The sequence below is a fragment of the Sarcophilus harrisii genome, chromosome 5 (genome assembly GCF_902635505.1).
Source record: "Sarcophilus harrisii chromosome 5, mSarHar1.11, whole genome shotgun sequence".
NCBI lineage: Eukaryota > Metazoa > Chordata > Mammalia > Dasyuromorphia > Dasyuridae > Sarcophilus > Sarcophilus harrisii.
In genome coordinates this window covers 200343808-200415896 of record NC_045430.1, presented here as the reverse complement: position 1 = coordinate 200415896, position 72089 = coordinate 200343808, and the positions used below count along the sequence as shown (strand labels likewise).

The following is a 72089-nucleotide window of genomic DNA, read 5'->3' as shown; positions in this document are numbered from 1 at the left end:
CCTTTACTCTTCTTATTCAGGTAGTATTATTGTGTGCTTGTTTTTTCTGGTTATACTTTTTCCCCCTCTTTGCATTCTCATAAAGGTCCTTACACATTTCTTCATATTCCTCATTTGTTGTTGTTTGTTGTACCTGAACATGACTCTTCATAACCCTATGAACTTCTAAATATTTCTTTTTAGCATTTCTGTAGTAATATATTACAATTGCTACTGATGTTTAGGTTGTTTCCAATTGTTTGTAATTATAAAAAATCCTGTGAATAAATTTAAGTTGTTTAAAAATGTTTTAAATAACGTTTTCAGGAATATTTCTAAGAATATAATCACTGGGTAACTAAAAAAAAATAGTGTGTAAAGCTAGATGGCTTTCCAGAAACATTCTGTAAGTCTGCAATTTCACAAACAATGAATGAATTTACCAGTTTCTTCACAATCCCATCAATATAGTTTCATTACTTTTAATTTTTTTGTCAGTTTTTATGGATGTGAAACAATACACTTCACCTCTTTGTTTATAAGTGAGTTTGAGCATTTTTCAAGTGATTATTAACAATTATGTTCCTTCTGTTTATTCATAGACTTGACCATTTATCTAGGTAAACTATCTTTATAAATTTTTACCACGTACAATAAGATGATTTTGGGGAATGTGTATGTGGCTTGACAACAGGATTGACTGTATTTGATGATTATCTTTGCTTGATCTAAAAAGTAATACCACATTTGTTTCACAAATGATATTGGAGGTAGTATTGCAATTTCCACTAGGCTTATAAGTTGCTATTTATTTTCTCCTGTTAAATTGTCTGAGCCAGATATTTCTCTTGGAGGATAATTCCTACTAAAAAGCTTTTTAAAAAAATGATGAGTCAATACATGGATCCAAGGACCCTAGAACTTTTGGGAACTTCTAAGGTTTTGATATGAAAAGAGAAAGTGGTAATGGTAATTAAAGTTACTAAAAAGAGGTATATTACCAGTTGAGATATATGGTATCTTGCAGTCATAGAATCATATAATTTTATAATGAGATCTTGCAATTGAATGAATTTAATTCCATTGTTTAAAAAATGAGAAAACTGAGTATCAAAAAGACTAATTCCTTACTGGAATCCAGACTTCCGGTCTGGTTATTTTTGTATTATATCACATTGGCAACATAGGTAGCCAACAAATGTTTGATGATTTATCACTAAATAGTTTGGTATTAGTAGCTTAAAAAAAAACCTAGACAAAAAAGCCTACTGGACTAGATAGATGATTTGCAAAGAATCTTGCAGTTTTGAGATTTTTAGATTTTATTTTGAAAAGGCAACATATATTATTTTCTGCTATTAGAAACTAAGGAGTAAGGCATGCCCCAGTGCTCTATTGCAGGAGGTCCTTAACTTCTTTATGTTTTGGATTCTATATGCATGGTAGTTTGGTGAAACCTATGGATGGACCCATTCTCAGAATATTTTTAAATGCATAAAATAGAAAAAACGCAGAATTACAAAGGAAAAAATTATATTGAAATACAATTTATCTGTCTATTTGTCCCCATGTTTAGAGGCCCTAGGTTAAAAAAAATTGATGTGACTATACTGGGACTTGCAAGATACCACTAACAAATGTATGACTTTGGACAAGAAATTTAATTTCTCTAGTCTGTGGGAATTGAGGGAATCACATTGATTCAAACTTGCAGCTCAATTCTGAATTTAGCTCAGTTCCCTTTCTATTCAATTATTGGTCTGGTCTAATTTTTGTCTGGTGAGAAACTTTATTCAATTATGGGAATTGTGAGAAAACTTTTTTGCATTGTTTGAACATAGCCATGCATGTTTGGGAAACTGAACCATTTTTACCTGTTGCTTACTGATTTTTCACTAAGGACCTAATTTATGCTGATTAGAAGCAGAGTCAGATTTGAAGATTGATGCAAGGAGTTTTCTCACAATTATATACCTCAAGCAACCCATATGCTTTGACTGAAAAATGATTCCATATTGGTTAATCAGTTATTATTTCCATGTTCCTTTCTTGAATATGGACACTTGGGGGGAATGGGACACCTCTTTTTCTAATTTCAGGGAATTGTACTTGTTCATTCTCCCCTTTCAAACTTGGGAAGTTCCTAATCATTACATTACTCCATTCAGAAATCAGATTATCTAATTTGTAACTTGAGTTTAATAACCTGTTGCTTTTAAAAAAAACTACCTAAAAATCTATTTCTGTGATGACCTCAGACACCCCAGAATCAGCCGGAGTCAGGATAAGCAAAAGTCCTTAGTCTTTGTTCTTGGTCTTTAGATGCAGGATTGAACAGGAGGGAAGCAGAATCTCCACAACCACTTTCTCCCTCCTCTATGGTCAAAGGTCACTCTGGCTCATCTTACTCCCCCCTAGTCTCTCCTACAATCCTCTGTATACACCAATCATTGAGCCAGCACAGGATAGTGGGAAAGACCATTTTCCAAGCATATGCCCATATAGTATTGTCCAATCAGGAAATTAGGCCTAAGTGCTTGAAGCGACCTCCGTGCAATGACTCAAGAATTTCAGCCCTCCACATATCTCCTCCTGTATTCCAGGTCCAGTGAAAAGCTGAGGTCTGGTCCCGATTTATTATGTAATTGAAATGCATTGCTTAAGAAATCAATATACTCAGAAGTTCAAATTTTGCTTCCTCATTTATTGCAGATTTCACCCATCACAAGTTTCAGTTCTCTCATTGATCAAAAAAATGACTGGACTAGAATAGTAGTTTTCAAAGTGTGGTCCAGTGGTCCCTGAGACTCTGACGGGATCCATGAAGTCAAAATTATTTTCATAAAAATGTAAGGACATTTAAATTTCTGTTATGGTAAATACTGATACACATAATAATCTGACATAAATAAAATCTCTTGGAAGGAGGATCTTCAATATTTTTAAGAATGTAAAGGTGTTCCGAGACCAAAAAGTTTTGGTACTACTAGATGATCTTTAAGGTCCCTTTCATTTCTATGATATTGCATCTGATTAAAATATCTATTGAATGAATGAATGAATTACATTTCCCTTTTATATCTCTGGGGGACAATAATCCTTTGTTATACAGCTACCTTAAACAAATTTTCCAAGCTAAAAACCAGAACACATGATCTGACAAAGGATATTCTTTTAGAAAAAAAAGTATACTTCTCTTGAAATTGAGATTACAGTAGAAAATCCAATATATATATATATATATATATATATATATATATGATCACTGACTATAAGAACATGTGACCATTTTGTCAAACTGTTGAATCTCATGAGCTAAATACAAATATTACTTACATGTAATCCTAGATTCACATTCTTGGAAAATTGCTTTGCAGTGGAGTGCACTTTATGGGTAAAGTGCTTTATGGGAAAGCTGAATGGACTGATAGGTTTCAAGCACATACAGAAAAAGAAAAAATAAGTTGGAAATAGGAAAATGAAGATGCAATAAATTAAGAACTCTACAACAGTGTTGAAGTGCTAAAAGATTGGTACAGTAAGTTCAACAAAGCTCAGTTTTGTCTGGGGTAAAAAACCTCAATAAAAATGACTTAACATAATAAATGTTACATGACATGAGATAGGAAAATAGGCTGTATCACCAAAAGGTCCTTTTAAATCCAAATCTTCAAGCACCTTGGCGGCATCTGGGATATAGGGACCCAGAAGTTTTAGGGCCACTGATGAAGTGAAGCCATTTATCTTTTTTGAGGATTCTCTGGTTCCCACAGAAATAAACTGGAGAGGTATGAGGATTATCTAGAAATTCCCCAGATACTGGCCATAGTGGATTCTCTGGGTAGATAGAAAGTGGCCACATAATTGTATCAGCTTTAAAGGGAAGGTCATGCCCATGCTGCCTGGTTTTCATAACTCATTCTATCCTAGTAGCATTTACAGATGAAGCCAGAGCAAATGGTGAATACCACTTAGTATACTTTTCCTGCACATCTATGTCAAAGGATTTGAACTCTGCTTCATTCTTTAGGTGTTAAGGATCATGCCTAAGTGTGAAGGGGCAGATCAATTCTCCTAAAGGCCCCACAACTGTGACTTATAACACTTGAAGGAGTTGCAAAGTAACCTTTACTGAAGCAGATGTTGCTTGAGGATTGGGAATCAAATAAATTGGAGGCAAGAGGGAAGAGCAGAGAAGTCAGAGAACACAATTGCCTCTCAGTCTCCTTGTATCATCATTATCGTCTCACATGAAGAGATCCATTCTGCAGGTCTGAGTTAGATCTCCAGCAGCCACTAGCAGGTGGCTCCCGTATCACAATATTTGGGAAGCAATCTAACTTAGAATATGCAGAAAGACCTTCATCCTCTTTTCTAGGAAAACTAGGGAAACTGAGGGACATATGAACTTCTCTAAATTTTTGCTGAGAACTCCAAATTCTTTCTTTCTTGGTCACATGCTCCCTATCTTCTGCTTCCAAAAAGTCCAGAGATACCATTTTCTTTTCTTCACTTAGGAAAAATCAACTTCCATCTTTTTCCAACAGTAAGTCCCCTGGAGTTTTCTCTAAGCCTACATGGAAGACAGAATGCATTTCCTTTTCTTCCTTCTGCCTCAGGGAACACCTGGATTCGTGCTTTCCCTTTAGGGAACTTGGATGTGCCATTTCCAGGGGCTTCCTTGGACAAGGTGGTGGAGACATTGGTGACTCCAAGGGAGCAGAATCCAACAGGGAGCTAATTTGGGGGCCTGGACCTTGAGGGGTCCAAGTGCTGCCCACGGGACTCATGGAGGCGAGGTCTGTGGACCAGAGGCTGGCTGCTTTGGCTTGCCAGGACCATGAGCCTGAGTTGGGCTCTTTGAGGATCCAGTCTTTGTCTTTCCATAATGGATTCTCCAGCTCCCTTTTGGGGCTGGGAGGGCTGGCTTTGTTGTGGGCACTGTGGGGCTCCCCACCTGGATGTAGGCAGCTACAGGAACCTAGACCAGTCCAGAGTATCAGGAAACCCTTGGGGACCCTGCAGCCAAATTCATGAGTAGTTCTAAGCCATGCCACCATAGCCACAGAAAAATGTTTTGTTATTAATGAGAGATGACAAACTGCACTTGCAAGGGCTCAGGGTGTTTCTTTACTGATTTCTGCTGGAGCGGGAGGATCAAACAAAGGCATAGGTGCATTCTGAGGCCAGGGATCAGTAGGAAAAGAAGGGATGCTCTGCAGCCCAGGGACGCTTGGCACAGAGCTAACCTTGAACTGAGAAAATGAGTGGGGAAGGAAAATAAAATTTTTTTCTTGAAATGCAGCTTTACAAGGGTTATTCAAACAAAGAAATGCTTTAGGAAGGGAGGGACATCCTGAAACATACATACATTTAGGTTGAGCAGAGAATGTATATCAATAGTATTAAACACACAAACAAAAAATAAATAAGAGTGAAATCATAGTTAAGGATTTCAACTGCATTCTAAGTGGGAGAGATTCTGCCAGTGGAAACATGAGTTAGATTATTATCTTTCAAACAAGGAAATATGATGGAACGGTGTTGCTATTACTGTGTAATTCTGGTTCTAGTCACTACACTCGGCATCAGTTCAAGTCTTTCCAGGTTTTTTTTTTTTGAAGTCATCCTGTTTGACATTTCTTATAATACAATATTATTCCATTATATTCATATGGCATAACATGTTCAGCCATTCTCCAGTTGATGGACATCCCCTAGGTTTCCAATTCTTTGCCACCATAAAAAGAACTGCTAGAAATATTTTTGTACATGTGCAACCATTCTCCTTTTTTATGTACAAACCTAGAAGTGGTATTGCTGAATTAAATGGTATGCACAGTTTGATTTTCTTTTGATCATAAGAACTTGACAAATACTAATAGAAAGACTTGCAAGAAGAAAATTATAGATCTGAACAAAATCTTGGAAAAACTAATTTTTCTAGATCTATTGTGCTTACTAGATAGGAATATTAAAGAGTATTCTTATGCTTCACAATCATATGTTAACTCAACAAATACTAATAGAAAAACATGCAATAAGAAAGTTATAGATCTGAATACAATCTTAGAAAAATTAAATTTTCTAGATCTATAATGGTTACTAAATAGGAATATTAAATAGTATTCTTATTCTTTACAATCATATGTAACTAAGGGGAGAGGAGATTTATTAGGAAAAGAATGCAGGTTTGGAGGACGGGAGTTGTTGGATTAAAAACTTTTTTTTTTTTTTAAGGGGGGAGAGTGAAAGATTTTATACATTTTAAATCTTATTAGTATTTTGGTATGTGGTTATTTTCAATTTAGTTTGTTATTGATTTTAAAAATCAGTGTTGATGTTGAGTAGGAATAGTGGTGGTGGTACTAGAAGTATCACAGAAGAAGTATTAGTAATAGTAGTAGTAGTAGTAGCAGCAGCAGCAACAGCAGCCGCAATTGTTTTGTTGTTTAAGGTCTATTCTTTCTGCATTAGCAGTGCCCAAATTTACACAAACTTTTTCAAGTAACAAGATCAGTAGGAGCATGAAGGAGCTGGGTATCTTTGCTTTTATTCAAATCAGTTATAAAAATATTAAAAGACTAAGGGCTTTTCTAAATTCTTTGTTAAAATCTAGGTCAACTCTTTATACATTTCCCAGACAAACCAGTCTGGATACTTTGATGAGAAAAGGAAGCAAGGTTAACTAAGCATAACATGTTTTTTTATGAAATCATGCTGACTAACTCTTGAGAATTGTATTTCTGTTGTGGATATACAAAAAGAATACATGTATAATTTGATTGTACTGATATAACATAAAAAAGGGAAGTAGATATGGAAAAGGGATGATGGCAGAATAAGGTGGGAAGGAGGATAAAAGAGGGAAACCACATCCCACAAAGAGGCAAAGGAAACTTATCATATCTGAGGGAATTTAGAGAGGGGAGGAACATTGTGTAATCTTACTTATCAGAGTTGGCTCAAAGAAAAATAATTGACATTTGTTTTAGAGAAAATCTCTCACTCATTAAAACGGGAGAGGAAAAGGAAAAAAAAAGAGTAATAGGGAAGGAAGGGAAAAGACTCAAAGGGGAGGGAGGGATTATAAAGAGGTAAGCATCGTGTTACAAGAGGGGTACATAAGTTTAAAAGGGGAAAGAGGGTTGGGGGAGGCAAGAATAAGTAAAGCACAATCTGGGATTATTAGGATGGTAGGAAATACAGATTTAGTAATTCTAACCGTAAATGTAATGGGATGAATTCCCATAAAAGAGGAGGCAGATAGCAGACTGGATCAAAAGTCAGAACCTACAATATGTTGTTTACAAGAAACACATTTAAAGCAGGAGATACATATAGAGTAAAGGTAAAAGGCTGGAGCAAAATCTATTATGCTTCAGGTGAAGTCAAAAAGAGGTAGCCATCCTTATCTCAGATCAAGCAAAAGTAAAATTGATCTAATTAAAAGAGATAAGGAAGGAAACTACATCCTGCTAAAGGGTAGCATAAACAACGAAGCAATATCAATATTAAACATATATGCACCAAGTGGTATGGCATACAACTTCCTAAAGGAGAAGTTAAGAGAGTTGCAAGAAGAAATAGACAACAAAACTGTAATAGTAGGAGATCTCAACCTTGCACTCTCAGAATTAGACAAATCAAACCACAAAACAAATAAGAAAGAAATTAAAGAAGTAAATAGAATATTAGAAAAATTAGGTATTTTGGATCTTTGGAGAAAATTGAATGGAGATAGAAAGGAATATACTTTCTTCTCAGCAGTTCATGGAACCTATTCAAAAATTGACCATATATTAGGACATAAAGACCTCAAAATTAAATTCAAGAAAGCAGAAATCGTAAATGCTTTCTTTTCAGATCATGATGCAATAAAAACTACATTCAACAAAAAGTTAGGGGAAATAGACCAAAAAGTAATTGGAAACTAAACAATCTCATCTTAAAGAATGATTGGGTGAAGCAGCAAATTATAGATACAATTAATAATTTACTAAGATAATGACAATGATGAGACATCATACCAAAATTTGTGGGATGCAGCCAAAGCGGTAATAAGGGGAATTTTATATCCTTAGAGGCTTACTTGAATAAAACAGAGAAAGAAAAGATTAATGAATTGGGCTTACAACTAAAAAACTAAAAAGACCAAATTAAAAACCCCCAATCAAATACTAAATTGAAATTCTAAAATTAAAAGGAGAAATTAAAAATATTGAAAGTAAAAAACTATTGAACTAATTAATAAAACTAAGAGTTGGTTCTATGAAAAGCCAATAAAATAGATAAGCCTTTGGTAAATCTGATTAGAAAAAGGAGGGAGGAAAATGAAATTAGTAGTCTTAAAAATGAAAAGGAGAACTTTCCACCAATGAAGAGGAAATTAGAGAAATAATAAGGAGTTATTTTGCTCAACTTTATGCCAATAAATTTGATAACCTAAGTGAAATGGATGACTACCTCCAAAAATACAGACTTCCCAGACTAACAGAGGAGGAAGTAAATTGCTTGAATAGTCCCATTTCAGAAAAAGAAATAGAACAGGCAATTAAACAACTCCCTAAGAAAAAATCACCAGGACCAGATGGATTTACATGTGAATTTTACCAAACATTTAAAGAACAATTGCCCCAATGCTATATAAATTATTTGATAAAATAGGGAATGAAGGAGTCCGACCAAATTCCTTCTATGACACAGACATGGTACTGATACCTAAACCAGGTAGGCTGAAAACAGAGAAAGAAAATTATAGACCAATCTCCCTAATGAATATTGATGCTAAAATCTTAAATAAGATATTAGCAAAAAGACTACAGAAAATCATCTCCAAGATAATACACTATGATCAAGTAGGATTTATACCAGGAATGCAGGGCTGGTTCAATATTAGAAAACTATCAATATAATTGGCCATGTTAATAACCAAATTAACAAAAACCATATGATCATCTCAATAGATGCAGAAAAAGCATTTGATAAAATCCAACATCGATTCCTATTAAAAACACTTGAGAGTATAGGAATAAATAGACTTTTCCTTAAAATAATCAGCAGCATCTATTTAAAACCATCAGTAAGCATCATATGTAATGGAGACAAACTGCAACCATTCCCAATAAGATCTGGAGTGAAACAAGGTTGCCCACTATCACGTTACTATTTAATATTGTATTAGAAACGCTAGCTTTAGCAATAAGATCTGAGAAAGAGATTAATGGAATAAGAATAGGCAATGAGGAAGCCAATTATCACTCTTTCCGATGACATGATGGTATACTTAGAGAACCCCAGAGATTCTGCTAAAAATTATTAGAAATAATCCACAACTTTAGCAAAGTTTGGTTATAAAATAAACCCACATAAGTCATCAGCATTCTTATATATCACTAACAAAATCCAACAGTCAGAGTTACAAAGAGAAATTCCATTTAAAGTAACTACTGATAATATAAAATATTTAGGAATCTATCTGCCAAGGAAATCAGAAACTTTATGAGCAAAATTACAGACCACTTTTCACACAAATTAAGTCTGATCTAACCAATTGAAAAATATTAAATGCTCTTGGATAGGGCGAGCAAATATAATAAAGATGACAATATTACCTAAACTAATCTATTTATTTAGCCTATACCAATCAGACTCCCAAAAACTATTTTAATGACCTAGAAAAATAACAACAAAGTTCATATGGAAAACAAAAGGTCAAGAATTTCAAGGAATTAATGAAAAAAAATCAAATGAAGGTGGCTTAGCTGTACCAGATCTAAAATTATATTATAGAGCAGCAGTTACCAAAACTATTTGGTATTGGCTAAGGAATAGATTAGTTGATCAGTGGAATAGATTAGGTTCAAGGGATAAAACAGTCAAGAAATATAGCAACCTAGTCTTTGACAAACCCAAAGATCCCAACTTTTGGGATAAGAACTTACTGTTTGATAAAATTGCTGGGAAAATTGGAAACTAATATGGCAGAAACTAGGCATTGATCCATACTTAAACGTACACCAAGATAAGGTCAAAATGGGTTCATGACCTAGGCATAAAGAATGAAATTATTAATAAATTAGAGGAACACAGGATAGTTTACCTGTCAGACCTGTGGAAGGGGAAGGTCTTTATGACCAAAGCAGAACTAGAGATCATTACTGATCACAAAATAGAAAATTTCGATTATACCAAACTGAAAAGTTTTGTACAAACAAAACTAATGCAGACAAGATTAGAAGGGAAGCAATAAACTGGGAAAATATTTTACAGTCAAAGGTTCTGATAAAGGCCTCATTTCCAAAATATATAGAGAATTAACTCTAATTTATAAAAATCAAGCCATTCTCCAATTGAAAAATGGTCAAAGGATATGAACAGACAATTCTCAGATGAAGAAATTGAAACTATTTCTAGTCATATGAAAAGATGCTCCAAGTCATTATTAATCAGAGAAATGCAAATTAAGACAACTCTAAGATACACTACACACCTGTCAGATTGGCTAAGATGACAGGAAAAATAATGATGATTGTTGGAGGGATGCGGAAAACTGGGACATTGATGCATTGTTGGTGGAGTTGTGAACAATCCAACCATTTTGAGAGTAGTTTGGAACTATGCTCAAAAAGTTATCAAACTGTGCATACCCTTTGATCCAGCAGCGATACTACTGGGATTATATCCCAAAGAGATTATAAAGAAGGGAAAGGGACCTGTATGTGCACGAATGTTTGTGGCAGCCCTTTTGTAGTGGCTAAAACTGGAAACTGAATGGATGTCCATCAGTTGGAGAATGGCTGAATAAATTGTGGTATATGAATATTATGGAATATTACTGTTCTGTAAGAAATGACCAACAGGATAATTTCAGAAAGGCCTGGAGAGACTTACACAAACTGATGCTGAGTGAAATGAGCAGGACCAGGAGATCATTATATACTTCAACAACAATACTATATGATGACCAGTTCTGATGGACCAGGCCATCCTCAGCAACGAGATCAACCAAATCATTTCTAATGGAGCAGTAATGAACTGAACTAGCTATGCCTAGAGAAAGAATTCTGGGAGATGACTAAAACCATTACATTGAATTCTAATCCCTATATTTATGCACACCTGCATTTTTGATTTCCTTACAAGCTAATTGTACAATATTTCAAAGTCTGATTCTTTTGTACAGCAAAATAACGTTTTGGTCATGTATACTTATTGTGTATCTAATTTATATTTTAATATATTTAATATCTACTGGTCATCCTGCCATCTAGGAGGTGGGTGGGGGTAAGAGGTGAAAAATTGGAACAAGAGGTTTGGCAATTGTTAATGCTGTAAAGTTACCCATGTATATATCCTGTAAATAAAAGCCTATTAAATAAATAAAAAAAAAGAAATCATGCTGACTTTGTTTTCATCATTTCCTTTTCTACAAGCTCACTGATCATTCCTTTCATAATATGTCTTAAAAGCTTTCTGACAATGAAAGTCAAAATGACTACTTATAATGTGCAAACTGTACATTGCCTCTTTTTTTTTTCTTAAAAACGAGATATTTGCTAGTCATGTAGTACCTCTCTAGTTATCTGTGACTTTTTGTAGATCAATCAGTGATGGTGGCAACAGCTCCAGATCTCTACAATTCAGAAGGATGACTCATGATGAACATGTTCATTAGTGTTTGGCTCAGGAATGGAACACAAAACAAAAGAAGCAGGTGGGTACCCAAGACCCAGGCCCAAGCCTAAGTCTAGACTCAAGCTAGATTAAGTCAGCACATATGCTTTAATAACCATATTCCTGAAGATACCATACACACATCTGAAAAGAAACCCAGGAAAAAGTACAGCTTAGTACCTGAGTTCCAGAGAGTCATTGGAAGAAAGAGAAAGTGATAGGTCTCTCTCCTTTTTTAAATTAAGTCAGCTTCTTTTTCTGGGGCCACAAAGAAAAGTGAGAGGCAGGTAATTGACTTATTAGGGTTTTCTGATTCAGCCCAAAGCACTAAATCTTTTCATCCTAAAGTCATTTATTTCCCCAGAGAGGTCAAGACACAGATTCTACATTCCAGAGGATGTGGTCAGAGAAGGGAGGGGAAGTTTTTGCTATTCCATTTCCCATTACATTAATATATTTTAAAAACCCCTAAATTGGTTAGTAAATTCTTTGTGCATTTACTTTGCTATCTTTAGATAGCTCTCTATTTTCTTTCTCATTGGGATTATTATTCTTTCTATCTTCAGAATTATGCTTTTGATAGTTTCACATTCTTCCTGGGCTCACTTGTTGAATAAAATTTTAAACAACAAAATAGTTATTCTTATTCTTCCTTTATATTGTTTTAAAACTTACTTTCCCAAAACCCAAAGTACATGTCATCCTATATATTTGTATAGCTTTCCCATCGTCCATCACAAATTATGAGATAGAACCATCATTTCCCAATAATACCTACTTCATTTTCATTCTGACAGTAATTTTTAATTGTTCAGGGGTAAGTGAGCTAAGAATGATTTTTAAAAATTTAAAATGTTTAGCTTTATTTTAGTTATATAAAGTTTTATTTTAAAATTGTAAAAATTATAAAAACCATTCTTAGTTCCTAGGTTGTACAAAAAAACAGGTGAAGGCTAAGTTAGAACCTTAGGCTATAGTTTGCTGACCTTTCCTCTTGTTAATGAGAACACCTCTACCATGGTCAAAAAGATATGCAGAGTAAGTAGAGGTGGTAAGTATCTTTCTATTCTTGCTATTCTAATTCCTGAATGAGAAGACTTGACCTCCTTGGGAGCTTTCCTTTTCTCTCTATCATTTGCCTAGGCTATGCTATCTCCCTGTCCATTCAACAGCCTGGATATGATCAATGTGAGGACAAATACTAATTTATAAAGGATATATTAAGCCCAAACCCAAACCCAAAGTAAATTAAGTGAAGTACTAGATTCAAGCCCTCTGCTTTTTGCATTACCTCTGATGCTCCAGCATAAAGATATGGGAGATTCTTTTTTGTGAACTGTAGTTTTGAAATGTAGTCCTTCCTCCTTTATTTCTTTCTTTTCTACCTCTCAATTGTAAAAGATCCATTAATGTACCGAGAGATAATTTATTGGGAGGGCACAAATGTTATTTTATTAGGGAACTGTATATAAGTACTAGATCATTAAACGTTGTCAGTGTTTTTGAGGATAAAGTATAATATCATATATAGAATTTAGTCCCTAAAATGAGATCCTTGTCCAGGTTATCATAGTCCAATTTCTTAAAATTGGGAGATTATTAATGATAGTAGAATAGAAGATGCAGTACAGTCCAGTTTTTTTTTTCCTACTAATGCTTCAACAAAGCTTTGAGAAGAATACCAGACACAATTGGTCCCTTTTCTAATCTATGTCATAAATGCAGCCTGCAGATAAGTGAACAGGGTAGGAACTATGGAAATGGAGTGTATTAGAATTGTATTTAGTCTCATGGGTAGGCAGAGTGCTCTGACTCAGAGTAATATAGTCTATTCAACCTCTGAGTTCAGAGGAGAGCCTTAGCACTGTTGCTCTGACTCAGATCTTGAACTCAGCCTCTATGCTCAGAACAAGATGGTGATGTCACTCACTTTACAATAAGATTATGGATTCAATTCTTTGGTTTAGAATAGGAGGTAGCTGGCAGTTATAGTACTATTAGTCTGTAGGTTTTAGATAGATACTGTTTATTTTAAGGAAAGCTCCCTTTATCCCTATGCTCGCTAGTGTTTTTAGTAGGAATGGGTATTGTATTTTGTCAGAAACTTTTTCTACATCTATTGATATTATCATATGATTTCTGCTGGTTTTGTTATTGATATGGTCAATTGATATGATGATTATATGGTAATAGTTTTCCTGATATTGAATAAGCTCTGTATTCCTGCTATAAATCCTACTTGGTCACAGTAATATATAGTATTATCCTGCTGATAAATTGCTATAATCTCTTTGCTAATATTTTATTTAAAAATTTTGCATTAATATTAATTAGGGAGATTGGTCTGTAATTTTCTTTCTCTGTTTTTGTTCTTCCTGGTTTAGGTATCAGTGTCATATTTGTGTCATAGAAGGAATTTGGCAGTATTCTTTCTTTCCCTATTTTTCCAAATAGTTTATATTGTATTGGATTTAATTGTTCTTTCAATATTTGGTAAAATTCACTTGTGAATCCATCTGGCCTTGGAGATTTTTTCTTAGGGAGTTCATTAATGACTTATTCAATTTCTTTTTCTAAAATGGGACTATTTAAGCAATTTGTTTCCTCTTCTGCTAATTTGGGCAATTTATATTTTTGTAACTATTGGTCCATTTAGGTTAGATTGTCAGATTTGTTGCTGTATGCTTGATCAAAATAGCTCCTAATTATTGCTGTAATTACTTTTTCATTGATGGTAAGTTCACCTTTTTCATTTTTGATGCTGATGATCTGGTTTTTTCTTGTCTTTTTCTAATCAAATTAACCAAAGGTTTATCTATTTCATTGATTTTTTCATGAAACCAACTCTTGGTTTTATTTATTAGTTTAATAGTTTTCTTAATTTCTATTTTATCAATCTCTCTCTTGATTTCATAATTTCTAATTTGTGTTTTTAAAAATTTCTTCTTTTTTTTTTTTTAGCTTTTTTAGTTGTATGCCTAATTCATTGATCTCTTCTTTCTCTATTTTATTCATGTAGCTATTTAGAGATGTAAAATTTCCCCTAAGAATTGCTTTGGTTGCATCCCACAGGTTTTGGTATGTTATCTCATTATTGTCATTCTCTTAGATGAAATTATGAATTGTTTCTGTGATTTGTTGTTTGACCCACTCATTCTTTAGAATTAGAGTATTTAATTTTTAATTGGTTTTATTCTCTATTTCCCTGGCCCTTTATTGAATGTAATTTTTATTCCATTGTGATCTGAAAAGAAAGCGTTTTACTATTTCTATCTTGTTGCATTTGATTGTGAGGTTTTAATGCCCTAATACCTGGTCAGTTTTTGTGTAGATGCCTTGTACTGCCAAGAAAAAGGTGTATTTCTTTCTGTCCCTAATCAGTTTTCTCCAGAGATCTATCATATCTAGGTTTTCTAGAATTCTATTAGCCTCCCTATTATCTTTCTTATTTATTTTGTGGTTAGATTTGTCTGATTCTGAGAGGGCAAGATTGAGGTCCCCCACTAGAATAGCTTTGGTGTCTATTTCTTCCTATAACTGGCTTAAAATTTTCTCTAGAAATCTGCTTGCTATACCACTGAGTGCATACACATTTAGTATTACTGCTACCTCATTGTTTATGGTACCCTCTATCAAAATTACTTTCTTTCCTTATGTCTTTTAATGAGATCTATTTTTACTTTTGCTTTATCTGAGATCAGAAGCATAATAAATTGTGTTCCAGCCTTTTACCTTTATTTTGTATGTGTCTCTCTGTATCAAATGTATTTATTATAAACAACATATTCTAGGATTCTATTTTTCAATCCACTCTATTTGCTTCCATTTTATGGGAGAGTTCATCTCATTTACATTCATAGTTATGATTACCAACTCTGTATTTCCTTCCATCCTATTTTCTCCCCTATATATACTTTTGTTCACTGTTTCCACCCTGTCTTTAGTTGTGTTTTTTTTACTCACCCCACCTGCTACCTTATCTCTTATCACCCTTCCCCCTTCTCTTATTAGTGGTTTTTTAACACACCCTATCCACAGCCTTATCTCTTATCACCTTCTCCCTTCTCTTAGTAGTGGTTTTTTTAACCCACTCTACCCTCTACTTTATCTTCTATCACCTCTTCTCCCTTTCTTTTAGCTTTTCCCCTAGTGTTTTTGTCCTTCCTTCTGTCTTGTCCCTCCCTTTTCTTGCCTCTTTCTCCTCCTACTTCTTTATAGGGTTAGATAAATTTCTATATCTAATAGAATGATTAAGTTATTCCCACTTAGAGCCCAAACTGATGAGATCAAGCTTCAAACAATGCCCACCTCCCTCCCTTCTTTCCCTCAATTGCAACAGGTCTTTGAACCTCTTCATATGAATTGTCTCATTATACCTCTTTTTCCAGTATAGACTTTTATCTATTCTTTAATGTCTTTTTCTTAGATGCCATCAAAGCAGAGCACATTTACAACCACATCCTCAGTCCATGTGATATCCTCCTCTATCCCAGTGATAGAATTACAGATATCACTTCCCCATCTAGGGATGTAAATAGTTTAACCTTTAAATTATATATATTTCCCCCTGTTTGCCTTTCTATGCTTCTCTTGTGTTCTGTGTTTGTAGATTAAATTTTCTATTTAGTTCTGTTTTTTTTTTTTTCCAATAGAATAGGTTTTTCAGTTGAAAGTCTCTTACCTCATTGAAATTACATTGTCTCTCCTGAAAGATAATGCTTAGTCTTGTTTGGAAATTAATTCTTGGTTGTAACCCTAGGTCCTTTGCCTTCTGGAATATGGTATTCCAGGGCCTCCTTTATTGTAGAAGCTGCCAGATCATGGGTAATCTTTTTTTTTTTTTTTTTTTTTTTGGTCTGGCAGCTTGAAGTATTTATTTATTTTTAATTTTTTTATTTACAGAACATATACATGGGTAATTTTTCAACATTGACCCTTGCAATCACTTTTGTTTCAACTTTTCCCTTCCTTCCCTCCATCACCTCCCCTAGATGCAGGCAGTCTCATACATGTTAAACATGTTAAAGTATATCTTAAATACAATATATGTGTACATATTTATATAGTTCTCTTGTTGCATGAGAAAAATTGGATTTAGAAATGTGAGGGATGTAGAAGACTCTTACCAAAAATGACAACTCAGAGATCACTCAAAATAGAAAACAGAAAAGTTGTTTATTGAAACCTTCAGAGGATGAGCTGTCCCATCACAAGATAAGAAAGAGAAAGCTTGTGATGGGGGGGGGGGCTAAAGAATTAGTAAAGATATACAGCTTTTATAGGTTCTGTTATAAAGGATTATATCATAAGTTGGGGAGCATTGAGAAATAGGTTCCACCTCCCCTAATTGAATATTAAACATTGGTGTCAAAGGCAGATTAGAATGGAATGCTTTGTTTCCCTGGTTCTGAGAAAAATCATCAATCAGACCTTCAAACTTCTGATTACTGAGCTGACATCATTTAAACTAATAGTCTAAATATTGATAACATTGAACAAGGATAAATGTCATCATCTCTGGTTAAGTAAATATATCTAAAGTTTTAAGTAAACATTGGCTTGCACACACTGTACTTAAGTAAGTCACAGAGACATAGAAATAATAAAAAATAAAATACAGAAAAAGAATTTAAACATTCCTGTAAGTTCTTCACCTTATTCTCCATTCCACATAGAAAGGTAAAAATAACCTGGGAAGAAAAACAAAAATACAAACAGTCCACATTCATTTCTCAGTGTTCTTTCTTTGGGTGTAGCTGGTTCTGTTCATCACTGATCGATAGGAACTGAATTGGATCTTCTCATTGCCAAAGATAGCCACTTCCATCAGAACTGATCCTCATATAGTATTGTTGTTGAAGTGTATAATGATCTCCTGGTTCTGCTCATTTCACTTAGCATCAGTTCATGTAAGTCTCTCTAAGCCTCTCTGTATTCATTCTGCTGGTCATTTCTTACAAAACAATAATATTCCATAACATTCATATACCACAATTTACCCAGCCATTCTCCAATTGATGGACATCCATTCAATTTCCAGTTTCTAGACACTACGAAAAGGGCCGCCACAAATATTTTTGCACATACAGGTCCTTTTTCCTTCTTTAAGATCTCTTTGGGATATAAGTCCAGTAGTGACACTGCTGGAACAAAGGGTATGCACAGTTTGATAACTTTTTGAGCATAGCTCCAAATTTTTCTCCAGAATGGTTGGATCTATTCACAACTCCACAAACAATGCATCAGTGTCCCGGTTTTTCCACATCCCCTCCAACAATCATCATTGTCTTTTCCTGTCATCTTAGCCAATCTGACAGGTGTGTAGTATTATTTCAGAGTTGTCTTAATTTGCATTTCTCTGATCAATAGTGATTTGGAATGCCCTAATTTGAAATATTTTTTACTTGAAATTGTAGTTTTAGAGTTTTGCAACAATGTTCCTTAGGGTTTTCCTTGTGGGTGATTGATAAATTCTTTCAATGAGTATTTCCTCCTCTGTTTCTAGAATATTGGGGACAGTTTTCCTTAATGATCTTTTGAAAGAATACTTCTTTTATTTGCTTTTTAAAGTCTTTTATGAGTACTTCCAAGAAGCCTCTTTGGGTTTGAGACCAAATCATTTCATTTTTTGAGATTTCTTCTGTGGATTTTTTGTCCTCATCTGAGTTGTAGTCTTCCCTGTTACCATAGTAGCTTTCTATGGTAAAGGTTCTTTTCTGTTTCTTGCTCATATTTTTTACTTTTCTTTTCATATTTCCTGTTGTTTTACTTTTATGATTGAGCTCTGCTCCTGAGATAAAAGGGGAGCTGTCCCAAGCTTTCTGTGCAGCTATAAGCCTTGGCTTTGAGCACAGAGACTCCTTGTGTTTGCAGGGGGTGGCTTTGTCTGCTTTTTTCAGGAAACAACCTGGTTTCCCAGTGTTTGCCTTTTGAGCTGGGACTGGAAACTGCCTCACTGATTTGCTCCTCCACTGAGTCAGAACTGAGAGTCTTAGTTGCTGATTTGCTGTGATTAAGACTCTCTCACCAGCTTTTCCAGAATCTATCTGGAACCTTTTCTACCCTAGTGAGACTGACTTTTCTTTTTAAAAAATTCTTTTTATTTGTTTTGTTTTTTGCTTTATTTTTATTTTTTTAATTTAATTTTTTTATTAAAGCTTTTTATTTACAAAGCATAAGCATGGGTAATTTTTCTGATATTGACCCTTGCATAACCTTTTGTTCCAAATATTCCCCTCCTTCCCCTTACCCCCTCCTCTAGTTGGCAGGTAGTCCAATACATGTTAAATATGTTGAAATACATGTCAGATCCAATATATGTATACATATTTATGCAGTTATCTCGTTGCACAAGAAAAATCATATCAAGAGACAATAAATAGAAAAACTGAGAAAGAAAACAAGATGCAAGCAAATAACAATAGAGAGTAAGAATGCTATGCTGTATTTTCATGGTTCTCTTTCTGGATGTAGATGATTCTCTTCATCACTGCACAAGTGGAACTGGTTTGAATCATATCATTGTTGAAGAGAGCCATGTCCGTAGACTGAATTTTCCTGTAGTTTTCCCAGGCTATCGTGAGCTTGAGAGTGGTTTCATTCCATCAGACTCTGTTCAGAGGCTTGCTTTCATGGGGTTTTCAAGGGAAACTGGGAGAGCTTCAGCACCTTCCTGACTTTACTCCCTCATCTTGATTCCGCCCTGGAAGTCCCTGCAACTCTCTACTAGAGCTCCATCCACAACTAAGTTTGCATCTCTGTTTCTAGATTTAAACCAAGGTCTGGGGCTAGAAAGTCCTGGAGTACATCAGATTGGGACATAAAGACTGCTGAAAGTTAGTAGCTCCTTGACCTACTCATGTAATATTTTAAGAAAAGTTATTCAAATTCAAGCTAACATTAACCCCATGAAAACATGCATAAAATGACTAATAGTTAGAGAAATGGAAATTAAATAATTTTGAGATTCTATATCATACTGGAATAGCAAAGTTGACAAAAATACAAAACAACCATTTTCAGAGGAGCTGAAGAAAAAACAAACATATGAATGAATGATTTGTGGAACTGTGAATTGGTCAAGCTATCCCAAAGAGCAATTTGCAACTATGCCTTCAAATGATTAAAATGATCATTTGATAGAGTAATACCACTAGTAGGCTTATACCCCATAGATAACAACAACAACAACAAATATTTATATTTTGCTTCCTATGTGTTAGGTAGTGAGCTAGGTGTTTTATAATTATTATCTCATTTGATTCTCACAACAACCCTTGGTAGTAACTCTGAATGACAAGCCCAGATTCACAATCTGAGGTCTTTCCAATTTTAGGTTCAGTGCTATATCCCCTGCACCACTTAGTTGCCTAAAGAAATTTTAAAAAGAGGAAAAGGATGGAAATATACAAAAATATTTTTAGTAGTTCTTTTGTAGTGGCAAAAATTTGAAACTAAGGGGATGCCTATAATTTGGGGGTGACTAAACAAATGAAGGAATATGAATGTTAATGGAATACTAATATGCCTCATGAAATGAACAAAAGGATATTTTGCATGAAATCTGAGATTTATAGGAATTTAATTTGAATTTGTTTTTGTTTTGATCTGTATGAATTGATACAGACTAAGATGAGCAGAACCAGAAAAGGAATCTATGCAATAATAATAACACTATCAAAACTTACAACTTTGAAATACTTAAGGACTCTGACTGAAGCAATAATCAATTCTGAATCTAGAGGACTGATGGGGAAGTATTCTAACAACCTTCTAATAGAGAGGTAATGGATTAAGGGCATACAATGAAACATATATATTTTATACATGGCTAATATGAGAATTTGTTTTGCTTACTTTATATATCCATGGCTAGATCATCATTCCTGATCATCTCTACCTCTTAGCTTCTTTCAAGTAACAAGTAAGATCCTACCTTCTACAGGAAGCCTTTTCCCATCTCTCTTAATTCTAATAATAACTTTCCTCTATTAATTATTTCTTATTTATCCTATCTAGCTTGTCTGTACATAGCTATTTGCTTGTTGTCTCTTCCATTAGATTACAGTTTCTTTGAAATAATTAATTAATCAAGTGCTTATTAACTGACTGGCCAACTGACTGTTTTAAAGGTTTTGCTTTTTTTTTTTTTTTAATAGTGGGAGAGAGAAGAAGAGAAATAGAAGTTTTTTATTTGAAAAAAATAAATTTGATTAAATTTTTTTTAAAAGAATGACATGCTCAGAATTTTGAGATCATAGTTTTCAGACTCCAAATAAAAGAAATCATATGAAACTGTATACAAAAGTTCCTCCAGAAGTATGCAGGAACTGGTCCTAATACATAATCCCAATTCAGGAAGTAAGGCTGAACAAGTTAATGAAAAAAAAAGTTTCACTATAAAGCTATCATAAACAATTTATAGTCATATTAAAAATGCTCTAAATAATCATTAATTAGCAAAATGAAAATTAAAGTAACCTTGTATCATTTTGTATCTATCAGATTAGCTAGTGTGATTGAATGGGAAAGCAACAAATGTTGGAGGGGATCTGGAAAAACTGGGACATGAATTCAATTGGTGGAAACTTAAACTGATCCAATCATTTTGGAGAGCAATTTGGAATTATACCCAGTTATTAAACTGATTGTACATTCTGACCCAGCAATACCACTGCAAGATCTATTCCAAAGATGATTAGAGAAAAGGGAAAAGAATCTATATATTCTAAAATATTTATAGCAGCTCTTTTTGTGGTCCCAAAAAACTGGAATTTGTGGGGATCCCCATCAATTGGGGAAGAGCTAAACAAGTTATGGTATGTGATTGTGATGGAATTGTGCTATAAGAAATGATGAGCTCATTGGTTTTTAGAAAAATATGGATAGGTTTGTATGAAATAATGAAGAGTAAAATAAGCAGAAACAAGACAGCATATATAGTAATAGTGATATTGTTTTAAGAACAATAGTCATTTTGACTATAATTGACATATTGACTATATTTTGCCTATATATATTATTGACAATACAAAATATTGACTATTTTGACTATATATGAGTATTATAAATATTCAGATAAACTACAAAGGACATATGAAGGAAATCATCATCTACAAAGAAAGAACTGATGTGTAGAATGATTTTACATATATACATATATGTACATGTACATTATACATATATGTTATACAAGGGCATACACATAATATATACACATATGTAACGTGTTTTATATATACACATACATATACATCTTTGCATCTAATGAGTCTTTTCTAGGACAGGAGGGAGAGAAGAAAAAAGGGAAAAAAGAAATTTACACAAAAGTTTTATTACATATTTAAAAAATAGCACATTGTACATAATAGATTTTCAGCATCATGTGCAGTTGTCTTTTAAAAAAATTGTATCATGTTATGGAAATTCTTGTTTTATTCCATAAGTTAAAAAATAAAATAAATACAAATTTTAAAAAATTTCAGCAAGTAAAAAAAGTTATTGTGAAACCAGGAATGCCTGAGACACAAATCTAGAAGGTGGTAAATCCAAATGACCTATAAAGTCTTATTTTAAAATATCTAGAGAGCTGAGTAAGAATTTATAAGAATACAAATTATTCACCAATTGATAGTCAAAGAATATGAACAGGCAGTTTCAGATAAAGAAATTAAAGTCATTTAGTCATATAAAAATTTTCTATGTCACTATTAGAGAATGCATATCAAGACAACTTTGAGGTACCACTTCACCCCTACCAGATTGGCTAAGATAATAGGAAAAGGAAATAATAAGTGTTAGACAGGATGTAGAAAAATTGGGATATTAATAAATGATTGGCAAAGTTGTAAATGGATCCAATCATTCTGGAGGGCTCCTCGGAAGTATGCAAAAACTATACTCAAACAGTGTGTATCCTTTGATCCAGCAATACCGCTACTGAGTCCACATCCCAAAGAGATCATAAAAAATTGGAAAAGGAAGATTCACATGTGCAAAAATGTTGTAGCAGTTAGGGCATGTAGTGTATCATTTGGCCACCAGATGGACCTATACTTAAGTCATTAGTTTACTGGGAATTTACAGGTTTGGAGCTTTTCTATTTCCAGTATCATAAAAGGAATGGAACAGTGGACCAGAAGTCTGGTTTCAGGTTGAAAATAGCCAGTTGCCAATAGGGAGCACATAAAATCTTTCTCTATCTTCCAATCTTTTACATAGTTCCATGTCTCAAACTTACGTTTGAGTGGTACTATTTTGGATTTCCTATAAATTCAGTTTCTTTTATGTTAAGCCTTAAGGCTCTTCAGATTATCACAGAGATACAAATTATTGCAGACCTCACTATTTTCTTATGTTCTACACATATATACAAGTTGAAAATTGTTTCCTTGCTCAATAAAATCTTCATAGTATTTAAAGATTGTTGTTTTCATGTAGGTAACATGTAGTAGAATTTGGGTTCCCTGGTTCCAAATGCAGTACCTTCCCCACTTCTAAAGTTCACTCTGGTTCAAGTTTGTGTAAAGGCCATTGGGTATGAGATAGTGGTTGAAGGGTTTTAGATGCTAAAGAAAAAGGCAATTGAAAGGAGGCAATGTATTTGTGATACTGCAAGTTAGAAACTGTGACATTGCCAAATTGGAGCCAAAGACAATAGGCTGGGAACAGTCCTTGATAGCTTCCTTCTTAGGATGGTTCAGATGATGATTTGTTCCCACCTGGAGTGTTTTCTCAGTTTTTGTTTTAGATAGAAAGTAATAACAGGTTATAGAGCACAGGCCTAGAGACTTGAAATAGTTGACCTGATCATTTGGCCTCTTACCTATTGAAATAACTATGAGAAGGGGAAAAAGAGAGGAAAAGTGGAATTTCCCCAAGCAACAATAGGGAGGACTCTCAATTCAGTTTCTGAAAAAAAAATTTTTTTTTTGTCTGAAGCAATTGGGGTTAAGCTGGCACACAACTAAGAAGTGTTAAGTGGTCGGAGGTCGGATTTGAATTCAGGTGCTCCTGGCTTCAGGGCTGGTATTCCTCTCCCAAGTATCTCTACATTGTGCCTCCTAGCTGCCCCCAATTTCTGAAATACTTAAAAAAATTTTAACCACTCCATGTATATCTATGGGCCCATGTACTCAAAAACTTTACAGTATTGGAAATAAAGGAGAAGCTAGCACTCACAGGAAATCAGTAAGTAACTCTACCATATACTAAGTGTCCAGAAGACAGTGCAGACTATATGAGCTGTAAGAGGCTGGAGCAAAAAGAAAAGACTGACCAAGAGTAACTAGCGAAGAATTCATGGGAGAATAGAGATTTGAGTCCTGAAAAAAAGGGTAGGATTTTAACCTAGAGAAAGGCATTCTAGGAGTAGGGCACCATCAGAACAAAGATGTGATGTTGGGAATGAATAGGGAAATTCCCAGGGTTAAGTAAAAAGACCCATCTTCTTAAGGTAGAAGATGCATATTAAGAAATAGTGGGAAGTAGGACTAGATGGGATATGTGGAAGTTTTGAAAACCAAACTGGAAAGGGTTAGACATTTCATTCTTATCTTCAGAAGACAAAATGTTGTCTTGGACTCAAGGACAGTATGGACACGAATTTTTCTCTGCTTTCTCTTCTAAAGCCATTGATACTTTTAAATTGTTAATTGTTTACAACCTCTAGGGGGCAGGGCAGCATTACTAATACTACAAATGCTTTCCTAAGCTTACAATTTGCAAGAAAGCTGGGGGGTTAGATTTATTGAGAGCTGGATGGGAAGATATCATAGATTTTGTGAGACAAGGGACTTTGGAGGTCATATAATCCAACATTTTTATTTTACAGATAAGGAAAATGAAGTTTATAAAGGTAAAATGACTTGCCGAAGATAAACTATTCTCTGTTTAAGGTGTTCCAAGAGAAACTGGGGTTTCTTTCCTTCACCTCTAAGGGATTTAAGTCTTTGTCAAATGAGCTGTTGGCCCATGGGCCTGCTACTGGGTCTGGCTGCCTCATGTCTCTCCCCACTTCAATCTAATCTCCACTCAGTCACCAAAGAAATTTTCCTAATTTACAATTATGATGTCATCTCTTCCCCTACTCAACAAACTCTAATGAATTCCTATCATCTCCAGGATCAACTATAAAATCTTTCAGTATTAAAAGCCCTTCATAATCTGCTCCTTTTCCTATCTTTCTAGTTTTCTTGCACCTTATATCCCTCTCCCAAGTACTCAGTAACCCAATGTCCTGTAAAACTTGGGAAGGGGTCTGAGTGTTGCTAATCTGGAATCATCTGGTCTTCTATTCAGAAGTTCAGTATCTCATAGTGGGGACTGTTCCCTCTTTCCCCTCTACATTCCCTTCCCATTCCTCCATATCTCTCATTTCTAGTAGTCCAAACACTGTCGTTTAGAGTCTAAAGACTGTTCCTTTTCACTTTCTCACTAATCCCTGCCACCAGTCTCTCCTTGTTTTTTCTTCTTTATTCCCCCTTTGCCTAGCATATTAAGCAACAGAGAAGTAACAGCAGGAGGGAGTATTCTTTCCTTAAATGAAGGTCTTGGCTCCTCCCCTTAGTCTACATCATTCTTAACACAGAGTAGTTTTTCTTTCATTTTGTCTCAAACAGACAGAGTATTTAGTACCAATCCCTGAAAGAGGAGAAAGAAGGATTTAGGAAAGAAGTAGAGAACATCTGGTTTTTCTCCTAATTTCTTCTTCACCAAAAGCTTCTTCCTTCCGACAGAACATACAGATAGATACTGCATTAGAAGGAAACTGTGTGCCTCACTGTAAGTAGAATGTGTCTGCCCTTGCTAGGAAAGTAAGGAGACAGGGTGGGATCAGGAGTGTTTAGAACCAAATGGATTCAACTAAGCTATTGTCTGTCAAATATGCACATGCATATGTTTGTTTAAAACATGAATGAATTTAAAAATGACAACTCTTTCAGAATAACTGCAGATCGGGGCAGTCATAGGCAGATTGGACAGATGGCTGCCTATCTTATCAGAGACTTTGAGAAGGATCAAACATCTTTCCCAATGCATCCATCAGATATTTAGAATCCCTCAAATGGGTCAGAGCCTTTCATTTTACAGAGAAAGCTAGATGTCAAATCTTTCCCAAAGAGAGAACCTAGGATTTTAGTTTACACTGAAGTGTGGATGGCTATTTGAGACTTTCTAAGAGCATGTTCTGATTCTTTAGAAGGCTAAAGGTTAGATACTTCTTTTTGAAAGAAGAACATGTGTATATGTGTGCATGTGCATGTATTCATATGTATGCACCTGTGTATATAGAATATATGATTTTGAGATTAAGACAAGGGGAGGATCCCATAAACTACAACTATTTCAATATACACGTCTTTCAGTTTTGTTTATAAGTATTTCTGGAGATCTTGGAGGCCTGGGGTATGGTAAACATGCATATAGGAAAGCCCCCCAACTGCTGTTTCCTTTGGCCTTCATTCTGACCAGCTCACCAGATCACTTGTGACTAGAGAGCTGCAGACTTGCTTCTTCCGACAGACAAGTTTGACTCTGTGCTCAGTATATAATTCCAAGGCTATGCAAGACTGTGCAGTGCCAGCTTCCAGCACTGGAAAAGCCTAGAAGCCTCTTCAAGGAGGAGAGTGTTGGTGGATGGACAGGGAGGAAGGAAAGGAGCTTTTCTTTCTCTTTAAAGTCTTATAGAACCCTCTACAGCACACCACAAAGACAGAGTGGGATTCCCTGGTGGGTTATAAGCCCCAAAGACTAAAAGACAGAGTAATAGGGAATTGCAACATTTGAAGAAAAGTAACAAGTAAAATTTAAAAGTTGTTTTGCTCAGGAATACATTGTAATTTCTCTTCCTATCACTGTCAGGTTTCCTTCTAATTCTCTGCAAGTTATTTAGCCATTTGTAGTTGGCTTTTCAACATGAAAATGGAGGAAATCAAAATTACTTTCACTAAACATCTCACAAAAGAATAATGATAGAGAAGCTGTCACCCATTTCTTGACCATCTTGTACTGAAACTAGGTCTTCTCCAGAGGGATATAGGGCATTTTGCTTAGGTCCTTTGGGTAATAGATAGTTTTTGAACTTTTCTTGGTTAATGGAGAGAAGAGGATTGGAGGGAGGAAAAATAGCCTGAGTGACTGCCAACTGCAAGGAGGAACCTGGTCACTTATGCATTTGCAGAGTCTGCTCATAAAAGCTGTTTCCCATAACCTTGACTACATTCACTGCCATCTGTAACTGGGATGAGACTGGGATGAGAAGAAGAGCAACTTACCTGATTGTGTATTCCCACACCTAAAAAAACTGTCCCCAACAACAAACATCTTCTACGTCACTGAAATCTTTCCTGCTGTTGTATTTATAATTATAATTTGATTATAATTAACTGTGTATAATTAATAACTACAACTAATTTGTCTTTAGTTAAGGAAATCACGTTGCTCCTTAGCATATTGACTGGGTTGGACAAGAAAGTTTCAAAGGTCCCTTCCAGTTGTAAAGTTTATGATTCTAAAATCTGGCTTTTATTTCCTGGGAATTTAAATGCAACCAAAAGAAACATGCTATCCTCATGGAGTGAAGTTAAGCCTCATGACATCAAATCTCAGTTTGTCTCTTTGCAACTGCTTTTAAAACTTTATTCTGGTATCAAAAGAGAACCAACCACAGCCCTCTTAAAACACTTGAATACAACTTTGATATCTGTTGAAGAAAAATAGTAATACTAAAAGTGGATTATACAATTTTAGCTCAAAAATGGCAGAAACTGTTTTAGTCAATATATCCTTAAACCATGTGCAAATTGAGAGAGATAGAGAGAAAGATATCTATCTATCTATATATAGAGAGAGACAGAGAGGAGAGGAGAGAGTTAAATAAACAATAGACTCATTATGCCATTTGACATGATTCTGCCCTAACAAGAGAAAGAAATTTGGATTAATATTCCAGAAGTGTTGAACATTCAAGTTGCCATCCTCTTGCTTCTAGGACCATTCTCCTTCTTCTAAGGGTTATAACAGTAACAAAATTCCCTCAGTGCCATTGCTGTCTTAATCCCTTTTCCACAGAGAAGGTTGTGTCCTAGTGTATCCATCAGTGTAAGTGGTCAGGTAAAGAGGAGTCTGTTATTAAATGGGTAAATAACCAAATTACTTCAGAAGGAAGGAAAGGGGAAATCCATCCCACTCTGTGCACTTTCTGAGGCCTCCTACAAATACATAGTAGTTCTGTTATCTTCCTAACCTCCCTGAACAGCCATTCTGCCATGCTCAAAGACCTTCTATAACTTTGTATAATTCCAAACAAATTTCCAAACTCACTTGCCTTGCTCCCACTGGGACATCTATCTCTCCACCTTCTTTTACTCATAATTGCCTTAGACCCTGGCACTACACCCTGACACTGAATCCCTATGATAAATGATAAGGTATATGAACTCATTTCTCCAAACTAATCCCACTCAGTGATTCCCTTCTGATTTCATTCTGGACCCCCAGTTGCTATTGTTAAAATCCTGTTCTCTGTCCCTTATTCCCATCTTCCTCAACTCCTTCTTCTCCATCTCCTATTCTAAAATTACTTATTCCTTACTCTGTGCACTCTGGAATGCCTGCTCCATAGGTAAAAAATTAGACTTCATCTTAAATATTTTCCTTTCCTGCTCCTTCCATTTTGAACTTACTGAGATCTAGCTTTTTCCTGGTGACAGAGCTTCCCTGGCCACACTTTCTATCTCTTGATGTACTTTCACTCATAATGCCAAAACATTCAAATGCTCTTTGCTACCTCTTCCCCCTTCCAGGTTTTCTCTCCACCACCATGACCAATTTCTCTTCCTTTGACGTTCATTCAATCCATATTTGTCACCCTAGCAAGATTTTGGTGCTTATTGTCTACCAATTTTTAGAACACTCTCCTTTCTTCAATGAGTTTAATGATTGCCTCATCCTCTCTTCTTACCCTCATACTAGAGGCTTTCAGCCTATATGTGGATTTTCCCAATTCTTCAATTTGTTCATTTCCTCTGATTACCCCGCCATTCCAAATCACCTTCTCAATCTTATCCATTATCTTCCCAGAAATATACCTTTTCTATGTTTATGAACAGAAATGTCTCACATGATCCAAACCAATTGTCATTTCATCTCTCCTTCTTGTTTTGTTTTGTTTTTCTTTTCTGAATAGTATTTCTTTCCAATTATATGTAAGGACAATTTTTATTCATTCTTTTGTAAGACAATTGGGGTTAAATGACTTTCTCAGGGTCACACTGCTAGTAAATGTTAAGTGTCTGAGACTGGATTTGAACTCACATCTTCCTGATTTCAGGGCCAGCATTGTATCTACTGTGCCATCTAGCTTCTCCTTTGGCATTCTTTTTTTTTTTTTTTAACAAGATTTTGAGTTCCAAATTCCCCCTCCTTTCCCTTATTCCTAAAATGGTTATATATATACAATTATATAAAACACACTTCCATATTTGTCACTGTTGTAAAAGAAGAAATAGACTAAAAGGAAGAAACCATTACAAAAAATAAAGTAATTGAAAAATGTATGCTTTGATTTGATTTTTCATCACTAGTTCTTTGTAATTGTCATGGATCATCATGCTGCTGAGAAGAGCTAAATCATTCATAGTTGCTCATCCCAGGGTTGCAGTTACTGTGTGGGATATTCTCCTGGTTTTGTTCATTTCACTTTGCATTAGTTCATACAAGCCTTTCCACGCCAAACCTTGTTCTTCCTCTTCACTAAGGCCTTCGATTCTTCCATCTATCAGTTCTTCCCCAGAATGTGAGCCATTCTCTTCCCAAATTTGACTCTTTAGTAAACCAGTCCAACTTGAAAGTATCCTCTTTTCTTGAGTCTTTTTTGCCTTTTCTTGATTGAAGTTGCCTCAATCAAGCTTCAGCCTTAGATTATTCCTAAAATCTGCTCCCTCTACTCCTATCCACATGCAACTGAAAGAAGATGGAGACAGTCAGAAAACTGTGCTGAGTTCTCTACGAATTAATCTTACATAATCTCAGATAAGGCAATTGTTTTATATCTTTATTTAATTCACTATTCCATTCACCATAGCAACTTTTCCAAACTTTTGAGGGTTCCCTTTCAACATTCTCTGCTGAGAATCTTGACTCATATTTCACTGAAAAATACGGAGCTATTAGCCATGAATACACTTTACTTCTCATCCCATATTACTTAGATACCTTCTTCTACCCCTTCATTCCTATTTCATATGAAAGGGAACGCTTCTTGCCAAGGCAAAGCTCTCTACATAATCAAGTGATTCCATTCTGATCTGTTTTCCCCCAAAGATCTTCCTTTATAACTTCCACTCTATCACCAGTCTTCAATTTTCCCCTGTCTACTGGCTGGTTCCTTACTATCTACAAAATTTTGATGCCTTCCCATCCTCCAAAAATCCTCACTCGATTCACCCATTCCCAGTAGCTATCAACTATTATCTATTCTCCCCTTTCTATCTAAATTCTTTGAGAAACATATATACAATTAATGCTTTCACTTGCTTTTCTCTCATTCTCTTAACTTCACTCTGTTTTTAAAACTTCAATCTGGCTTCTAAACTTTTTATTCAATTGTAACTGCTATCTCCAAAATTATCAGTGATCTCTTAACTGTCAGATTTAAAGGTCTGTTCTCAATTCTCATCCTTCTTAACTTTTCTGCAGTGTTTCACATTGTCAGACTCTCTTCTTCTTGATATTCTCTTTCTTTCCAAGTTTTTGTGACACTTCTTTCTTCTGGTTTTCCCTTCTCTCACTTGTCTGTTCTTTTTTACCCTCCTATGCAGGATCTTTATCTAGTCCTACCTATTAACTATAAATATTTTCCATGGCTCTATTCTTGGGCCCTCTTCTCTTTATATAGTTTTCTTAGTGACTTTTTCATTGTCTGTGACTTCAATAAATATTTATATGTAGATAATTCTCATCTATTTGTTTAGCCCTAACTTGTATTTCGATTTTTATTCTTTTATCTGCAACTGCAAATTGAACATCTTGAACTGGATGTCCCACTGACATCTTAAATTTAACATGTGTATAACTGAATTATCTTTCCTCCTAAACCCTCCCCTCTTCCTAACTTTCCAGTTACTATCAAGAATATCCTCCCACTTTTTCAGGCTTACAATCTTGGTATCATCTTAAACTCTTCATTTTCCTCAAATTTCTTATACAATCTGTTGCCAAGTCCCATCAATTAATCTTCAAAATATCTCTCATATGTGTCCCTTTTCACCTTTGATACTGCCACCTCCTGGTGACATCCTAGGGAATTGCAATGATATTTTGGTTGGTCTCTTTGACTCAAGTCTCTCCTTCATTCCATTTCCCCCTCCTCTTCGCTATCGGCCTAAAACACAGATCTTATTATGTTGCTCCCCTTTTCAGTAAACTCTGGTGGGTCCCTATTACTTTTAGGTACTTTCAAGTCCCTATTACTTTCAGGTACTTTTAGGTGTTCAAAGCTATATAATCTGGCATCTTCTTGTCTTTCTAGTCTTCTTATACTTTATTGTCCTCCATGGACTTTATTATTTATTGACACTGGTCTTCTTGGTATACCTATCACATGACACTCCCTGTAGAGGGGTGGAACTCTGGAAAGGTAAACTTGAAACAAGGATACTTACAGCAGGGTGTTTATTAAGTGTGAATGATGAGATAATGATTGTCTAGTTAACATACTTAGTGTAAATGCAACAATGTAATCACTCTAGTTAGCATATACTTAGTGTGATATGGTGATGTAATGGTTCTACAGTTGGCACATGCTCAGTGTGTTATAGTGATGTAATTGTACTAAAATATTTAAGGGCTGAGAGGATTGGAGATCGGAGTATGTGCTTGAGCTTGATCTTAGACTCCAGGCTCCAGACTCCATCTTTGACCATCCTGATGGCTCTCTTTCCTCCTTCATCTCCTCCACTAAGATCAAGGCTGGTCCCAAGATCCTCCAGAGAGCTAGTCCAGATACCACATTTTGGCGCCTGAACAGGGACCTCCAGAAGGACACTACACTCCCCTTCCTGAATAAACATTTTCTCTGGCTGACCTCTATCCCTGAATCATTTCTCTCTTCATCTCAGCTTCTAGTTTCTGTGGCTTTCCTGAAACCTGAGCTAAAATTTCACCCTCTGTAAGAAGCTTTTCCTAGTCTTCCATAATTGTAGTGCCTCCCCTCTGTCAATATTTCCATTCAATCATGCATACATCTTGTTTGTATGTAATTGTTAGCACGATTCCCCCATTCTTGAGAGTAGAGACATTTTATTTTTTGGCCTCTCTCTGAATCTTGAAACTTTAGAACAAAGACTGACAGGTGCTCAATATATGCTTGTCAATTTGATAAAAGAGCTGTTATTATCCACAATCCATTTCCTTAAGAAATGCTTTTTTGTCCTCTGCCTATCATCCAACTTCCTGGAGGGTTTTTACTGGAAATATGGAAAGAATTTTAGAGAGTAATGTTATTTCCTAGCTTTTCTACAGAAACTCAAAAAAAGTCATTAAAATATATTTCTCCAAATTCCTTCTTAGTCCAGGAGTTAACACCTCCATTTCCTTAAACTTCATGTACTCAACATTCTCTCCTCCTCTGGATACTCAAGTTCATCAATATCCTTCTTAAATGGTGGCACCTAGAATTGAATGCAATATTAAAATGTTTTGAATATATATGTATATAAATATATAGACACATATGTATATATTAGAAACAATCAATTAATTTATGATAAACTAGAATTGTGCCAAATCTTTAATATTAAAACATATTAAAAATGTCCCATTTGTGATTAAAATTTTTATGATTTTGGGGGATAAAGGCCTGGGATCCTTTGATCACATAAATCTAGAAATTTCTTTATCAGTTTTATTTATTTATTTTTTGCTGAGGCAATTGGGATTAATGACTTGCCCAGAGTTACACAGCTAGGAAGTGTTAAGTGTCTGAGGCCAGATTTGAACTCAGGTCCTCCTGACTTCAGGGCTGGTACTCTATCCACTGCATCACTTAGCTGCCCCTCATTTTTATTTCTTTCTTAATAGAATAGTTTAATGAATTTTTCAAAATGGTGAATTTTCTCTAGATGCTTCAGCAAGTTACAGACATGGATCCTCAAGAAAGACTTCCTGATGAACAACTAGGTAAGAAAAAGATTATTGGGGAAAAATTCTTTCCCCCCACATCACAAACTACCTCTGTAATAGTTTTCCAGTGTCTATATTTTTTGGGGAAAATTTCCCTTTTAAGTAATAACAGATGACAATAGATATATGTGTCACTACAATACAGTGGAATGATTGGTAATTTTAAAGTTATGGGATCTAAGTTTGAATATGTTTTGTTAACAGACTATTTGAGTACTCATTTAATTTCTCAGGATCTCTGTTTCCTTGATTATAAAATTAGATGTTGGACTTTCCCAGACCATCACCCATGCTTTGGCTATTTTTTTCCTATTCCCAACTGTGATCCTTTAGTTAATTCCCTACCTTATACTTCCCGTTTAATCTTTTTCTCCTGCTTGCCATAACTCAGCTCTAGATTACTCTCACAATCTGTTTCCTTTGCTTCTACTTTTATCTACTGAATGGAGTGTTTAGAAGCTATGGAATTGTACTGAATGGATCCACTAAAAAAATCATGTTTTGTCTTTACTAGTGGCTCCCCCTTTTAAGGATTTAATCTTTTATTTTCCTCCAGTTGATTTCCTATCTCACTCACTCCCCAAATAAATTGTTCCCCACACTATTCAACTCATTCTCTCACCTGAAGACTTTACTTCAAACTTTTCTGAGAAAATGGAAGTCATGGGAGCTCTCTCTTTTCCACTTCTTCACATCTTACTAACCTTTTGACATTATCTCCCACTATTTTAATTCTTTACTCTGGTTACTGATGATGAGATGGCTCTTTCCCTCACCAAAGCTAATCCCCTTTACATGTACCCTTAATCCCACCCCTTCTATTTCCTCTAACAGATTACATTGGCTATCATCTGCTTTTATCACTGTAAGATTCAATCTCTACCTATTTATGGGTTCCTTCCTTCATACCTATAAACATATGTAAGTCTCTCATGTGCTTAAAAACAATTTGTTAGACCTTCCCTGTCCTTTAAGCTAACATCATGTATCTCTTCTCTTTTTCTCAGACAAGTTCTTTGAAAGATTGGCTACTGTCTTTACTGCCTTTCCTCTAACTTTCTTTTAAAATATTGCATCTGATATCTGATCTCATTGCTCAAAGGAAATTTCCCTTTGAGACATGGTAATTGCAAGAAAAAGATATGGTGACATTTGTAAATCATTTTATAATACTTGTTATACTATATAAATGCTAACTTATCATCATCATCATCATCAATAATTCCATTCACAAAGTTATCAAAATATGTTTTGTTTGTGTTTGGTATATGCCTTCACACATGCATGTTATCTGGGACTGTTTCAATTTTGCCTTTATTAGCTTCATTACTTAGCATAGTGTATAAAAATAGTAGGTACTTAATTAATGGTTATCAATTACTTATTGTGATTAAATGACTGGAAATCCCTTGCAGCTCTAGATGTATGATCCTAGTATCTTATATTGCACAGGGTAGAGTTGAGTTCCTACTAATTGAGAAACATTTGCTTTACTGGGAAGATTAAGACTGTCCAGCTGGAGCTCTCTTATCTCTATCCTCAGGACTCACTATCATCTGCTACTTTTTTCTTCCCCTCTTCTGGTCTCAGGTGATATGGCATATTTATTCTAAACTCATTTTCTCTACCTGATCTCTTCATAGCATTTTCGCCCACTTCTAAGACTTTGCTTCAACAGTTAGCCTTTCTCTTTCATCTTTCCTCAGTTTCTCCTCTTCTACCTGCTCCTTTACTTCTGCCTACAAACATATTCAGTCCTTCCACCTTAATTTTTTTCATTCACACACACTTATACATCTATTAGCATTCTTAAGGTATGTGAAATGTATTCCTTACAACAACCTCATGAGAAAGATGCTGGTTGTATTTGTCTCCATTTTACTCATGAAGATACTGAGACTTTAGATACCTTGATCATGGTTACATGAGTATTAAATTTTTGAATTAAGTTCAACCTTAACCTATTATGACTCCAGGTCCAACACTCCATTCACATTACTATGCTGTCTCTTTTTATATCCCCTGTCTAGAGTGTGACTATGTTAGTATTTGACTGAAGTGAGTGGACAAAGTTCCTTATTGCTCTCCAAAAATCTGGGTCTCAGGGGTAACTCCCAAATATTACCTTTTTAAAAAACTAGTTTTTCTCCTAAGCCTGGAATTTACTGTGGTACAAGCCCCAATACAGCTTTGGTATGACATATCTATAGACTATATCTAGTTTTCCACAAATATGAGTAACAAGGGGCTTAGTTCTTTTATAAACATTCAAGTTAACAATATATATCAAAGAAAGGAAAGTCTTTATTTTGATACATACACATATGCACAAAATTCAGAAGACAAAAAAGTTTCACAGTAGAGAGGAAGATAGATAAAAACCGAATCTTTCACACAATCATTAAGCTACTCTTAGAAGAGAAATGATCTTATAATTGCTAATGAAGCAAATTTTGACATGAGTGAAACTTCTGTCTTTCACAGGATTCTATACAATCTCGCCCACCCTTTGTTTTACACATTGCCTTAGATTAATGGTTCCCAACATTTTTGTTCAAGGACTATCCCTCTCCTTCCCCCTTTTTAGAATATGTACATAGATGGTGGCACAGTAGATTGAATTTTGGGCAGGGAGTCAAATCCAGCCTGAGATACTTACTATCTGTAAGATCCTGGGCAAGCCATTTAACCTTTCTTTGCTTCAGTTTCCTCAACTGCAAAATAGAGTTCCTACTTTGTATGACTGCTGTAAGGATCAAATGATATAACATTTACAAAGTCCTTAGAACAGAGCTATGTAGCATAAGTTCTATAAAGTTCATTTGCTTTTCTTTTCCTACCCTCTCAAAAACAACAAAAAATTTGTTGTGAATAATCAGGTTATTTAATATTATTATTCATTATTCATAATATTCATTACCATTTTTTATTGCTCAAGACATTTACTGCTCAGCTTCAATTCCTTGGACCATCATTGTGAATCCTCAACAGATTAGAGAACCATGAAATGGAAAGCACTAAATCAGGGAAAACATTCTTTATAACTTCTGGATAGGCAATCCACTTTCAAGCAACCAGTATTGTACAAATAACTCACCATCACAAGGCAGGGGAGCAAAAAAATATGACTTATGCTCAAGCATACTGCAACTTTAGTCCATGAATTCACTCTTTATCTGGCATGGGTGAGAATATATAATTCTCTTCCACTTCTTCTAGGTATTGCAGCACTAGGTTGGCTCCTGTCACTTTTTAGGCTATGAAAATCTTTTCTCAGGAATTCTTCTCTTTGGTTGGCAAAAAAGCTGTGGGTAAACACATGCAGTGATTCCCTAATTGTACTCTATGCTATTTTCCTATGGCAGCTGTTAATGTTTATTGCGGGAGGGGAACTGGAGAAATCAATGGACCAATAAGCACTTATTAATTTCTTCTTCTCTTATTGCTGCTGTGATATACAAGAAGTATGGTTTGTTAGGGCCAGCACTGTAGGAGTAGCCCCTTGGACAAAAAAGTGCCAGCCAATTAAATCATCTTGATATCAACACCTAACATTGAAAGTTATGTCTTCTATTTTGTTAATAATGTATTGTTAATACCAAAGATCATGTTCACAACTCTGTAAAGAGAAAGATTGAAAATCAAAAGTTCAAAATTAAAGTTTGCTTCTTCATAGATTCATTCAACTGATCAATGACCACTTGATCAGTTTATTTCTACCCTTTTTGGTAGAAATCTTTTCCATCTTACCATCCCAAGTAAGTTTCAGATTTCTTTGTCTGAAATATGAGATTCTTTAAAATCTGGTACCATCCTAGATTTCCAGCTTTATTTCTTCTTACTATTTTCTGTATACTCTATACTTTATCCAAATTAGACTATCCTCTTTCTTTTTTCTTTTTCTTTTTTATTTATTTAATAGCCTTTTATTTACAGGTTATATGTATGGGTAACTTTACAGCATTAACAATTGCCAAACCTCTTGTTCCAATTTTTCACCTTTTACCCCCCTACCCCCTCCCCCAGATGGCAGGATGACCAGTAGATGTTAAATATATTAAAATATAAATTAGATACACAATAAGTATACATGACCAAACCGTTATTTTGCTGTACAAAAAGAATCAGACTCTGAAATATTGTACAATTAGCTTGTGAAGGAAATAAAAAATGCAGGTGGGCATAAATATAGGGATTGGGAATTCAATGTAATGGTTTTTAGTCATCTCCCAGTGTTCTTTCTCTGGGCATAGCTGGTTCAGTTCATTACTGCTCCATTGGAAATGATTTGGTTGATCTCATTGCTGAGGATGGCCAGGTCCATCAGAATTGGTCATCATATAGTATTGTTGTTGAAGTATATAATGATCTCCTGGTCCTGCTCATTTCACTCAGCATCAGTTCGTGTAAGTCTCTCCAGGCCTTTCTGAAATCATCCTGTTGGTCATTTCTTACAGAACAATAATATTCCATAATATTCATATACCACAATTTATTCAGCCATTCTCCAGTTTATGGGCATCCACTCAGTTTCCAGTTTCTAGCCACTACAAAGAGGGTTGCCACAAACATTCGGGCACATACAGGTCCCTTTCCCTTCTTTATGATCTCTTTGGGATATAAGCCCAGTAGTAACACTGTTGCATCAAAGGGTATGCACAGTTTGATAACTTTTTGAGCATAGTTCCAAACTACTCTCCAGAATGGTTGGATTCGTTCATAACACCACCAACAATGCATCAATGTCCCAGTTTTCCCGCATCCCCTCCAACAATCATCATTATTTTTTCCTGTCATCTTAGCCAATCTGAAAGGTGTGTAGTGGTATCTTAGAGTTGTCTTAATTTGCATTTCTCTGATTAATAATGACTTGGAGCATCTTTTTATATGACTAGAAATAGTTTCAATTTCTTCATCTGAGAATTGTCTGTTCATATCCTTTGACCATTTTTCAATTGGAGAATGGCTTGATTTTTTATAAATTAGAGTTAATTCTCTATATATTTTGGAAATGAGGCCTTTATCAGAACCTTTGACTGTAAAAATATTTTCCCAGTTTATTGCTTCCCTTCTAATCTTGTCTGCATTAGTTTTGTTTGTACAAAAACTTTTCAGTTTGGTATAGACTATCCTCTTTCTATTGAATATATAATGTTTTTTTCAGTTCCATTTCTTTATTTACAAGGTTACTAAGTCTATAATATTATAGGTTACTATTTTTTTATTTATTACTAAGTCTATAATATTATATTGGTCATTGGAATGGTAGATTAATGGTAGATGGTAGATTAAAATGGTAGATTAAAAATTAATTGGAAACTAAGTTACCTAATCCTAATAAATAAGTGGTCCAAAGAACAAATAGTAGAAACAATTTTTAATTTTATTAAAAGGAATGACAACAATAAGACAACATATCAAAATTCATGGGATGCAGCCCAACTGGTACTTAGGGGAAATTTATATCTGTAATTGCTTACATCAATAAAATAGAGAAAGAAAAGATCAATGACATTGGACATTCAATTAAATACCAAATTGGAAAATCCTGACAATTAAAGGAAAGATTAATAAAACTCCAAGTAAGAAAACCATTGGATTAATATCTAAAACTAGAAGCTGGTTTTATGAAAAACAAAATCCCAACAAGAAAACAGATAAAAAATTACTTAGCTTAATTTAAAAAAGGAAAGAAGAAAATCAAATTACCATTTTTGGAAATGAAAAGGGAGAATTTAATACCTATGAAGAGAAAATTAGAACAATTTTAGGAGCTATTTTGCCCAATTAAGTGAATAAATCTGTAAATCTAAATGACATGAATGGATATCTAAAAAAATAAATTATTCAAATCAACAGAAGAAGAAATAGAGTATTTAAATATTCCAATCTTAGAAAAAGAAATTGAACAAACCATCAACAAATTTCTGAAGAAAAAATCCTCAGTGTCAGATGGACTTCAAACATTTAAAGAACAATTAATTCCAGTACTATATAAACCATATAGGAGAATAGGTGAAATTCTTTTTATGATACAAATATGGTGCTAATACATAAAACAGAGAGAGTCAAATCAGAGAAAGAAAATTACAGACCAATTTCCCTAATGAATATTGAGGAATTTTTAAAAATTGAATTGTAATGGTAAACAATAAGGATGATGGTTTCACTTTCTTTTCTACCTATTACCCAATCAGTAATTCAGCAAGCATTTATTAAGAACCTACCATGTGCCAGGAACTGTGCTAAGTGTTGAGGATTCTAAGAGATGTCAAAGACAGTGCTTTCCCTAAAGGAGATGACAGAGAAATGAGGGAGACAATAAATAAGTACAGACAAGCTATATACAGGATAGATAGAAATCATTTAAAAAAGGAAGTCACTAGAATTAGGAGTGATTGGAAAAGATTTCTTATAGAAGATGAGATTTTAGTTGGGACTTGAAGGAAACTGGGAAGGTAGAGAGGAGAAGCAGGAGCATTCCAGCATTGGGGAGAGCCAGAGAAAATGGCCAGAGTCAAGTGATGATAGTGTCTTATTCAAGAAATATCAAGTAGACCAGTGTCACTAGGATCACAGATTCATGGAAATGTGGGGAGTGATTATAAAGGGCTTTCAATTGCAACCAAAGGATCTGGACATGTAGTGGACCACTTGATTAATGACTGTTGAATGGTATTGAGCTGGAAGTAAATAATATAAACTCTCTAGTTATTCTGATAACCTTGTTGATGATCAGAGAGAATGGCTATCAATAGGTTACTTTTGTGCCAACAGAACCAACTAACAAGAGCCAGAAGCTGCAGATGGAACCAGAACTGGCCTCTGGATCCTCAGAATTAAGGATTCTCCTTCTGGGAAAACATGGTTCAGGGAAGAGTGCGACAGGAAATAGCCTTCTGGGGAAGCAAGTATTTGTGTTCAAATATAGTGAAGAACCTGTGACCATAACTTGTAAGAAAGAAAGTGGAATTGTGGGGAAAAGGAAAGTTGTGGTCATTGATACCCCTGACTTATTCTCCTCAAGGATCTCTGTTAAAGATAGAGAACGAGAGATTAGCCATTGCATGACCCTTTGTTTCCCTGGCCCCCATATCCTGCTCTTGGTGACTCCTCTTGGCTATCACACAGTGGAAGATAAGGAGATAGTGAAGGGTATTCAGGAGATATTTGGAGCTGAAGCCACAAGGCACATGTTACTTCTCTTCACAAGGAAAGAAGAACTGGGAGAAGAGTCACTTCCAGAGTATATTAAAGAAACTGATAATGAATACCTCAAGGAACTGATTCATAACTGTGGGAATCGGTACTGTGCTTTCAACAACAAAATCAGTGGAGAAGAACAGGATATTCAGATTAGGAATCTCCTTGAACAGATGGATTGGTTAATGCAGAAGAATGATGGATCTTATGCCCGCTTCAATGCAAATATAGGAAAGAAAGAAAATACTATAAATTCCAAAGCAGATATGTTGCCAAAACCATCAAGTGCCCAAGAATCCCAGGTAAGAGCTTGAATTTAAGAATTACAATAATCAACATAATCTCTTGACTTTTTATGGTGCTTTTAGTTCCAAAAAGTAGTGAGTAGATTGTGTAATTACTTTAGCATGGAGTTCAAGCACACGTGCCCCAATTAGAGGCCATAATACATTTTAATATCCAAGGCAAGAACTACAACAACAAAAATGAAACACTCTAGCTTTCAGGAATCTTATGGTTTACTGGATAGAAAGAACAGGTACACAGATAACTATTAAATAAATACATACAATTAAGTAAAAAGTATTAAGGGAAGACACTAATAACTTGTAGGATCAAGAAAGTCTTGTGCAGGAAATAAAAGTCTAGACCAGACAGAGGATGGTAACATCTAAAGCAAAGTGGCCAGGATATATCAGGAGGCCTCAGTTTTCTCCTAATGTAAGATGAGAGAATTAAGATGGATGATTTCTAGGTAGTATCAGCAGCAATAGCAGCAGATGAGTCTAACAACTTATTGTCTTTCTGGGCAGGCCTCAATGGGTTTTCTTGAGTATCCCAAGGTTTTGGCAGGGCAGGTGCCTATTATTTAATCTCTGATTCATAATATCAAGGACTACTTTCTGCTCTTTAGGAGGCTGAACTCTTGATCTTTAAAGAATATATTTTTATTTTTATTTCAGTTCTTTGAGGGATGATGAATTAGATGATTCACAAAGATTGTTCCCCACCCTTTCTCTCTTAATTTTTTTAGGGATTGGTGAATATAGTCAAGACCTATCAAAAGGAAGCTAATGTGTCTGGTAAGACCATGTCTCAATTTTTATTTTACCTTTTTACAGTCTGATATCTTATGTCCATGTCTATGTAGGTTAAAACAAAATGAATTTGATTAGTAAAAGATAAGATGGGTATTTCAATCAGAAGAAACAGCATGAGAGCATAAGTAAAAGCATGGAAAAAAGGAGCATAGCATGGGCAAAGACTGAACATAGTTGGTAGGAGATTTATTTATAGAATGTCCTTTTTGCTTGAGGCACATGCCATTAAGTTAAACCAAATCAAATCAAGTCAAGTCAATAGGTGTGCTCTGGGCTCTCCATATAAGTCCTATAGGGAACAAATAGATGCTTTAATTTCTTTGTCCATGACAAATTAAAAAATAGGTAATGAAGAAATGACCCCCTTTGTTCTGACTCTTAATGAAAGGAAAGTCAGATTAGTTCCCTAGATGTCCTGACTCTATTATACTGACACCTATTCTCCATCAAGAGAAGTTTGAACCATCTGAACTCCTGGACAATACTGAAATTTAATGCACTAGATCTGGATTGAATATGTTTTTTAATCTGAAACCACATTGCATCTGTCTGATTCACCTGTATCTGATTCACGCCATTGCTCAAGTATGGAGATGATAGGGGATCCACCTCAAGGTGGCCTGATGCCTAATGCTTAATATGTATCTCCAAAAAATGCCTAATTCAAAGTTTCCCTGTGCCAACAAAGAGGAAAAACATTAGGCATCTTTACTTGCAACATACCCTAGTTTTTAACTTTTGGAAATCTTAGCTAAATTCTAAAAAGCTTCAGCTTTATCTTAGGTAAATTCTAAAAAGCTTACTTTCTAAATAAAATGGTTGTACTAGAACCAATATAGAAGAAATTTGAAATTTTCTCGGCACTTTTGAGAAAGTTTTTGACTCAGAGGTTCTGAGATTTACCCACTTTCAAGTGCTCTGTTTTGACTGTGGTAAAATCAGGTGCCTTAGTCAGGTTTCAAATTTCTGCCTATCCTGCTGAACTCTGTTGCCTTTTACAGAAAAAGGCTATTAATTGACATGTCTGTTTTTCCCAACAGGGTCTGGACACATGACAGAGCCCAAGCAATACAATGAGATACAAGAATTGAGAATTCTTCTTGTAGGAAAACATGGCTCAGGGAAAAGTGCTGCAGGAAACAGCATCCTGGGCAAGTGTATGTTTGAGTCCAGACTCAGTGAACAACCCATGACCCAAGCGTGCAAGGCAGAGCAGCGGATCTGGAAACAACGAAAAGTTGTGCTCATTGACACTCCAGATATTTTTTCCCAAACAGATCCCCAGAAAGAGCTCCACCATCTCTCCTCTCTATGCTCCCCAGGTGTGCATGCTCTCCTCCTGGTGATCTCACTGGGCTCTTACACAGAGGAAGATGAAAGAGTGGTGGGGAACATCAAGAAAGTCTTTGGAGAAGAGGCTCTTAGGAGACATGTAATCCTTCTGTTTACCCGGAAAGAAGACTTGGCAGGCAAGGACTTGATGGAATTCATATCAAACACAAATAAGTCTCTTCAGAATCTCATTAGGAACTATGGGTTTCAGTACCATGCTTTCAATTACCGAGTCACAGGACAGGAGGAACGACTCCAAGTGAATGAGCTTCTGGAGAAGATTGACAAAATGGTGTATGACAATGGAGGCCGGTTTTGTATCTTTATGAAACCTGCTGTTAGATCTGGTAAGAAAATAAAATGTAGATACTCTAGAAAAGGTAGGGAAGAAGGAAAAGGGAGAATTGGAAAGAATGTCTATATTGGAAGGAAGTCCCCAAATGAAATCTTTTTCCTTGTTACTTTTTACTACTCTCTTTTCTGCCATCACCTTTTTAGAGTTTGTCTCCTATAGGTTGACATTTCATTTTGTCCTGTCTTCCATCATTTTCTAGTTTTATGTGAGTCAAGCTCATTTTTCCAACTAGACTGCAAACTCCTATCATGATAGAAAACTGCATATAAGAAAAACTGAGGCACAAATTAAGAGTTGGAAGGGAACATAGATCTCCATCCATTACACTAAGCCCCTAATTTTACAAGTGAGCAAAACAAGATCCAGAGAGAGAAAGTAATTTGTCATAAGTCACACAAATAGTAAATGAAAAATCAAATTTTTACTCTGGTCCTAAGATACCATATCCAGGATTCTTTGCCTTTTACCATACTATCTCTAACAATATATTTTTGATAAATTCTAACTGGTGGATTAATTGTGATCTCTCTAAGGTTGTTTTGTAAGTTATTTAAATCTTTTGACTCCAGGACAGGGTGAGAAGGAAGAAGTGGAAGGGCTTTAGAGCAACCTTTAATAGTCATTGACTAGACATAATCAGGATAGAAAGTAGTAAGAACAATAACAATAGCAGTCATAATGATAATTTTCAAATTAGAAAAAATTATAATCATTGGTTGCCTTTAGGGTAGCTTCATATTTGTCTTCTAAAGATTCTGCAAAAGACCTCAGTCTTAAGAAGAAATTTAGTAGATGAGAAATTGAGCAAACATGAGAAAAAATACAGGAGAATGCATGCACACAAAATCCTTTACCTCTAACTTCCCAAACTCAAATAACTCAAATTTTCTCGATTATTTATGGCTGATAATTTACATTTTTCATGACGAACTGAAGTACATTATGAATCATGAAAGAATTTAATTTTATTCAGTCCATTTCTATATAAAATACTTCTCAGTATATTTTAATTTTTGAGAACTGAGAATTCTTTGATGAAACACATACACTAATAATAATTGTATGTTAAAGAAAAAAATGAATACTGTATTCTATGTTTTAGGTACATGTCTACAAGAGAAATTTTCAATTAATTTAATACTCATATAAAACCAAGAATTTCTCGCTTGAGAAAAAAAATTCCAAACTGCCATAGTTCCTTCCCCTTCCCCAATCCCCATGTCCTTGGACATCACTCTATGTCAAAAAAACTGAAGCTAACAATGATAAAAATTTTGAATTTGAAAAATGTCACAAAATGAGAAAACAATGTTTTGGACTCAATATTTTGCCTTATTTAGTGGATCAAAAGTGATTTAATCTTTTTGAAATTGCATTGGAGAATCCTCTTCAATTCCTATTCCCAGATTCTTAGCCTTTGACCTTTTTAGATATATTATTAAAGGGAAATGCCTAGAAAGCATTTTGACTCTGAAAAATATTATATAAACCACTATACTAACTTATCCTAGATATCACAGTCCTATCTATTCTCTCACAATAGTATAATTAACAGATTATAACCCCAACCCCGCATGATGGTATCAGACACTATCAAATTGGTGTCAACTACATTGATTCAGAATCTGCTATAAAGCTGTTTAGTCTGTTGTGTAAGATGTCAGTCATCTTTATGGAATTTACTAACCATGTAATGCTGTCTTTCCTGGCTACACTGGGTCAGTCAGACAGTCAGTAAGAATTTATTAAATGATGACTATGGCCAGGGACTGTGCTATACACAGGAGGTACAGAAAGAGACAGAAGATTGTCTTGGTCTTCAAGGAGTTCATAATCTAATGATAGCTCATGTTGCATGAGGGATAAAAGAGATCAGAGATTTTCATGATAGAGGAGTAATGCAGATGTTAAAAGGGTGGGAAGAGCCATTTTGACTTCCCATGATCCATCTGTTAATAAGAACAATGACAGGTTGGCTTTTGTTTTCCAATATAATTTGGCTCAATAGAGAAAAGGGATATTTACATCCTTCAGAATTCTGACTCTCTCATTTTCATGTTGGTGCTTTCCAGATCCAATGATGCCAAAAGAGCTGAGACTCCTCCTGGTAGGGAAGACAGGAAGTGGGAAGAGTGCCACTGGAAATAGCATCCTTGGCAAGAAAGTCTTTGAGTCAAAGCTCAGTTCTGGGCCAGTGACTAAGAGCTGCCAAAGAGAGAGCAGAGAATGGGATGGAAGGACACTTGTTGTCATCGACACCCCAGATATCTTTTCCTCCAGACCCCAAACAAATAAAGATCTGGAGATCTGTCGCAGTATGGTGCTCTCATCGCCAGGGCCTCATGCCCTGCTTCTGGTGATCCAGGTGGGCCGGTACACCAGTGAGGACAAGGAGACCCTCAGGCGCATCCAGGAAATATTTGGAGCTGGAATCCTCTCTCACACCATCCTTGCCTTCACCAGGAAAGAAGATTTAGGTCTGGAAACCCTGACAAAATATTTAAATGAAACAGACAACAAAAACTTATTCTGCCTGGGTAGGATTTGTAAAGGATTTCACTGTGGTTTCAACAATAAAGTTGAAGGGGAGGAACAGGAAGCCCAACTAAAGGAACTGATGGGGATGGTAGAAGGAGTTCTTAGGAAAAATGACTGGTGCTGCTACTCAAATGTGATGTATACCTACATCCAGGAAAATATTAAGCAGGTAAAAGAGGAGCTGGGAGAAGAGCCAACAGGCCAGGGACAGAATTCTAAGGGAACTTTCTGTAAGGAGAATATGGCATCAGAGGAGTCAAATCAGACACACTCTGCCCTAGAAAATCTGAAGAACATTCGAAGGAAATATGAGCAGCATCAAAAATCAGTACTGGACAAAGAGTCTCAGACCTCTTGGGTGGACATCAACTCAGTGTGGGAACATTTCTCTAACAGGAGCCCCAGAATGCCTTTTTATAATCCAAAAACCATTTCCAGTTGGCTGAATCCAAGCATTGTGATAGAGAGGAAAGAACCGAGAGCCAGGAATCTGTGTAGAAAAGAGGTCAGGGAGGAGTCACTAGCCAGAGGATCACTTGATGGCAAGTAGTCTGGATTAAATAACACCATCCCATGATATGTGTCGCTAGTTATACTTTTCAATGAATTTTTCTATTCCTAATCTTATCTTCTTCTTCCTACAACTCTGTTGGTGAAGTTGGATGAAAGGATTCATAGGTAGAAAGGGATGTTAAAAAAATTTAATCCAATCCCTTCATTTTTCAGAGTAGAATCTAAAAGACCCAACTGCCCATTGTACCTCTGCCAAAGACTAATTCTATGGCCTGAACAAATAAGTCAATCTGGTGTGACTATCTTCTTTGACAAGTGAGAAAACAAATCTGGTCCCTTCCTGCTGTAGTCTCCCATGGTGTCAAGCCATTGGAAATATTCTGCAGGAGGCTCTGACTCCTTTCCCTCCTCCCCCACTCATTGCTCTATTCTAGGTTGGAAAAATTACAATTACTGTAGATTCCTCCCTTCTAAAACTGAGATTCCATGAATTTCATTTAATAGATGGTAAAACTGAAGTTTAATGAAAAACAAAGAGTCAATTAGAAGAGAAATCTAACTTATCCTTCAGGAAAGTAGGAGGGGATGGGCATATGAGACCAGGGACAGGGTAATAGAAAAGAGGACATATTGGGAGAGAGGGTAGTCAGAAGCAAAACCCTTTTGAGGAGGGATAAGGTCAAAGGAGAGAGAGAATATAATGATCCAAGATAGCTCTGAAGGATTTATGCTGGAAAATGCTGTCTAGGCCCAGAGAAAGAACTGATTGTGTCTGACTACTGTAGAGTGAAGCACACTTTTTTTTTTTCTTAAACTTTACTTTTCTTGATTTTGGGGGGGGGAACTCTACGTTTTCTTTCATAACATCATTTTTATAGAAATGTTTGCGAAACTTCACATGTGCCTTCTCAATGTGTGGGAGGGAAGGACGAAGAGAATCTGAAACTCAACGTTTTAAAAACAAATATTAAAAATTGTTTTACATATAACTAGGGGAAAATTAACTATTAAATAAATAATGAAAAAAACCTTTACCATAGAGATTATTTTTTTTATCTTTCTCCACCTTTCTTCCTCTCATGTTTATCTGAAACAGTCACAGAAACAATAGGGTTTAAACACATAGTAGAAACTGGGTGGAATCATCCCTCTTAGTATTATGAATATGGACACAGAATGGACAGGACAAAGACAATGAATACAGACAGTAGTTAAATTATGACTATTTCATAGACTGAGGTCCTGGTGAATTACAGGAAGTTCACTGGTATCAGAATCAGGAGATTGTTTCTTTTCTTTTTCTTTCTTTCTCTTTTTTTCTAAGGCAATTGTGGTTAAGTGACTTGCCTGGGATCACACAACTAGTATGTGTTAAGTGTCTGAGTCCAGATTTGAACTCGGGTTCTCCTGACTTCAGGGCTGGTGCTTAGCCACTGCACTATCTAACTGCCCCAGGAGATTATTTCTAATCTTCTGGGACCTTGAGGAAATCAAGCTATATGCCTGAACCTCAGTTTCCTCATTTATAAAGTTGGATTAAATAATATCTAAGACTCTTTTCAGCTCTAAGATTCTTTATTCCATCAAATGATGCCTAAAGTTCAATTACAATTGATTCATTTTTGGGTAATAAATATCTTTTTTAAAAATGAAAATGCCCAGTATGGCTAATCCATTAACATGTAATATCAGATAAGAGATGTGTGTTCAAATCCTAGAGAAGGCAATTATAAATCATGTGATACAAAATGAATAGCTTAACTTCCCCAGAGTCTGCACATCTGTAAAATAGAAGAGTTTATTAAAGGTAATAGGAAGTCACTAAAGATATTTGAGTATGGATATAATGGCATGAAATTAGTAGGACTATCAATTAGGCAGTTGTATGCAAGATTGAATGGAAGTTTTGTCTCTTTTGAAGGTAATTCAGGGATAATACAGAGAGTAGAAGGGTCTTTAGCTCTGGAGAAGTTCTAGATCCAAAGCCAGTTCTGTCCTTGGTCTCATTCTTGTTTCATGAAATTGCACCCTTGGCCTTTAGCTTCTGAATCACTAACACCCAGGTATCCTTTAGAGTGCACTAGAACTGTAATTATCTTCTAGAAAGTGGATAGTCATTTAAACAATAGCTGTAATGGAAACGTGTTCTGATTTTTTGATTTCAATCAGGTTTTGGTCTTTCTGTATCAAGGTGCTGTAACCTCTGCTTCCAGAACTTTTCTTTATTAGAATGGAATAATTTTGACTTCTTTTCTGTTTCTCATTAGGCTTTCCATAAGCTCCCACTTTTAACAATGATGACCACTTTTTTTTAACATCTTATGGCTCATGTACAAGAAGTTGTTTTAGACTTAATTTGAATTATATTTTTTAAGTTATTCCATTCTTTGCAGATCTGGACTAATTCTCAACCCATCTAACTCTTTGAAATAACTGTTTTGGCCACAGACACTTAACTATATCTGTGCCAGATCCTGAATTCTTTTTCTTCTTCTCTCTTGTGACTTCCATTTTCTCCAAGAAGTTTTTGATACCACCCTTAAATTGTGTGTATTCCTTGCATTATTTCTAATTTATCTTCTCTATAGATTTATCATACATAGTTGCTATTATGTTGTTTCCCTCATTAGACTGTGTCCTTTTTAACAGAAAGAATTGCCATATACCTTTCTTTGTACCTTCATTTCTTGGTACAGTTCTTGGTATATAATAGGTATTTAATAAATGTTTCTCCAAAATACATCTGGCAATAGATTCTCTATCTCTCTCTCTTAAGGGTAGCCTAAGTTTAGAAGAGTTCATTAGTGGAGGTGGCAAGCTGTTGGATTTTTTCAAAGAAACGTCTGAAGACAATTTTCTATGGCATGAAAAGGTCATAAACTTCTTGGTGATGGGCCTTCCCTTGCTGATGTAATTCATTGTGAAAGTAATGAATAATATCCATAGGAGGATCCCAGATGTAAGGTCTGACTTTTTAACTAAGACAGAATTCTTTCCAAAAATTGTACCTTGGAGATTCTGTTGTAATTTCCCTGGAAGGCCACATTTTTGAGGTTCCACTGTACTAATATAGTTAAATAATGTAGTAAATAAAATGTAGTAAATACTAATGTAGTTAGACTAACCTAAATAGACCTTTAAATTAATTAGACTTTAGAATAACTTAGAAGATATGATAACTGGCGCATAATAATTCTGTCACTGAAAGGAGATGAAAAAGTGAGCAAATTACTTTCCCTAATGGGGAAGTTTCCATATTTTGAAAATGGGGAGACTGACCTAGGGAATTCTTAAGCTGAAGAATAGTTGCCTATAATACTGGAGGACAGAGAGATTTAGCACATCAGTCATCCCTTATGGAATCATTGGGAGCTCCTGCCATAGATGAGTTCTCTTCACAGAGAATTAAATGAGATCAATATAGAAGAAATTTCAGAAAATACCTCAGAGGACGGCAGATTTGGGGAGTCTTTATAGGCCTCTGCATTTATGTTAAGGCAATGTGATATCACAAAAAGGATTGTAGACTTAGAACCAAAAATGAAACACAACATACACCTCTTGCCACTCCCATTCCCTTCATGGGGGGTGGAGGGTGGGGGTGGGTGGAGGAGGACCAGCAGGAAGATTTATTAAAGTCTAGCTGAGCTTTCCTTAGGATCTGAAATTTTGGGTGATCAGGTTCCAGGAGTATGGATTGTTGCTATCTGTAGCATCCAGCACAGTGTCCTGTTCTTTGGGATCCTCAGATACTGATCTTAGAACAATATTTTTCTTTCCATTTTCATTCTTCAAAGGTAAAGGAATTTGCAATTCCTGTGGGCTGTTTTGTCTCTTTATTTTTGAGGAATGTATAAATGGGAATGAGATCCATCAAATAAAAAGCCAGCCGATTTGGTAAGACCATCTCTAAATTTCTAAATCCAATGGATTGCATTTTTTTAAAAATTTAATTTACTTTTATTTTATATTCCCTGTTACTTCCTCTCCCAATTTAAAACAATTTAAAGAAAAAGAAAAGTCTCATAGCAAATATGCATAATTCAATAAAAAAAACCTGTCGCATTGGCCCTGCCCAACAATGTGTTTCTCATTCTGCATTTTAAATGAATCTGGTAAGAAGTAAGTGCATGTTTTATTTTTGCTCCTTTGTTTGCTCCTTTTGCTCCTACATTTCTTTCTGTAACATCACATTGCTTTACTATTGGAGGCAGAGGCCTCCAATTTCCCTATGACCCAGCAATTTAAAATAGGTCTTGCAGTTGTAATTATCTATTGGTATAGGAACTTCCAAAGAAAAAGAAAATGATATTTTCCTTTCAAGGCAAGACTGGAAGTGCCATGGGAATTGTGTCATAACATTTTCTTATTGTGAGTTAGTATGAAGAATTCTCTCTAGTTGCCTTCTGGGTAAATCATAATGATTTCAGGAAGACTTTACAAAATTAAACACTCTCGAGGAGGAATTTAATGGAAAATAGATTCTGCTTAACAGATAAGCATTAGGAAAAAATAAAAGAATACATGTATGGAGAATTCTTTTTTATCTGCAATTTTAACAGAGAGTTCAAACAATTTAATTGTTCTTTGTCATCTATATTATAAAGTTTAGTTGATATTTTCTATTAATGGTCCTTAAATGAATCATCAAATAATTTCAATTATGTTTCGCATGATTTTCACATTGCAATATATCTTAGTATACTCTAATTTCAAAAAGTTGGTTATATACAAATGGTATATTTATAATCATTTTCAAGTAACTAAGATATAGCACATCTGTGTATGGTACTTCAGCAAAACATTTTGTTGTCACATCATTAATAGATTATAACAAAATTCCAACTATAATGTCTTAAAAGCCTAATATATAATTTGCCAAAGTTCGAAAAAATACTCCCTATAATGCTGATTTGCCTGACTATATTAGAGTTCAGGAGTACTGAGTTGTCTAGATCATCCTATTTCTTGAATTACACCAAATAAAAAAGGAATTTGCTATTGTTTATGTAATAGGGTACCATGAGGTCCATGTCCCTGGAGCACTGGTGAGCCTGTTTTTGGGTGTATGTAGAACAGGGTCCAACTCTCCATGTTAGAGCATGGAGAAACCCAGCTATATTCTGGCATGCTTTCTTGTAAACAGTAGTTTAGTGGTGTAGGGAGGGAAAAGGTTGTTTGGGTGGCTGCTGAATCAGAAATGAGAGTGCATGCAAAAGGCCCCATTAGAGAAACTCATTCTTTTCTTCTTGCTACATGCAATGTATCATGACTCTCTGAGCTTTAGAGATCCTAAAGTATAGGGTTGCCACCAGACATATATCCCCCTACACTGCTTGTTCATTAGCAAATGTTTCCATTACATTGAAAACAGGAGAATTTATCTTTAGGCAGAGAAGAAAAATAAGATTAGTGGAGACATGAAACTGGACCACAGGAAGAAAGTAAAAACCAGCAGTGTAGCATATGAGAAATAGAGACAGTAGTATTTCCAATGAGAACATGATGTTAAATTTTCTTATGTTTTTCCCCCACAGATATGCTGAGCCTCATCCTTATAGGAAGAAGTGAGATTGAAAAGAATTCAGCAGGGAACATTATTATTGGGAAGCATAATTTTGTAGCCAAACTTTCAGGGAAAACTGCCACTGTGAGCTCTCAGAATGAGGACAGAAGCTGGAAAGGGAAGGATATTGTAGTAGTTGATACTCCGCTCTTTGCCCTTACCTTAGCTAGTAAACATCTTTCTGTACAAAGGGAAGAAATCTTTCATAGCCTTTGTTACCTTTCAGGAACCAAAGTTTTCATTCAAGCTCAGCTGAGCTTGTCCACACAAGAAGAAGAAAGGTGCATTAAGGAACTAGAAGCCAGATTTGGAAAAGAGATCATTGAATACATAATTGTGTTCTTCACCAAGAAATAAGATTTGGGCACTGAGACACTGGAGAATTACACCAAGACTTCAGTTACTCAGCCTCTTAGGAAGTTAATTAAACAGTGTGGAGAAAAATTTTGTGCTTTTAACAACAAAAAAGTGGTGTATCACAGGAAAAACAAGTTAATGAACTTTTGGAAAAGGTGGATAAACTAGTCCAGTGTCATGGAGGCCAAAGCTATCTTGCCAGTGATAAATTTGAGACTTATGCCAGAAGGCTTAAGGATTTCCAGAAGAAAAGTTTTTTTTAAGACAATAAAGAAGTTTGTTTGTTTTTTTTTTTTTTTTTTCACAATCCAATTGGTCCTTTCTGTGCCTTGTGACCCATGAAAGTAAGGAGTACCTTAAGGCATGTGATGAGGATATTCTTGGGAACACTATTAGCTAGTCAGCTAATAGAGGTATTAGTTGATTGTAATGCTGAGATTGTGAGAAACTGAAGCAAGTTTGGAGGAAGCAGGTTAAGGGTAGGGTAAAAACAAGGGTTTGAGTTGCAGTCAGGTATATAAATTGCAAAGAATCTGGGCATACATGAAATTAAATGTATCAAGGCAGTAATCACTTGAAAAGGACCCAATATCAGAGATCAGATCAAGGAGGGAACAAAACAAAGTCCAAGGAGACAATCAAGTAGGTAGAGATATGTAGATGTTTTCAGGGCAAAGGAAAGTAAGCAGAGGGACAGAAATAAGGCTTCACTAACCAAGAAATACTTTAATTATAGAAGCTACTTTTCTTCTTCAAGTTGAGATCTATTGTATCATCACATGAAATCATGACAATATGGCTGGCTTTGACCAAACAGCTCATGGGGTGGCAAATTGTGGACAGAAAAGAACATCACCTTCTGGAATTGACATTTTGACATAAATAGATTTTTTGGGGGGTAATTTCTTCTTCTTCTTCTTTTTTAAATAACTTTTTATTGACAGAACCCATGCCAGGGTAATTTTTTACAACATTATCCCTTGTACTCACTTCTGTTCTGATTTTTCCCCTCCCTCCCTCCCTCCTCCCCCTCCCCCAGATGGCAAGCAGATCTATACATGTTAAAGAGGTTACAGTAGATCTTAGATACTATATATGTGTGCAGAACCGAACAGTTCTCTTGTTGCTCAGGGAGAATTGGATTCAGAAAGTATAAATAATCCGGGAGGAAAAACAAAAATGCAAGCGGTTTACATTCATTTCCTAGTGTTCTTTCTTTGGGTGTAGCTGCTTCTGTCCATTCTTGATCAATTGAAACTGAGTTAGATCTTCTCTTTGTCGAAAAAATCCACTTCCATCAGAATACATCCTCATACAGTATTGTTGTTGAGGTATATAATGATCTCCTGGTTCTGCTCATTTCACTCAGCATCAGTTCATGTTTCTCCAAGCCTCTCTCTATTCATCCTGCTGGTCATTTCTTACAGAACAATAATATTCCATAACATTCATATACCACAATTTACCCAACCATTCTCCAATTGATGGGCATCTATTCATTTTCCAGCTTCTGGCCACTACAAAAAGGGCTGCCACAAACATTTTGGCACATACAGGTCCTTATAAGCCCAGTAGCAGCACTGCTAGATCAAAGGGTATGCACAGTTTGATAACTTTTTGGGCATAGTTCCAAATTGCTCTCCAGAAGGGTTGGATGCATTCACAATTCCACCAACAATGTATCAGTGTGCCTGTTTTCCCACATCCCCTCCAACATTCCGTGTTATCTTTCCCTATCATTCTGGCCAATCTGACAGGTGTGTAGTGGTATTTCAGAGTTGTCTTAATTTGCATTTCTCTGATTAATAATGATTTGGAGCATATTTTCATATGACTAGAAATAGTTCTAATTTCTTTGTCTGAGAATTGTCTGTTCATTTCCTTTGACCAATGAATAGATATTTTGATTCATTTTTTATGTTGGGCTGTAGACTTATATTAGCATAACCTGTGATTCAAAACCCAGTTACACAAGACTCAGCACAGTGGTAATTACATAATGCTCCACATATACAGGGAGGTTACAGTTGATGAGACCTTGGGAGAAGAGATAATTTGGTTTCTGGCTTTCAGTTTCAAGAGAAGAAAACATGAACTTCCAGTCTCCTTTTGTGTCTCTGAAGGGACAGAATGACTGGGAAGAAGCTTACTTGTAAAGGACCTGATAACTTCTATCATGTTCATGTCCCCAGTTGGCTAAACTAGAAACTCTGAAGAATTTTCCACTGAGATCTGGGACTGTCTCTCTCTGTCTCTCTCTCTGTCTCTCTCTCTGTCTCTCTCTCTCTGTGTCTCTGTCTCTGTCTCTGTCTCTCTGTCTCTCTGTCTTTCTGTCTCTCTCTCTCTCTCTCTGTCTCTCTTTCTCTCTCTCTTTCTCTTTCTCTCTCTCTCTTTCTCTCTCTCTCTGATTATTTCATTTCATTTTCAATGTGAAAGCTCAATTACTCTAATTGTATATTATATATCCTCATATGGATTACCTCTGATTTTGATTTGCTATGAGCTTAGATGGCAGCCTTCTTTGTTTTTTGTGGAACATATTTGGTGGGAAACATATTAAGCTTTTGTTATATAATTTAGAAATCTCCTGTCAAATAACAATGAGCTTAGCTTGAACCTAAAAATAATTTTCCATAGACTAAAAATATTTTAGGGGGAATATAGTTCTAGTTCAGTAATTTTTTTTCTGAGAATAGCAGAGTGACCAGCCTCTGACCCCAATCTTTTGTTTCTCTCCTGGTAGGAATCACAGCATCTTAAGCAATAGCTGTTTGACTTTGTGATAGATAACAAGGAAACTCTTTGTGGGCAGAATTCATCAACATGTACCTTTATCTTTTCTTTCCTAATACTTCTATGAGGCTCATCAATATTTCAAGGCAATTTTCATAGTTGAGGCATGACAAGAATTAAAATGGCAAATAAGGAGAGACATATGATTGTTCCTCTAGCCTCAGTAGAAGATTCTGTGTAATGGAGAGGAGGGATACTCTCTCAGAAAAATAAATTAAATCATTATCACAATTAATGTTCATTTAGGCGTAATTGATGGTAAACACGATAACATACTTTGGAAAATGCAGGTTAAATGAATCAAGCAAAAGTACAAATTAGGACTTTTATTTAGCAGCTGTATATTGATGAGCATACTCCTCAGTGGAAACAAGGAGACTTTTCCAAAGCTAGAAAGCAATAGGAACACTAAGAAGCTTGGACTAAGATTCGATGAAGGAAAACTTATGACAGGACAAGGCAGAATGGAGGGATGTTAGGTGGTATTCACTCAGTGAGAAACAAAGAAGAACATGTTGAGGAAGAGAGAAAATGGAACTACCATCAACAGCTCTTAGACTAATAGCTCAGTGGATGACATCTGTAGGGGGTAAAGTTTCAGGACATGATAATGGTGAAGATGAAGAGCAATGGCACTAGATGGAGCTTCAGTGGATGACAAAGGCAGAGTTAAGCATCAAGTTCAAAGAAGCTCTGGGCCCACTGGAAGCATCAAAAGAGAGGCATTCCCAGATGGAATCATCTAAACCAGTTGTGAGATTTTCCTCAAATAGGGACAGCTGGATTTAAATCCTCAGACAGAAGTTTTCTGACATGATTTTCCTTTTCCAATGGCACTAGAAGTGCATAACATGCAATGGATTTATGTTTGTATGTGGAGCGTACTCATCTGTTGTGGATGACAAAGGCATAATCAATGATGATTTTTCTTCAAATGTTTGTTCCTTTGGATACATCCTATTGGTTAACCTGAGAGAGCTGGGTCTGGGGATATTAACAAGTTGCTAGATTTCTCCTGATTCTTAAAACCTACAGGGAAAAGCCAACTTTCTCAAATCCCTCAGGCCAGTGCTAATTGACTCTGAACAACTATTGGGTTCCCTATCATCTGTGATCAATGACCTCTATGTTCTGATGCCATGAATCTACTCTATGACTTTACATTGAACTCTTGACTATATGTATGTCTGCCTTCTCTCTCATTGGGTAAACCTTCCTGAGCAAGTTCAATGATTGATTTTTTTTCTGTCAAATGTTTTTGTTCCTTTGGATAACATCTATTGTGGTTAACCTGGAAGCTGGGTCTGGGGGAATCAATGCTAATTTCCTGATTCTTAAACCTACCAGGAGAAAAAGCCACACTATTATCCTCAAGCTTCCCAAGGTCCACGAGTGGCTAAATGAAGCCTCATTAGAAACCAAACCCAGTTGGGTTGCACCCTATCATCTGTGATCATAGACTCTTGTTCTGATTGCCAGAATCTACCTCTCTTGTAGACTTTACCAATTGAACTCTGACCTATCATTGTTGTTTCTGCCTTTCTCTCTCATGAGGGTAAACCTTCCTGAGGAGTCAGTTTCAATGATATTTTGGACTGAGTGTTTCCTATTATATCTCTAAAGGAACTTAATTTTTTTTTTATAATTATAACTTTTTATTGACAGAACCCATGCCTGGGTAATTTTTTGCAACATTATCCCTTGCACTCACTTCTGTTCTGATTTTTCCCCTCCCTCCCTCCACCCCTCCCCCAGATGGCAAGCAGTCCTATACATGCTAAACATGTCAGAATATATCCTAGATACATTATATGTGTGCAGAACCTAACAGTTCTCTTGTTACACAGGAAGAATTAGATTCAGGGAGCAGTAATGAACTGAACTAGCTATGCCCAGAAAAAGAACTCTGGGAGATGACTAAAAACCATTACATTGAATTCCCAATCCCTATATTTATGCACACCTGCATTTTTGATTTCCTTCACAAGCTAATTGTACAATATTTCAGAGTCTGATTCTTTTTGTACAGCAAAATAACGTTTTGGTCATGTATACTTATTGTGTATCTAATTTATATTTTAATATATTTAACATCTACTGGTCATCCTGCCATCTAGGGGAGGGGGTGGGGGGGTAAGAGGTGAAAAATTGGAACAAGAGGTTTGGCAATTGTTAATGCTGTAAAATTACCCATGTATATATCATGTAAATAAAAGGCTATTAAATAATAAAAAAAAAAAAGAATTAGATTCAGAAGGTAAAAATAATCCAGGAAGAAAAACAAAAATGGAAATGGTTTACATTTATTTCCCAGTGTTCTTTCTTTGGGTGTAGCTGCTTCTCTCTATCATTGAGCAATTGAAACTGAGTTAGATCTTCTCTTTGTCAAAGAAATCCACTTCTATCAGAATACATCCTCATACAGCATCGTTGTTGTGGTATATAATGATCTCCTGGTTCTGCTCATTTCATTTAGCATCAGTTCATATAAGTCTCTCCAAGTCTCTCTGTATTCATCCTGCTGATCATTTCTTACAGAACAATAATATTCCATAATATTCATATACCACAATTTACCCAACCATTCTCCAATTGATGGGCATCCATTTTCCAGTTTCTAGCCACTACAAAGAGGGCTGCCACAAACATTCTTCCACATACAGGTCCCTTTCTCTTCTTTAAGATCTCTTTGGGATATAAGCCCAGTAGTAACACTGCTGGATCAAAGGATATATACAGTTTGATAACTTTTGGGGCATAATTCCAGATTGTTCTCCAGAATGGTTGGATTCGTTCACAACTCCACCAACAATGCATTAATGTCCCAGTTTTTCCACATTCCCTCCAACATTCCTCATTATCTTTCATTTGATATAATCAAAATTTTCTAATCGTGATCAATAATGATCTCTAGTTCGTCTATCGTCACAAATTCCTTTCTCCTCCACAAGTCTGAGAGGTAAACTATCCTATGTTCCTCTAATTTATTTATAATCTCATTCTTTATGCCTAAATCATGAACCCGTTTTGATTTTATCTTGGTGTACGGTATTAAGTGTGGGTCCACGCCTAATTTCTGTCATACTAATTTCCAATTTTCCCAGCAGTTTTTGTCAAATAATGAATTCTCATTCCAAAAGTTGGGATCTTTGGGTTTGTCAAACACCAGATTGCTATAGTTATTGACTATTTTTTCTTGTGAACATAATCTATTCCACTGATCAACTAATCTATTTCTTAGCCAATACCAAATGATTTTGGTGACCACTGCTTTATAATATAGTTTTAGATCAGGTACAGCTAGGCTACCTTCATTTGATTTTTTTTTCATTATCCCTTGAAATTCTTGAGCTTTTGTTCTTCCATATGAATTTTGTTGTTTTTTCTAGATCATTAAAATGTTTTCTTTGGAGTCTGATTGGTATAGCACTAAATAAATAGATTAGTTTAGGGAGTATTGTCATCTTTATTATATTCGCTCAGCCTATCCAAGAGCACTTAATATTTTAAAGGAACTTAATTTCAATATATGGTGTGGAAATCTGAATAGGAACTGTCTCCTTCTCTATGGAATTAATTGAGTAAAGTAATTGAGTGCCTATATTTTTTGAAAAAAAAATTTGGTTGATTAAATATGGAGGGTCTTTCTATTCTTTAGGAGGCACTTTTTAGTTTTTGATTAAATTACTTGAAGTCAAGAATTTAATAAAAGATCCCTTGATCAATAGTATCATGCATTACTTATAGCACATATTGTAATAAAAATTACAATAAATAAGGCAAGCATGCACAAAAGATTGATAAGAATACAAAACACCATCCTAAAGAATAAGTAGAGAGGATTCTAGAAAGATAACTTGAGGAGTCAGGATCTGAGTCCAGAAAGATTGAGGGAACATCATCTGATTAGGAATGCCAGGTGACTGATTAGGAACACCAGGCCCAGCTGTGCTGCAGAGATGAAGCATTGGATGAGAAGGAACTAGTACCTGGTAAGTACAGAAATAATAGGGCAAAGGCACTGCTCACTGTGAGCACTTGCAGGAGAGGGGAGCTTTTGGTTTGGATTTCCTGGTCAAAGGGGGCAGATGAGATGAAACAAGAAGCATCATCCTCCCACCACATGATTAAAGGTGCTTACATTAATAACTTTTATATGACCTGACTAGAAAAAAGTCCCCAACCATGGAAACTTAGTGTAGGAACAGGGAAGATCAGGGTTCATTTTCAGAGGAGAATAGTGAAGTAAAAAAAAAAAAAAAAAAAAAAAAAAAAAAAAAAAAAAAAAAAAAAAAAAAAAAAAAAAAAAAAAAAGCTTCTACATAAAAAAGTAATTAGAAATCAAATGAGAGACATTGAGAAAAAAAACTAAAAAAAAAAAAAAATCCAAGAAAAACAAGAAGACTATGAAAAAAAAGTCAGCCAATTAGAGAAGGAGATACAGTCTCAAAGATGAAAATAAGCCTTTGAAAATTAGAATTGGGCAAATTCAATTAGAATTGGCCAATGTAGCCATGAGAGACTAAGAAGTAACAAAACAGATTCTAAATAATGAAAAAATAGAAGAGAATATGAAACATTTTATAAGAAAAATAACAAATATGGAGAATAGATCAAGAAGAAAAAATATAAAAATAATTGAACTGCCTGAAAGTTGTGTCTGAAAAAAGAACCTAGACACAGTAATGCAAGAATTAAACCAAGAAAATTGTCCTGGAGTGATAGAGGATGAAGGGAAACTAGAAACAGAAAAAAATCTACCAATCATCACCTCAATGAGATCCTTTGTGGAAAAAAAAAAATTAGGAATATTATTGCCAAATTTCAAAAACCCCAGATCAAAGAGAAAATTTTACAAGAAAGAAGGGGTAAACAATTCATATATGCTGAATCTACAATTAAAATTGTACAGGACTTATCAATAGTCACAATAAATGATTGCAGGTCCTAGAATCATATCTATCAACAATTAAAAGAGCTAGGCCTGTGGTCAAAATATATATCCAGCAAAATCATCTATAATATTGAATGAGAAACAATTCAACAAACTTGCAAATTTTCAGGATTTTCTCTTAACCTAACCTGAACTTAATAGAGAATTTAACATATAAGAGCCAATATCAAAGATCAATTTCAAAGAATTCAACATGGACAGATTGTTCATTTTTTTTTTAACATGGGAAATGTATTCCAAATGTTTAAGATTGAAATCAATAATAAGGTAGCTTAAAAGAAAGATTGGAGCAGTTAAGGTAAAAATAGTAATTATGTTATATAAATGAGGTACAAAGGAAGAATAGATACAGAGGCATTAGAGGAAGGAGAAGGGCTTAAAGTTCTGAAAATCTACTCACATCAGGAATGGGTTAAATATGCAACACTACCCATATACCATAAAGGTATGATCTCTTTTAAAATCTATAAAGAAATAACGGGGGAAGAAGCAAAGGGTGAGGAAACAAGGCAAGGAAGGGATACTTGGATGGGGGGATCTATTACCAAGGCAAGTTAAGGAGCAGAATTAAAGCAAATAATCAGCAAGGATAGCAAAGATATGTGTGTGTGTGTGTGTGTGTGTGTGTGTATACATAGATATATCTTTTCCTAACTATAGATTGCTGGGAGGTATGAGGGATGAAAAGGGAAAAAGAATAAAGTAAAAAAGGTGTGCAGCATAGAACAAAAGTACCCCTTACAAGGAAGTAAAGAAAAGATGAACATTCATGAACATTATTTCTTCTACTAAGAGATATACTTTCTTGAACTATTAAAAAATAAAGTAGGTCAAAAACCAGAAAAACAATAATTATACTAAAGGAAATAAAATTGTTTATCAAAACTTGTAGAATATACTAAAAGCAGTTCTTAGGGAGAATTTTATTTTTTTAATTAAAGTTTTTTTATTTTTTCATGGATAATTTTTCTTTTCTTTTTTAATTAAAGCTTTTTATTTACAAAACATATATATGAGTAAATTTTCAACACTGACCCTTGCAAAACCTTCTGTTCCAAATTATTCCCTCCTTCCCCTCACCCCCTTCCCTAGATGGTGGGTAGTCCAGTACATGTTAAATATGTTAAAATATATGTTAAATGCAATATATGTGTATATATTTATACAGTTATTTTGCTGCACAAGAAAAATTGGATCAAGAAGAAAAGAAAAGTGAGAAAGAAAATAAAAAACAAGCAAACAAAAATAGAAAGAGTGAGAATGCTATGTTGTGATCCACATTCAGCTCCCACAGCCCTCTCCCTGGGTGTAGATGGCTTTCTTCATCATTGAACAATTGGAACTAGTTTGAATCATCTCATTGTTGAAAAGAGCCACGTCTATCAGAATTGATCATCATATAGTCTTCTTGTTGCCTTGTACAATGATCTCCTGGTTCTACTCATTTCACTTAGCATCAGTTCATTTAAGTCTCTCTAGGCCTCTCTGAAATCATCCTGCTGGTCGTTTCTTACAGAACAATAATATTCATATATCATAATTTATTCAGCCATTCTCTAATTGATGGGCATCCACTCAATTTGCATGGGTAATTTTTCAACATTGACTCCTGCAAAACCTTGTGTGTTCTAAAATTTCCCTCTTCCTCTCACTCTTTCCTTTAGATCACAAATAATGCAATATATGTAAAATTTGTTAAAATGCATGTTAAAGTTAATATGTGTATACATATTTATACAATTATCTTGCTGCACAAGAGAAATCAGATCAAAAAGGAGAAAAATGAGAAAGAAAACAAAATGCAAACAAACAACAACAAAAAGACTGAAAATGCTATGCGTGATCCACATTCAGTTCCCACAGTCCTCTCTGGTTGTAGATGGCTCTCTTTATCACAAGATCATTGGAAATGGCCTCAATCACCTTGTTGAAAAGAATCATGTCCATCAGAATTGATCATCGTATAATCTTGTTATTGCTGTGACTAACAATCACCTGGTTCTTCTCATTTCACTTAACATAAGTTCATGTATGTCTCTCCAGGCCTCTCTGAAATCATCCTGCTGATCATTTCTTATAGAAAAATAATATTCCATAACATTCATATAACATAACTTATTCAGCCATTCTCTAACTGATGGATATCCACTCAGTTTCCAGTTTCTTGCCACTACAAAAAGGACTGCCACAGACATTTTTGCACATGTGGTCTGTTTCTTAGGGAATAATTTATATTTCTGTACATTTATATCAATAAAGAAAGAGAAAGGGAAAGTTAATGAATTGATTCTGCACCCCAAAAAAAACATAATTAAGAAACAAGTTAATAATATCAAAATCAGAAAAATAAAAATTATAGGATTAGAAAAATCAAAGAGTTAAAGAATTTGAAAAGTACATATTGAGCTAATTAATAAATCTAGAGGACCAGTAAAATAGATAAACCATCATGGGGGATGGAGGGAAAGAGGGGGAGAACAGTAGAGGGAGAGAGGCAGAGAAAGAAAAAGAGAGAGGAAGAGGGAGAGAGAGGGAGAGAGAGAGAGAGAGAGAGAGAGAGAACCACACTACAAAAATAATGTGGGGGTGGATATTTACAATAAATAAATTGTTAGAAAATAGTATACTCACTATATGCCAACAAAACTGAAAACAAATTATGTAAATATTCATAAAAGTATAATGTACTCAGATGGTCAAAACATGACATATAAAACTTAATGTGAGAAAAGTAGTTTTAGCAAGCCAGTAAGTAAAATTTTAGACCAGAGTGATTTGGAAAGAATTTTAATAAAACAGAGAACAAACACCCATCTCATCATACTCTATAAGCTGTTCACAAAAATAAAGAGAATAATTTATCAAGCACCTTCTATGAGGCTATGTCTCCCTCAAGGAAATAGCTGGATTGCATAAGAATGATGTGTTGGATCTGGAATTGAAAAGACTTCAGCTCAAAGTCTGCCTTCAGACACTTACTATTTGGGTGATCCTGAGTAAGTCAGTTGATCTCTCTTAGACCCAGTTTCCTCATTTGTAAAATGAGGGTCATAATAGAACTTAACTAATAGGATGGATGTAAGACTCAAATGAATTATGTATAAAATATTTTATAAACCATCAAGTTCATATTTATTATTAGTTATATTGATAATTATTGTTATAATAAAGCAGAGAGAGAAAAATATTCTACATTGTTAAAGAACAGATATTGATTATAATTAAATTATTGAATGAATTATTTAAATTATTATTATTAAATGAAATAGCATTGAAAAGATTATAGTATAGTATAGTATAGTATAGTATAGTATTAGTAATATTAGGCTGGAGCTATACCAAGAATGTAAGGATAGTTTGACATTAATAAAACTATAAACACAATAAATTATATTGATAATGAAAAAAATCCTATTATTTCAATAACATACAAAAAATCTCCAACAAAATAGTGTTCATTGGTATTTGAAAAGAATATGCTAAAATAAATAGGAATAAAAAGACATTTTTTCTTAACATAATAAAAAAATTAAAATCAAGAGTTACATTATTTCTAATGGAGAAATACTAAAAACTGTACACTAAGAAGAATGGTAAATAAAGAGTGTCCATTGTTTCTAGCACCACATGCTTTTGTTCTGGAAATTTTAGCTATAGCAATATGATAGATAGAGGAACCGAATCTTTGATTTCATTGGCTTACAGAATTCTTGAATGAGGAAATTCCTGCAAACAATGTGGATCAGATCAGCTACTTGTAGTTTCAATTTATCTAGTCCTGAGAGGTTAAGTGATTTACTCAGAATCTCAATAATTATGTATTAGAAATAAGACTTGAACCCAAGTTGTCTTGTCTTTGAAGCCAGCACTCTATATACTATAATATTGCAATAAATTTAGAAGGATGGATTGAGAGAATTAGGAAGACAATTATTTTTATTTGTAGATAAGGTGATAATTTATTTAGAGAATCCCAAAGAATCAACAGAAAGTTAATCCAAGTAATAATTGCTTCAGTAAAATTGCAATATGTAAAATAAATCCATAAACATCATCAAATAATAAATTTAATTACCAAAAAAAAAAAAAAAAAACAAGAAAAGGAAGAGAAATTCCATTTCTGATTAAAATACATTAAATGATTGTGACAACTAGTACACATAAAATTTATATAAATGCAACTATAAAATATTTTTATAGAAAAGTGTAATGCACTGAAATTTGAGTTGATGCACTTAGGTCCCAAGTACGTGAGGCTAAATAGTAATTGGGCTATACTCTATTAATATACATGATTGGATAAAGAATGGTCCCTGCCCACTCTCTGTGCAAGTCCTGATGTGTTGTACAGGAAATGACGATTTTGGTGGGTGGAGGCAGAGACAGGAACAGGAAGAGAAGCTGGGAGAGATTGGGCCTGAGTCCATTCTCCTGGCTGCTGGTCGTGTGGCTGGTGATCTAGCTAGCTTCTTGATTCGGCTGCACACATTGCTATTGCCGATTCTCTTCCACCTCTGATCCTTCTTCACTGAGAATAAAGACTGACGATTTTCCCCTAACCTGAACTCCGGACTCATGATGATTTTAAAATACGCGATCTTCACATTTGGCGCCCAATGTGGGGCACCAAGGACTGAAGAAGTCTCCGGTGACCAGGAATTTGGGTGAGTATTGTTCCTAAAAACTAAACCAGTAATCTTTTTTTGGCTAAAATGGGACAAATGCTAGCTAAAAACTCTCCATCCCCACCCTCAACCCCTTCAACCCCACCCATGAGTGGTGCTATAGAAAGCTTGCTTAAGCTGATAGAAGGACAAGGGCTACTTATAACTTGGGAACAGGTAGCTAGACTTCTGGGTACATTAAACCGCATCTCCCCTTGGTCCTTAGAACAGGAGCAGATCTCTCAAGAGATCTGGTCCCTGGTTGGACAACAGTTGTCTGCATATTACAATGAAAACGGTCCTCATTCAATTTCCATAGAGGTATTTTGTTTATACAATAAAATTCAGTTAGCACTAAGAAACCCTATCCCTAGAAGAAAGAAAAACCCTGTTGCTCCTGCTCCTTCTCAGATTAGCCATGATATTAAGGAGGAAGACAATGAAGAGATTAATGACCATATCCCCACAGGGCATGGAGACTTAAGTGAGCAAGGGTGTGGTGACTTTCCACCTCAGGAGGCAGCTTCACCCCCACCTCAGGAGCAAGTGATTGAATCTCCTCCATCAACTCCCCCCTCCAGGATGGAGGGAGGAGGGGCAGTGGGGGGGGGGGCAGTGACAGCACCATTATTATAATTATAATATAATAATATATTAATAATAATAAAATAATAATATATATATAATTATAAATATATATATTAATATATATATTAAATTTAATAGCCTTTTATTTACAGGTTATATGTATGGGTAACTTTACAGCATTAACAATTGCCAAACCTCTTGTTCCAATTTTTTACCTCTTACCCCGCACCCCCTCCCCCAGATGGCAGGATGACCAGTAGATGTTAAATATATTAAAATATAAATTAGATACACAATAAGTATACATTACCAAACCGTTATTTTGCTGTACAAAAAGAATCAGACTCTGAAATATTATACAATTAGCTTGTGAAGGAAATCAAAAATGCAGGTGGGCATAAATATAGGGATTGGGAATTCAATGTAATGGTTTTTAGTCATCTCCCAGAATTCTTTCTCTGGGCGTAGCTAGTTCAGTTCATTACTGCTTCATTGGAAATGATTTGGTTGATCTCATTGCTGAGGATGGCCAGGTCCATCAGAACTGGTCACCATATAGTATTGTTGTTGAAGTATATAATGATCTCCTGGTCCTGCTCATTTCACTCAGCATCAGTTCGTGTAAGTCTCTCCAGGCCTCATAAAGAATAATATTATAAACAAATGAGAAGAATATAGGATCATTTACTTCTCAGACTTGTGAAGGAGGAAGAAATTTGTGACCAAAGAAGAACTAGAGATCATTATTGATCACAAAAGAGATAATTTTGATTATATTAAATTAAAAAGTTTTCTACAAACAAAACTAATGCAGACAAGATTAGAAGGGAAGCAATAAACTGGGAAAACATTTTTACATTCAAAGGTTCTGATAAAGGCTTCATTTCTAAAATATAGAGAGAATTAACTCAAATTTATAAGAATTCAAGCCATTCTCCAATTGATAAATGGGTCAAAGGATATGAAGAGACAATTTTCAGATGAAGAAATTGAAACTATTTCTAGTCATTATTATGTTAATTTAGGAAAGGTTCGGATTCGCTCAAATAAATGACGCTCTCTGACTCAAAGTGAAAGTAAAATTTAATTATACAGTACATGGAATAGATTGCCTACAATAACAACCAATACAGTAAATAATACATAAAAGACAAAGAATAAGGAGAACTGTGTTTAAAATAGAAGAAAGAAACCAAGAAAACATCACCTAATCTGGGGGAGCACCGTCTCTACATTGCAACACTTAAGTTGCCAGGCTGGAGAACCCCGATTAAACAGCCTTTGAGTTCTGAATGGGGAGGTCCCAGGCAGAAAGATTATCTCCATGGGTGAGGTTCTAACAATCATTAAAACTGGACTGAATTTATAGAGCTTGAAAACAAAGAAGGCACAGAGCCAACTTGCTTACATATAGAAAGTTATGTATAGGAGAAGGAAATGCCAGATGGGCTTCCAAGCTTGATTAATATAAATGTCAGGGAGGGGGCCAACCCTCACTGGAATCTATTGGGTCCCAAGGAGTGGCTAGTTCCTGGGATTGTAGAAGTGAAGCTAAACACATGTGGCATGTTCTTGGTCTCATAAGGTTAAAGAAAGGCTAAGTTCCCATGGAGAGAGTCACGTTCTTGAAATGGTTTGAAATGAACTTACTAATAAGAAGGCATTTCTTATTCAGTCATATGAAAAGGTGCTCCAAATCACTATTGATAAGAGACATGCAAATTCAGACAACTCTGAGATACCACTATACATCTGCCAGATTGGCCGAAATGACAGGAAAAGATCATGACTAATGTTGGAGAGGATGTAGGAAAACTGGGACACTGATACATTGTTGGTGCAATCGTGTACAGATCCCACCATTCTGGAGAGCATATCTTTTGCATATCTTTTGATCTAGCAGTGTTTCTACTGGGTTTATATCCCAAAGAAATCTTAAAGGGAGGAAAAGGGCATGTATATGCAGAAATATTTATGGCAGCCCTTTTTGTAGTGGCTAGAAACTGGAAACTGAATAGATGCCCATCAATTGGAGAATGGCTGAATAAGTTATATATAAATGTTATGGAATATTATTGTTCTGTAAGAAATGACCAACAGATTGATTTCAGAGAGGCCTGAAGAGACTTATATGAACTAAGGCTAAATGAAATAAGCAGAACCAGGAGATCATTTATCTAGCAACAACAAGACTATAAGATAATCAGTTCTGTTGGACATGCCTCTCTTCAACAATGAGATGATTCAAACAATTTCTATTTGTTCAGTGATGAAGAGAGCCATCTACACCCAGAGAGAATACTGTGGGAATTGAATGTGGTTCACAACATAGCATTTTCATGCTTTCTTTTGATGTTTGCTTGCATTTTGGTTTCTTTCTCAGGTTTTTTTTTTTCTTCTTGATCTGATTTTTCTTGTGCAGCAAGATAATTGTGTAACTATATATACATATATTGAACTTAACATATTTAACATATATTGGACTACCTGCCACCTAGGGGAAGGTGTGAGGGGAAGGAAGGAAAAATTTGGAACAGAATGTTTTGCAAGGGTCAATGTTAAAAAATTACCCATGCATATATTTTGTAAATAAAAAGCTTTAATAAAAAAAGAAATAGAGATGAAGCTCTTAAAAATGAGGAGAGAACTGTGTCCCTGAAGCAAAAAATAATTATTAATATTTGTGTTAAATTATGTGCCTCCAAAAGTGTTTTAAGGTAACAAGTCATCTAATATTTGGTCAGTGAAGAAAAGACAGATGGTAAGGGGTAGTGATGCATGTTGGGTATGATGTTGGCAGATACTTGTAGATCTATTACTCATAAAAATAGTAAAGAGATGCCTGCTGTCCTGCCAAGTTATGACAGAGAACATCTAAATATATGTCAAAGTTAATGAATTCTCTTATATCTCATGATTCATTTAAACACACGTGATGCTAAGAGAAAATAGATTGAAAAAAAATGAGAAATATTACAATGTTTTGAAGAAATTGAAAGACTTTAGGGGTATGGATAATGTTCTTCTCACTGTATTCAGAGATAATGGCTTCCAAAAAGAGGTAGATTTGGAAAGTGATCAGCTAGATAAGAATATGGGTCTGAAAATGAGATTTGATTTCTAGACTAGATATCTGACTAATAATATCAGAAAAGAAAATTTACTAGGGGCAAAATACAACTAACACCTATGAAGAATGTGTCTGCCAATAGTATTCTACTCAAAAGGGTTTCAATATGAAAAGATGTTGAAAAGAAAAAAAAAAACTATCCAATTAAAGTATCAAATAATGTATTATAAAGAATAGTTAAAATATAGAAAGAAGTTTAGCAATAGAGAGACCCAGAAATTCACTAAAGACAATCTAAGTTAAAAATCTGTAGAAAGACCATGGAATTAACTTGACATACCTCCATTTACCCTCACTACTACCACCACATTTACACAAGACTTCATACATACTTTATAGCTCTAATTCTGAGTAATTACTTCACCACTACTCCTAGAAAGGACATGTCAGTCTATCATCCAGTGAAACTTACTTCCCTTTCCAAAACACTCCTTCTTGTTCATCTTTTCTCTACATGCATTTTCTTCCCTAGACAGTGTAAGATCCTTGAGAACAGGGACAATCTTCCTTGTATTTTTATCTCTAGCACAATTTTTTTTTTTATTCTTCTAATACAGTACAACCTTTTTTTTTTTTTTATAATTATAACTTTTTATTGACAGAACCCATGCCAGGGTAATTTTTATAACATTATCCCTTGTACTCACTTCTGTTCCGACTTTTCCCCTTCCTCCCTCCACCCCCTCTCCCAGATGTCAAGCAGTCCTATACATGTTGAACACGTCACAGTATATCCTAGATACAATATATGTGTGTAGAACCAAATTGTTCTCTTGTTGCACAGGAAGAATTGGATTCAGAAGGTAAAAATAACCCGGAAGGAAAAACAAAAATGCAAACAGTTTACATTCATTTCCCAGTGTTCTTTCTTTGGGTGTAGCTGCTTCTGTCCATCATTAATCAATTGAAACTGAGTTAGATCGTTTTGTCAAAGAAATCCACTTCCATCAGAATACATCCTCATACAGTATCATTGTTGAAGTGTATAATGATCTCCTGGTTCTGCTCATTTCATTTAACATTAGTTCATGTAAGTCTCTCCAAGCTTCATCCTGTACAGCACACCTTTTAATTGGTTCATCCTTATTGTTCAGACAGACAATTTGACAACTCTAGTTTGTTGCTCCAGACTTCTGAGGATTATCTGTCCAAGGCAAATAGTGCCCGTTTTTCTTCTCTTTCCTTTGTGTTCCCATATGTATCTATCTCTTTGTCTCCTTACTCTGTCCTATATTAATTGTTTACATTTCTTGCTTTTCAGTCTGTTCCTGAGTGATTTCCTGTTTGCATGTTGCCATCCAGTCAGTGCATGAACAGTTTTGCTTTCTATTTTCACATATATTACTTCTTATCAGAAGGAACTTGGTTTCTATGGTCAATTGAACTTCATGAGAAAAATAATTATTTCCTGATCATAGTGAGGGAAGAAGCATAAACAAACATTTTCAGCCAGGGCTGAGGTTAACCTTTGGAGGAACAGAAACACATATGTCTCTGCAGTGTGACCTTAACCAGGATGCACAAACATCTTTCCTACCCAGCTCAAATGTATCTCCTTACTTCATGGGTGTGAATCTTGCTCTTCTTATATAGGTAATTTCAAACATTAGATTGTTCATAAACACCCAAAAAGGAGAGTCATTGTCTCCAGTAGCTCATAGTAAAATATATTTTGTACTGTATCCTGTTCTCTTTTTAGCTTCTCTTTCTCTTGGTGATAAATCAGGATCTGTTAGGTTTATCCCTATGCAGATGGCTCACTAACAGAAATCAAAAGTGCTATTCATAGCTGGAGAGGTAAGGAGCGGGACCATTCATGGACTACTTCACAGGGGACATGGCAAAAAAAGATCGATTTTAACAGATGTACAAGATCTTTCTTCTTCCTGATAACTTATGGTCCCCTAGACACAAGAATTGTTAGATGCAAGCAATATATATTTTTTAAAAATTTAGGTCACTTTTACTCCTCAGGAACAGTTTAAAGAGCTGCATAGTATTCTTGATAAGACAAAACAAGTTTTTAAAAAGGATAGCAAGACTTGTTTCTTGATAGTAATATTTTAAAGGAAGAGTTGGGATGGGAATGGGGATTAGACGTAAGGTTTCATCTTCTATGGGATCTAGAAATGTAAAAGTTTGAAAGATTAAAAAAAAAAAAAACTTGAAGGTCTATCCCAGTCTTTATAGTGAAAATTTCATATCATCATATCATTTATATAACTATATTGATTGTTTAAATAATAGCAAAATCCAGATGCAAGGATTCTTAAGAGACTGTCAAATCTAATTGTCTTATCAGTAAATGAAAAAACTAAGGCCTTGAGAAGAAAAATCACCTTGTCCAGAATCAAACAGTAAGATTCATATAACATAGGATTTTTTGAGTATAGGTACTTTACTACTTGATTCCATACTTTACAGAAGGTACAGTACACTTTTCCCCATGTTTTTAATTTTTTGAGGCTTTTTATTTTCAAAACCTATGCATGGATAATGTTTTCAACATTTACTCTTGCAAAACCTTGTGTTCCAAATTTTCCCTCCTTTTCCTAACTCCCTTCCCTATATGACAAGTAATTCAATATATGTTAAACACATGTAATTCTTCTATACATATTTCTACAATTATTGTGCTACACAAGAACAATCAAATCAAAAAGGGAAAAAAAATGGGAAAGAAAACAAAATGCAATCAAACAACAACAACAAAAGTAAAAATGCTATGTTGTGATCCACATTCAGTTCCCACATTCAATTCTCTTTGGGTGTAGATGACTGTCTTCATCACAAAACCACTGGAACGGGCCTGAATAATCTCATTGATGAAAAGAGCCACATCCATCAGAATTTATCATCATATAATCTTGTTACCATGTACAATGATCTCATACTTCTGCTCATTTCACTTAGCATCAGTTCATGTAAGTCTCTCCAGGCCTCTCTGAAACCATTCTGTTGATCATTTCTTATAGAAGAATAATATTCCATAGCATTCATACACCATAACTTATTCAGCCATTTCCCAACTGATGGGCAGCTACTCAGCTTCCAGGTTTTTGCCACTACAAAAAGGGCTTCCAAAAACACTTTTGAAAATGTGGGTCACTTTCTCTCCTTTTCTTTTTGGAATATAAGCCCAGTAGAGACACTGCTAGATCCAAGGATATGCACGGTTTGATAGCCCTTTGGATAGAGTTCCAAATTGCTCTCCAGAATAGTTGAATCAGTTCACAACTCCACCAACAATGTATTAGTGTTCCAGTTTCCCCACATCCACCCCAATATTCATCATTGTCCTTTCCTGTCATCTTAGCCAATTTGAATGGTGTGTAGTGGTAACTCAGAGTTATTTCAATTTGCATTTCTCTGATCAATAGTGATTTAGAGGATTTTTCATATGACTAGAAATGGTTTTAATTACTTTATCTAAAAATTTTTGGTTGTATCCTTTGACCATTTATCAATTGAAAGGTGGCTTGAATTCTTATAAATTTGAGTCAATTCTTTATATATTTTAAGCCTTTATCAGAATCTTTGCATCTAAAAATGTTTTCCCAATTTATTGTTTCCCTTCTAATATTTTCTGTTTTAATTTTGTTTGTACAAAAACTTTTTAACTTAATATAATCAAAATTATCTATATTTTGTTCAATAATGACTTCCAGTTTTTCTTTGGCCACAAATTCCATCCTTTCCCATACTTCTGAGAGGTTAACTATATTTTGCTGTTCTAATTTGTATATAATTATACACTTTATGTCTAAATCATGTACTCATTTCAACCTTGTCGTGGTATAGGGTTCTTAGGTGTGGATCAATTCCTAGTTTCTGACATATTAGTTTCCAGTTTTCCCAGTAGTTTTTGTCAAATATTGAGTTTTTATCCCCAAAGCTGGGGTTTTGGGGTTTGTTAAACACTAGATTACCCTAGTCATTGACTATTTGTCCTGTGAACCTAACCTATTCCCCTGATTGACTACTCTATTTCTTAGCCAGTACCAAATGATTTTGATGACCGCTGCTTTATAATATATTTTAAGGTTTGGTACAGCTAAGCCACCTTCATTTGTATTTTTTTCATTAATTCCCTTGAAATTCTTGATCTTTTACTCTTCCACATGAACTTTGTTATTAATTTTTCTAGCTCTATAATAT

The 72089-nt window shown here is 35.1% G+C and overlaps 3 protein-coding genes across 3 annotated transcripts; 2 read left to right on the top strand and 1 right to left on the bottom strand.

Moving 5' to 3' along the window:
- Positions 1 to 3649: 3649 nt before the first annotated feature.
- LOC111721139 lies at positions 3650 to 5039 on the bottom strand. Its single transcript, XM_023504986.1, is given in 2 exon segments — positions 3650 to 4003; positions 4299 to 5039. Coding segments are annotated over 2 exon segments (1095 nt in total).
- Positions 5040 to 25238: 20199 nt separating this feature from the next.
- Positions 25239 to 46719, top strand: LOC100914848 (GTPase IMAP family member 8-like). The gene is made up of 6 exons (XM_023504993.2): positions 25239 to 25437; positions 32778 to 32835; positions 39616 to 40343; positions 41075 to 41123; positions 42182 to 42820; positions 44901 to 46719. Exons 2-6 carry the CDS (start codon positions 32778 to 32780, stop codon positions 45914 to 45916), a joined length of 2490 nt encoding a protein of 829 aa, XP_023360761.1. The 5' UTR covers positions 25239 to 25437; the 3' UTR covers positions 45917 to 46719.
- A 3175-nt stretch (positions 46720 to 49894) lies between these two features.
- On the top strand, positions 49895 to 52715 carry LOC111721142 (GTPase IMAP family member 8-like). The gene is given in 2 exon segments (XM_031938227.1): positions 49895 to 51917; positions 51920 to 52715. Coding segments are annotated over 2 exon segments (645 nt in total). The 5' UTR covers positions 49895 to 51418; the 3' UTR covers positions 52066 to 52715.
- The last annotated feature ends 19374 nt before the right edge of the window (positions 52716 to 72089 follow it).

What these genes read in the sequence shown, in the direction of transcription:
- LOC100914848 (XM_023504993.2), top strand. Translation starts at nt 32,778, where the DNA reads ATGCTTCAGCAAGTTACAGACATGGATCCTCAAGAAAGACTTCCTGAT. An exon ending in CAAGTGCCCAAGAATCCCAG is followed by an intron (nt 40,344 to 41,074) that starts GTAAGAGCTTGA and finishes TAATTTTTTTAG; the next exon opens with GGATTGGTGAATATAGTCAA. An exon ending in AAAGGAAGCTAATGTGTCTG is followed by an intron (nt 41,124 to 42,181) that starts GTAAGACCATGT and finishes TTTTCCCAACAG; the next exon opens with GGTCTGGACACATGACAGAG.